Source organism: Somniosus microcephalus, chromosome 14 (assembly GCF_052327205.1).
Source record: "Somniosus microcephalus isolate GS21.2 chromosome 14, FLI_Smic_1.0, whole genome shotgun sequence".
NCBI lineage: Eukaryota > Metazoa > Chordata > Chondrichthyes > Squaliformes > Somniosidae > Somniosus > Somniosus microcephalus.
The window spans coordinates 87,800,181-87,872,269 of record NC_141000.1 but is presented as its reverse complement, the minus strand read 5'-3'; the positions used below and the strand labels follow the sequence as shown (position 1 = coordinate 87,872,269).

General features: G+C 42.5%; 2 protein-coding genes across 2 annotated transcripts in view; both read right to left on the bottom strand.

Annotated features, from left to right (window-relative positions):
- LOC147107667 (transgelin-3-like) overlaps positions 1-5,062 on the bottom strand; it is a 14,215-nt gene extending 9,153 nt beyond the window's left edge. The window contains exons 1-2 of the mRNA XM_086006893.1: positions 4,784-5,062; positions 1-86 (exon numbers count right to left, since the gene is read on the bottom strand). The exon at positions 1-86 is cut by the window's left edge and continues 103 nt beyond it. Of these exons, the coding sequence (XP_085863019.1) occupies positions 1-77 (77 nt within the window). The 5' untranslated portion in view covers positions 78-86; positions 4,784-5,062. The remainder of the gene's footprint in view (positions 87-4,783) is intronic.
- Positions 5,063-16,095: 11,033 nt separating this feature from the next.
- LOC147107666 (myelin protein zero-like protein 1) lies at positions 16,096-70,040 on the bottom strand. Its single transcript, XM_086006891.1, is given in 7 exon segments — positions 16,096-22,424; positions 27,974-28,073; positions 44,557-44,686; positions 46,452-46,665; positions 52,989-53,157; positions 69,989-70,019; positions 70,022-70,040. Coding segments are annotated over 7 exon segments (750 nt in total). The 5' UTR covers positions 70,026-70,040; the 3' UTR covers positions 16,096-22,322.
- Positions 70,041-72,089: the final 2,049 nt, after the last annotated feature.

Here is a 72,089-nt window from a genome sequence, read left to right as displayed (position 1 = left end):
AATTCTGGATCATATTTCTGATCAATTTTTTGCTCAACCTCTCTGCTCAGGCCATAGCTTGGTCCTCTATTGGCCATTTTTGAAACCTAGAAATGCAAGTGTTCATTTAATATCTAAAATCTCTACACCAGCTACTTTCAATGCATTATGTACCTACTTCATGCAGGTGATGTAGAAGCATGGTGCCGACTACAAAGTGCAGTGCCACAGTAGTGAAATTTAATTTCTCCACATTATAGTTCTTGAGCTCAGTCAGCTCATTGCAGTCCAGCTTCAGGATAGATGACAAAGCAGCAATCCTAAAGCCAGTCCATCATACAATTCCAATAGAGTTTAATTTTAGTTAATGCAAAACAAATCTACATTATGATAATGTATGTACCCATTTCAGCAATTATCAACTTGCATTAACTTAATACAGCAACTAGGCTTCTACATTTTCCATAAAAGTTACCTTCTCAAAGGCATCCTTGAAATTATATAAATGTAGCAATTCCATTTACACCATTTTAACAGACGCATTAGCCAACTGAAAGCAAATTAATGTCTCCATAAAAGAATTTCATCCAGACACATTGAGCAGTCATATACCAAGTGCCCAGCACAATTTCAAGTCTCTCACATTGAATTGAATACCTGCACACAAGTGGATGTTTTATACCAATCCTCATTGATATTCTTGAGACCTGGATTATTTTACAACTTCTCAATTAACTAGTAAAGTTGCCCATGGTGCTGCCCAGTCAGTTGATTAGCACAAGTATCAATAGCTAGAGGGAAATAGTTGCAGCCTTCTCTTCCTGCTGGTTCGTTATCACAAATCCACACCGATGATTGTGGTCAACAATGAGGCACCAAAAACACCATAGAATGGGAAACAAATCCAGAGGTGTGGCTGCCAAAAAGGGCCACAACACGTGTCAAGCAGCCAGTGGGTGGTTGAGCCGGGGAGAAACACGTCTCCGAATGGATCAGAAGTCAGTGAAACAGTTTGAGGTGGTGGGTATGCAGCACTGCCAAACAGCCAGAGAATGGACTGCACACAAACTGGCAGGAAGGTGCACCAGGGGCAGCAAGAAAAGCTGCAGACACTGGAGACAAATGGTCCATAACAGGGACGATCTCCAAAATGGAAAGCTTAGGACTGTAAAACTAACTTTTATATTTCAAAGGCAGTGCTAAGTGGAGAATTCTTAATCACAGCATAGACTAAAGGCAAAAGAGTTATATAGGAGTTTTGAATAGAAAGTGACAGGGTACAGCAAATTTAATATAGACTGTATCTCACACTAAATACAGATAAAACCACTCGAAGCAAGTCACTTCTGTAATGAGATGCCCACAAATAGCAGTGGTAGTAAACTAGCCCAAGTTTTTTCTATTGCCCCACGTGGGATCATAAAGGACCTAGCTCTAACTTTAAGTTTAAGAGTTAAATCAGGAATCACTTTCCCCCAAAAGGGTAGTGGAAATTTGGAACTTGCTCCATAAAAGGCAGTGGATGCTGGGTCAATTAAAATTTTCAAGACGGAGATCACTAGATTTCTGTTAGGCAAGGGCACCAAGGGATTTGGAGCAAGGCAGGTAATTGGAGTGGTGTACAGATCAGCTGTGATCCAATAGAATGGCAGAACAGGCTCGAGGGGCTGAAAGAAACACTGTCCTACTCCTGTTCATGAATAGTTTCAACCTTTAACAATTGCAAACAAAATCAATTATGTTCTGCTGTCATGAAACAGGGGCAATTCTTTAAATGCAGTTACCGGTTTAACTATAATTGTTGCAAGTGCTGTTCCAGAAACAAATCAGCCACAAGAGCAAGTAAGGTACTGAGGCACGATATCTCATGTATTAATATGTTGCTGGCATCTGTTCTGCCCTCGTCGACACTTCTCTTGAAAGCTAAAAAACAGCTGAGTCATTGATTTACCAGAGAATTAGAATCCTACCAATTAGTCAGACCTCCTTTGTGGGCACAAGGGATCTGACTGGTCAGATCAATATTTTGCTGGCAGAGTTGGAAATTCAGTACATGCTGCCAAATATTCAATATTTACTGGATTCACTATCGAACAGCTTGCACACAGAGTGCTCATTTCCAGATCAGCAAGCGATGGGAATTCAAGGCATTTAAGGAGATTGGACTGCTGCAAAACCACCAACATTAATACCTTAGCTCTGGTATTGAAACTGTTACACGGAAAACAAAAAAACAAAAAAATTTAGATTAAAATTGAGATCAACTGTGTTAGTTCAAGTATCACTTCTGGCTTTGTGCAGTAGGTTAAGGAATAATCTTATTACACAAAGCTGTAATTCAGTGGAAAAAAATAGGATTCAAATACTGTCTGGCTTAACCCAACAGGCCATTCAGCCCCTCAAGCCTGTTCAGCCACATGGCTGATCTGTACCTCAACTCCTTATCCCTTGGTACCTTTACCCAACAAAAAATCAATCTTGAAAATTTCAATTGCATGCACAGCCTTTGGGGGAAGCAAGTTCCAGATGTCACTACCCATGGTTTCTAACCAAATCATGCAGATTTGGTCTAGCACAGGCATTCCATTTTTGGCCCACTACTCAGTTTTGGAATAAAGATGCTTTCAAAGTTTGTTTCATATTCCTTTCACTCCATTTGAGCATTTATATTTGACACTCTTTTACACAGTGCTCTCGCTCCCATTTAGTATATTTTGTTTACTATTAAATATTTTCTTCAAGTTGTCAAAAAAGTTAAAAAGGTATATTAAAATCTCAGTCGTGTTATGGCTAATCTGCAATAGCACACTTGTATTAATTCATTTTAAAAATGCCAAATTTCTCTTTTCTAACAAATATAGCACATTTAATGTAGTACAACATCCCAAGGCACTTAATGTTAGAAAACAAAATTTGACAACAAGCCACATAATGAGACGGGCAGGTCGGTTATAAGGAGCATCTTAAAGGAAGAGGTAGAGGCACAGAAATGTTTAAGGAGGGAATTCCAGAGTTTAGGGCCTTGGCAGCTGAAGGCATGGCCACCAATGGTGGAGCAATTAAAAAAATCAGGGATGCTCAAGAGGCCAGCTATCTCAGAGGGTTGTGGGGCTGGAGGAGATTAGAGATAGGGAGGGATTTGAAAACAAGGATGAGAATTTTTAAAGAAAAATCAAGGTGTTGCTTAGCTGCAAGCCAAGGTAGGTCAGAGAGAGAACAGGACTTGGTGCGAGTTAGGACACAGGCAGAGTTTTGAATGACCTCAAGTTTACAGAGGGTAGAACGTTGGAGGCCGGCCAGGAGTGTGTTGCAATAGTCAACTCTAGGGGTAACAAAAGGCACAATGTGGGTTTCAGCAGCAGATGAGCTGAGGCAGGAGCAGAGTCGAATGATGTTCCGGAGATGAAAATCGGCAGTCTTAGTGATAGCGTAGATATGTGGTCGGAAGCTCATCTCGGGGTCAAATAGGAACAGTCTGGTTTAGTCTCAGAATTACTAAGGGGTGGAGTCAGTGGCTAGGGAACCGAGTTTGTAGCAGGGACTGAAGACAATGGCTTCAGTCTTCCCAATATTTAGTTGGAGGAAATTTCTACTCAGTACTGGATGAGTCTGACAATTTAGAGACAGTAAAAAACAAGTCTAGTGCTGAATACACAAGTCAAATATCAATTTAGAGATAAATTCAATGTAAAGCCAATTGCTTAAAACAAAATTGACAGAAACCATCCTACCTCTTCCCAAATAAAGAGGACAGATATTGGAAAATGATGGGTCATGTTCAGATTTTTTCTAATTGTAACCAAATCACAATGTTGGTCTGCTCCATAATTGTTTAGTTAAAGTTACAAATAAAGTTGTCAGTCAATTGTGTTTAATGCTGTCAATTTAGGTAATTGACACTTTTCTACATTAGACTGATACTGCCCTTTATTCACAGCATCACCTAGTGATTAGTCTGACAATGCCAGATGCTCCATTTCTTAAGTCAACTATAATAGAGCTATAAATTAGTGCAATTAAAATAAGGTACTCATTAACCAGGAACAAGCTATTTAAGCCCTTCCCCCTCCCTACTCTCAATCACTGGAGTCCCCCCATCCTCACATTTTGCCATCTGTTCTCCTGCCATTACAAAAGTCTGCTTCACCCACTGACAGACAAAGCACCAACATCTGTAGGATTGTGGTGGGGGAAGGGAAGGAAAAAAATAGGATGATTTGTACAGAGAAACATAATATCCTGTCATTTTCAAAACGTTCCCCTCCAAATAAAAATTTGAGTTTTTTTTTTTTTAAACCCATTATCAAAAAGTTACAAAGCATACTTTCTACAACAACGTTTCAACAGTAAAAGAATTATTAATTCTGTAGTTCGCATTTGACTAGTATAAATCCTACGGAAATAAGTTCGAGGAGTCAATGCTGACGTTCCAGAATTGCCAGCACGACTAGAAATGGACAACACCAGCAGACACAATCTAAAGCTAGAAAGAGAAAAATCAGAAAATGAGAATACTATCGTGTGGCCTAGCCTTTTCAAAAAACTTGTAAATAATTATTTGAATCATTCTGAAGACAGCTGAATATGAACATTCTGGTATCTCGACAGCACACATTATAATTAATACTCATCATTACAGCTACAGAATATGTACCTGGCTAAGCCACGGGCTTCCCTTGTGCTGTTAGATATTTAAAAAAAAGCATTTTCCCCCATTATGACGTTCACATTCCAGTGCGAAATGCGGGGGGTTTTTTTGCGGTTAGTTTTTCCTATATTTGAGGTTATAGTTTATGAAACTAACCTGAAATTGAAAGGTACACAACTCCACAAGAAAGGTAATGCGAAGACTGGGGCGTGTTATACACTTCGAACCAGGTCGGATGGCGAGAGCACGAATAGGGCCAGCTCAGTGAAGAGTATCTGCGAAAGACAGGTTCTGGTCTAAAATAACCACACCCCCCCCAGGAACTGGCTGATTGATAGGTTGCTGCTTTGAGACTGACGATGTGATATAGACGCTTCCAGTTACAGCTGATTATCAGATTCTGATCATGAAGCTCTTTTCCGGTTGCCTGTCTCTCGGACTCCAAGTCGGCATAATTGAAGCCGCGACGATCATTGCCGCGATCACAAATCGCCACGTTTTCTCTCATCAGCATGCGTACAAACCAATAAAGGCTGAATTGCCTGAATAAACAAAACCTGGATGATGATACTTTGTTGGGAGCGCGACACTGAGGAGTACTGCCGTAGCCTATTTAAGATAGATTCATTCAAAATACCATAGTTTGAGGGACTGTGATTTTCCACATTGCACACAGTGGACAGTGAACTCAATTAACATTTCAAACACTACGCCTAGGGTCATTAACTCTTCTCAATGTGACATAAATGTGACCCTCATTAATCTAAATTGTCAATAGACCGAGATAATTGCCATTACGTGAAAAAAAGTCGATTATGAAAGGGAAACACTCAACACTGTGAAGAGACTGGAGTACTTCATCACCCCCCAGGAACCAATTTTTAATTTCATTGTTAAGTTTCATTTGATGTATTTTTTGTTGTTAGTTTTTTTTTGTTTCTTGATTGCAGCAAAAAGAGCAGCCCAGAGAAGATTCTATACTGGGTTCTTTTTATTTGAAATTGCCTCACAATAAAATCGGGGTTGTGTGCTGCAGGAAGAGAAGGAGAAGGAAGGGGGGGAGACAGACTGCTACTGCGGATTTTTGGCGGTCGCAGCTGGTGACTGTGCGGATTTGAAGTGATGTTGGCCGCAGCAGCGGTTTGCAATGGATCTGGACCACTTTTTGTGTCAGTCATGTTCATGCCAGAGGCTGGGTCTGGAATATATCCTCCAGTTGCATTGAGCCTTGCACCATCTGCAAGCGGGTGGCCGACTATAAGTCCTCACTAATACAAAAGCAAAATACTGCGGATGCTGGAAATCTGAAATAAAAACAGAAAATGCTGGAAATACTCAGCAGGTCAGGCAGCATCTGTAGAGAGAGAAACCGTTAATGTTTCAGGTCTGACGAAGGGTCATCGATCTGAAACGTTAACTCTGTTTCTCTCTCCACAGATGCTGCTTGGCCTGCTGAGTATTTCCAGCATTTTCGGTCTTTATATCAGTCCTCACTGTTGCTGTTGTGAGGTACACCAATCTTCTTCTTTCTTAGGCAATCCCTCGGAACTGAGGATGGCTTGCTTCCACATTAAAAATGAGTTCTCAGGTGACTGATGAGTCCAATGCGGGACCTACAGTCTCTGTCACAGGTGGGGCAGACTGTGGTTGAAAGGGTGGGGTGCTTGGATTGACGTGCGCTGCCTGCGCTTGGCTTCCGCTTGCTCCCAGCGAAGAGACTCGAGCTGTTCGGCGCCTTCCCGGATGCTTCTCCTCCACTTTGTGCGGTCTTGGGCCAGGGATTCCCAGGTGTCGGTGGGGATGTTACACTTTTTCAAGGAGGCTTTGAGGGTGTCCTTGAAGCATTTCCTCGGCCCACCTGGGGCTCTCTTGCCATGCCGGAGCTCCGAGTACAGCGCTTGTTTTGGGAGTCTCGTATCGGGCATGCGGACGATGTGACCCGTCCATCGGGACTGATTGAGCATGGTCAAAGCTTCAATGCTGGGGATGTTGGCCTGAGCGAGAACACTGACGTTGGTGCGCCTATCCTGCCAATGGATTTGCAGGATCTTGCGGAGGTGGTACCTCTCCAGTGCTTTGAGGTGCCTGCTGTACATCGTCCATTACTCTGAGGCATAAAGCAGGGCAGGTATCACTGCTGCTCTGTAGACCATGAGCTTAGTGCCAGGTTTGAGGTCCTGGTCTTCAAACATTCTCTTCCTCAGGCGACCGAAGGCTGCACTGGCACACTGAAGGCGGTGTTGGACTTCGTCATCGACGTCTGCCCTTGTTGACAGTAGGCTCCCGAGGTATGGAAAATGGTCCACGTTGTCCAAGGCTTTGTCGTGGATTTTGATAAGCGGGGGGCAGTACTGTGTGGCGGGGGCAGGTTGGTAGAGGACCTTTGTCTTACGGATGTTTAGTGTAAGGCTCAAACTCTCGTACGCTTTGGTGAAGGTGTTGACGATAGTTTGGAGTTCGATCTCCGAGTGAGCGTAGACGCAAGCATCGTCTGCATACTGTAATTCGATGACAGAGGATGGGATGACCTTGGATCTGGACTGGAGGTGCTGAAGGTTGAGCAGTTTTCTGTTTGTTCTGTAAATTAGCTCCGCTCCAGTGGGGAGCTTATTGAGGGTGAGATGGAGCATGGCAGCAAGGAAGATTGAGAAGAGCATTGGTGCGATGACACAGCCTTGCTTGACCCCGGTTTGTACGTGAATTGGGTCTGTGGTGGAACCGTTGGTCAGGATCACGGCTTGCATGTCGACGGGAAGCAGGCGGAGGATAGTGACAAACTTTTGAGGGCGGCCGAATTTGAGGCGGACACTCCATAATCCCTCATGGTTGACAGTGTCGAAGGCCTTTGTGAGATCAAAGAAGGCCATGTACAGTGGTTGGTGCTGTTCCCTGCATTTCTCTTGTAATTGACGTGTGTTGAAGATCATGTCCATTGTACCCCTTAGTGGGTGGAATCCGCATTGCGACTCTGGGAGGAGCTCTTCGGCCACTGGGAGAAGGCGATTGAGGAGAAGTCTTGCGATGACTTTCCCTGTGGCAGACAGCAGGGAAACTCGTCTGTAATTACCGCAATCGGACTTGTCACCTTTCTTGAAGATGGTCACAATTACGGCATCTCTGAGATCCCCTGGCATGCTCTCCTCCTTCCAGATAAGAGAAATGAGTTCATGAATTCGCGCCAGTAGTGCTTCTCCGCCATGCTTTGGTGCCTCGGCGGGGATTCCATCTGCTCCTGAGGCCTTATTGTTCTTGAGTTGTCGGATGGCCTTTTTAACCTCATGCCGGGCTGGGGTTGTACTGAGGTGGTGGTGGGTAGCATGCTGCGTGATGGAGTTGAGGACACTCGCGTTGAAGTCAGAGTCTTGACCGAGACTCTGTTACACCAATACAGTGAGGGAAACACAACACTTCTGAGAAGGACCCCAGGGCCAGAATTCATTTCCCCGAGAAGTGCTCTGAGAGTTCCAGATGTGTGCTACAAGGCCAGGACATTGACACCGCTGCAAGGTTTATTGGTGCTGGAGCTGCTGGTTCTGGTGCTGGTATTGGAAGGTTTTTTTGATAGTCTTATTATTGGCTATGCCATAAATCCTTCTCTGAAGCAGCATTTGTTCTCGTGTGCTTTCCTTGGATTTGCCCTGTCTGAAGCAATGGGACTCTTACGTTAAATGGTCGCTTTCCTCATTTTTGTTTGCTATGTAAAATTTGCTGCTGAACCGAATAGCCTGATCAACTACTAAATGTAATTATTATTTCACTGGCTCCCACAAATATTTATGCTGGTGTTATGGAAATGCACATTTCCTAAGTCTGTTGTCAAATGTTCCAATAAATCCGAATACAAATAAAAGACTGCGGGCCAGCAGCGGCCGCAATGCCAGCAACAGGAGTCGGAGATGGAAAAGCGCAGGGCCAGCTGTTCAGAGAGGAACCGACCGATCCCGTCCCGACTACCAGCCGGCTACAGCAGTGCCGGGATACGGCCAAAAAGAACAGGCTTTGTAAGTCGGACATACATCATATTAGATCTGTCTGTCCACAGCTGGCCAAGGAGCAAATCTGACATAATCTGGGCAGCATTTGAATATACGGAATATCCAATAAATAATGCAATAAATCTACCCTTAACATAAGAACATAAGAAATAGGAGCAGGAATAGGCCACTTGGCCCCTCGAGCCTGCTCCGCCATTCAATAAGATCATTGCTGATATTGGGCTCAAAGCCACTTCCCTGACGACTCCCAGTGATGCAGAGACACAGAGTGCCCACAGCGTCTGGTCTGCACTCAAGGCCTCCATAATCAGCACCTGTAAAGAGACGCTCGGTCACTCAACCAGGAAACACCAAGACTGGTTCGACGAGAATGACCAGGAGATCCAGGAGCTAATAAGCCGTAAGCGCAAGGCATTTCTGATCTGGAAACAGCAACAGAACTCGAGAGCAAGAAAGCAGCTCTACAGAAGCCTGAAGGCCGAGGTCCAACAAAAAACTCACGACCTAAAGAACAGATGGTGGATGGAGAAAGCGCAGGAGATCCAGCAGCTAGCTGACAACCACGACGTGCGTGGATTCTTTAGCGCAGTCAAGGCCATCTACGGCCCAAGCACCCAAGGCCCTTCCCCACTGTGAGCCAAGAATGGAGAGGTACTCATCAAGGACAGGGAAGCAGTCAGTGCCCACTGGAAGGAGCACTTTGAAGATCTCCTTAACCACGACTCTGTCTTCGACACGAGTGTCCTCAACTCCATCCCACAGCATGTTACCTGCCACCATCTCAGCACAACCCCAGCCCGGCATAAGGTTGAAAAGGCCATCCGACAACTCAAGAACAACAAGGCCTCAGGAGCAGATGGAATCCCCACCAAGGCACTAAAGCATAGCGGAGAAGCACTACTGGCACGAATTCATGAACTAATTTCTCTTATCTGGAAGGAGGAGAGCATGCCAGGGGATCTCAGAGACGCCGTAATTATGACCATCTTCAAGAAAGGTGACAAGTCCGATTGCGGTAATTACAGAGGAGTTTCCCTGCTGTCTGCCACAGGGAAAGTCATCACAAGAATCTTCCTCAATCGCCTGCTCCCAGTGGCCGAAGAGCTCCTCCCAGAGTCGCAATGCGGATTCTGCCCACTAAGGGGCACAATGGACATGATCTTCACTGCATGTCAATTACAAGAGAAATGCAGGGAACAGCACCAACCATTGTACATGGCCTTCTTTGATCTCACAAAGGCCTTCGACACTGTCAACCGTGAGGGATTATGGAGTGTCCTCCTCAAATTCGGCTGCCCTCAAAAGTTTGTCACTATCCTCCGCCTGCTTCACGACGACATGCAAGCCGTGATCCTGACCAACGGTTCCACCACAGACCCAATTCACGTACGAACCGGGGTCAAGCAAGGCTGTGTCATCGCACCAACGCTCTTCTCAATCTTCCGTGCTGCAATGCTCCATCTCACCCTCAGTAAGCTCCCCACTGGAGTGGAGCTAATTTACAGAACAAACGGGAAACTGTTCAACCTCCGTCGCCTCCAGTCCAGATCCAAGGTCGTCCCATCCTCTGTCATCAAATTACAGTATGCAGACAATGCTTGCATCTGCGCTCACTCAGAGGCCAAACTCCAAACCATCGTAAACACCTTCACCGAAGCATACGAGAGCATGGGCCTTACACTAAACATCCGTAAGAGAAAGGTCCCCTACCAACCTGACCCCGCCACACAGTGCTGGCCCCCAATTATCAAAATCCACGACAAGGCCTGGGACAACGTGGACCACTTTCCATACCTCGGGAGCCTACTGTCAACAATGGCAGACGTCGACGACGAAGTCCAACACCGCCTTCAATGTGCCAGTGCAGCCTTCTGTCACCTGAGGGAGAGAGTGTTTGAAGACCAGGACCTCAAACCCAGCACTAAGCTCATGGTCTACAGAGCAGCAGTGATACCTGCCCTGCTGTATGCCTCAGAGACATGGACCATGTACAGCAGGCACCTCAAAGCACTGGAGAGGTACCACCAACGCTGCCTCCGCAAGATCCTGCAAATCCATTGGCAGGATAGGCGCACTAACGTCAGTGTTCTTGCTCAGGCCAACATCCCCAGCATCGAAGCGCTGACCACGCTCAATCAGCTCCAATGGACGGGTCACATTGTCTGCATGCCCGATACGAGACTCCCAAAACAAGCGCTCTACTCGGAGCTCCAGCACGGCAAGCGAGCCCCAGGTGGGCAGAGGAAATGCTTCAAGGACACCCTCAAAGCCTCCTTGAAAAAGTGCAGCATCCCCACCGACACCTGGGAATCCCTGGCCCAAGACCGCACAAAATGGAGGAGAATCATCCGGGAAGGCACCGAACACCTCGAGTCTCTTCGCCGGGAGCAAGCGGAAGCCAAGTGCAAGCAGCACAAGGAGTGCACGTCAACCCAAGCACCCCACCCACCCGCCCCTTCAACCACCGTCTGCCCCACCTGTGACAGAGACTATAGGTCCCGCATTGGACTAATCAGTCACCTGCGAGCTCATTTTTAATGTGTAAGCAAGTCATCCTCAGTTCCGAGGGACTGCCTAAGAAATTCCCTGCCCGCTCCCCATAACCCTTCGCTCCCCATAACCCTTCATTCCCTTATCTTGCAAAAATCTGTCTATCTCCACCTTAAATGTATTTAATGACCCAGCCTCCACGGCTCTCTGGGGAAGAGAATTCCACAGATTTACAACCCTCAGAGAAGAAATTCCTCCTTATCTCAGTTCTAAAAGGGTGACCCTTTATTCTGAAACTATGCCACCGAGTTCTAGATTTTCCCACGAGGGGAAACATCCTCGCTGCATCTACCTTGTTGAGCCCCCTCAGTATCTTATATGTTTCAGTAAGATCACCTCTCATTCTTCTAAATTCCAATGAGTATAGGCCCAGCCTGCTCAACCTTTCTTCATAAGTCAAACCCCTCATCTCTGGAATTAACCTAGTGAATCGTCTCTGAACTGCCTCCAATGCAAGTATATCCTTCCTTAAATAAGGAGACCAAAACTGTACGCAGTACTCAAGGTGTGGTCTCACCAATACCCTGTACAGTTGTAGCAGGACTTTGCTGCTTTTATGTTTGATTACAGTTTTGCCTGCCAATCTTTGATTCCAATTTACACAGGCCAGATCCGTTCTCAACCCACTGAAATTTGCCTTCCTCCAATTAAGTTTTTTTACTCTAGATTGCTCCCTGTCCTTTTCTATAGCGAATCTAAACCTTATGATACTATGATCACTGTTCCCTAAATGTTCCCATACTAATTGACCCACTTCATTCTCCAGAACCAGAGCCAGCAATGCCTCCTTCCTTGTTAGGCCGGAAACGTACTGATCAAGAAAGTTCTCCTGAACGCACTTCAGAAATTCTTCTCCCTCTGTCCTTTACACTATTACTATCCCAGTCCTACCCTTTTTTGAGCCAGATCTCAGTTATTGCCACAACATCATATTCCTATGTGGCTATTTGCATCTGCAGCACACCAACCTTATTTACCATGCTTCGTGCTTTTACACACATGCACTGGAAACCTGTCTTAGACCTTCTTGTATTCTTTCTTGGTCTGACCCCACCTAATACCTTACTATTTCTTACTCTAGTACTATCTGTCTCTCCCCATCCTTTGTGCATGTTGCTTCTCCTTTCCAATGCTACATCCTGGTGCCCATCCCCCTGCCAAATTAGTTTAAACTCTCCCCAACAGCACTAGCAACCCCCCACCCCACCACCTACGAGGACATTGGTTCCGGCTTTGTTGAGGTGCAACCCATCCGGCCTGTACAGGTCCCACCTCCCCCAGAACCAGTTCCAATGTCCCAGGAATCTGAAGCCCTCCCTCCTGCACCATCTTTCCAGCCATGCATTCATCTGCTCTATCCTTCTGTTTCTATACTCATTACTTGTGGCACAGGGAGTAATCCAGAGATTGCCACCTTTGAGGTCCTGCTTTTTAATCTCTTTCCTAGCTCCCTAAAATCTGCCTGCAGGACCTCATCCCTTTTTCTACCTATGTCATTGGTACCAATATGGAACACGACCTCTGGCTGTTCACCACCCCTCCCCTCCCCCCCCCAACCGCCACCCCAACTCCCCCTCAGAATATTCTGCAGCCGCTCAGTGACATCCTTGACCCTGGCACCAGGGAAGCAGCATACCATTCTGGAATCACGTCTGCGGCCGCAGAAATGCCAGTCTGTTCCCCATACTATCAAATTCGCTACCACTATTGCCTTCCCGATCTTCCTCCTCCCCCACCCCCCGTACAGCTGAGCCACTTGTGGACTTGGTTCTGGCTGTGCTCCCCAGAGGAACCATTACCCTCACCAATACTGGTTGGAGAGTGAGATGCACTCAGGGGACTCCTGCACTACCTGCTTGGTCCTCCTTGTCTATCTGATGGTCACCCATTCCCTCTCTGCCTGCACACTCTTACGCTGCGGAGTGATCCAGTGTGGAAAAACAACCATTCACCGCTATTCTCTGCTTTCTGTCGCTTAGCCATTTCACATCCACACTGTCACTGCCCCTTTAATCCCATGGGCTTCAATTTTTCTAATAAGTCTATTATGTGGTACTTTAGCAGCCGCACTACGACATCAACCCTCTCCGTTACTTCATCAAACGGACTCAATCAAGTTGCCATTAACAAATCTGTGCTGATTGTCTGCTTGACAGGAAGATTCTTAAGGTAGACTCGAATTAATGAGACCTTCACTTAAGTGTCTGTTCCAAGGCAATCATGTCTTGTCAATACAATACTCTATAAAGTGGGCCAATGCACTATCTCCATAATTGCTCTCTGCCCTGTATCAACTACCATAGATACCGATCTGCTGCAACTTATTCATCCCCATTCCAAATAAACTCAGGACACAGTTGAAATAAAATTAATTTTATTTTCCCTAATACGGAGGTGCATGTGTGCTTATTGTGCTTTACCAAGTTCCCCCTTTGTGTAAGTGTATGGTGTGTGTCATTTACTACCTAACCTAATGCTTTCTTAGTGATTTCCCAGTGTGAAGAGGAAATGTGATAGCTGGTTGCCAAAAGTCAGTGCATGCTTCTTGGGATGGAGGTGGTCCAGTACTTACTTTTGCTGGGTCATGAGATGGCCCAGCAAATATTGGTGCCCCATTTAAAGTTACATTAGCTAGCTAGACTCACACGGTATCTGGCACACTGTCATTTGAGTGGGGTGCCTGAGATCTGGTATCACTCAGTTCCATCATCTATGCCAGCACCTGCCATTCCCTTACAGATGGCCACTCTCTCAGCTTGCTCAGTGATCTGTGTGGGAACAGGCTGTTGGACAACAACAATGTCATGTGGCTCCTGTATACTGGAGAAACTTTTCCATACCCACCGATAGTAAGCTGTTTTCTTCTCCTCTGGCCTGTACTGGGTATTTTTTAATGCGCTTTATTTGATGGCTCCTGTGTTGAGCTTGTAACTTATTTATCTTTTGTTCAAGGTCACACAGAGTCTGCAATACTTTACCATAGAATCATAAGTGTTTACAGCACAGGAGGTGGCCATTTGGCCCACTGAATCTATGCTGGCTCTTTTCTTGAGCAATCCAGAAATAATCCCCCTGTTCTGCACCTCTCCTTTTAGCTATGTATGTTCCTCTGCTTCAAGTATTTACCTGATTTTTCCTTAAAATGCAATGGTCCCTGCGCAACCATTCCCTTGTGGCAAAGCATTCCATACTCCAATAACCTGGTGGGTCAAACTATTCTCTCCACATTCTCAGTAATAATTTCAAATTGATGATCCCTAGTCACTTGTCCTTCCAGTCTGAGGAAATAGTCTTCCCCTATTCACGATGAAAACGCTTCATAATTTAAAAAACTTCTATTAAATTTCATGACTTTTTCCTCTAATGCAAATAGTAACAGTATTTCAAGTCTTTCCTTTTAACTATAGTTTCACAATCCTGGCAAAGTTCCATTTTCCACCTTACTAACCATTCCACTAACCTGTCTTCCTGAAGTCTTTTACAATGTTCTTCATTGTCTGTCAAACCCCTTACTTTTGACTCATCAAAACATTGAGATTGTATTCTATATCCATATATACATGGAACAAAAATGAACCCAACACAAACCCCTAGAGTACACCACTTTCAACACATCTCTAGTCTCTGCAGTCATGTACATACCCTGACTGAATTTTTTTTTAATGTTGACTCATTCCTTTTCCTGGTTTTCTCATTTATTTTTGATATCTCTTGCCTCCCTGTGTTTTTAACTCTACCTCAGCTTCAACTTCAACTCCTCCCACAAAACATTATTTACCCTCTCAAGGACAGTAGTGCTGTTTCAGTTCAGGTGAAGGCCATTCCTTTGGTATAGCCTTCCCTTGTTCCAGAACTCACACTTGTGTCACAAGGATGTGAACTCTTTCCTCCTACACCAGGCTTGTAGCCACAGGTTGACCATCCTAAGCACAGTTTAAGTCTCCACCCATGATCCCACATGGGGCTAATGTGAGGAATGGTAATGTGGGGACTGCAGGTGGTTCTCCTTCACATTAAAGCATCATTGATTTTCCCACCACTTCAGCTTTTAAAAAGATGCAGCCACCATCCTCTCCAAGCATCGTTGTCTCCAGCTTGAAGGGAGGTTTTTGCTGATTAGTAAAGCCACCCCTCTTGGATGAGTAGGAAGCTGCCAGAATTTGTCCCAATCTCTCAATATTTAGCATGTTCTGAGGGAATGAGGTGGGTCTCTTGAAGAAGCACCATTTCTGCCTTTAGTTAGGTCAGAATTTATTTTTGTTCAACTGACTAGTTGACTCCCTTTACATATAGTGATATATTCTGAGATAATAGAGGACAGATTGGTACATTGTTTGAGATCATTGTTTTGTGTTTGTGCAAGCTGCAGGCTTACCTTCTCCACTAGGGGTTTCCGAAGTGTGTATGGTGGCGAGTTCCAATTTCACTTGCATTCCTATGCTCTGTGGATGTGTTGCCCCCACCACTTTCCTTGAAGTGTTCACACATGCACCACCATAGTCATTCCTCAGCACCATGCCTGCTATAGATTCTTCTCCACACTTCCATGCCCACCACCTTCGTGCCCTATCCCTTGGATACTTTTCTGTGACCTGGGGCAATAGATTCTGGGCAGTGAAGTAGGCCTCTCATATGCTCCTTCCCTTCTCTGTGCTAAGATCTGCTCAGTCAGGTTTTGATTCACTAGGGAGGCTGCCAGGACTAAAAGACTACAATGTCAATTCCCATTTGTGTTAAGGGTCTGAGACTCTGCATTTACTTAGTGTGCAGCATTTGTTTTTCTGAATGGAATTACATTATATACAGGTTTGTATGCAATAGGTTAAGTACCTCAAGGATCCAGCATCTACCAGAAAAGTCCATAGAAACAGACTTACAAACTTCACATTTAGGAAGGAAACAAACATATTGGAAGAAAAAAAATTATATTGTAAAAGTTATTTTTATTAAACATAAGTACAATCAACACATAACTGTTAGACACACTATACATTCTAATGATTTTTTTTCCAGTCTTAGCAAATAGCCTCCAGCCAATTTGTTCGTGGCAATCTTGCAGGTATTCATCTATCAGCCAAACAGCTCCACTATGTCTTCATGGAGGATCCTCTTTTAAATGTCCATAGTAATTTAGAAAGTTAGCAACAAAAAAAATCATACTGGTGAAGGCAATTAGTATTTGAAGGCTATTAGTGTTTTCATGCGAGATTCCTAGGACAGTCCTTTCCAGAAATAAACCATCACCAGGAATCCATCTGTGTCAAACTCTTACACATCTCTGCTGTGGCCAACATTCCAGCAGTGAATATCAGCAGGTCTCATTATTTCTTAAAGCTGAAACTATGAAAAGCATTCAAGTGATAATCCACATGAATTAATGTTTTATTTTATCTTGTGAATTCTTTTAGACCATTCATGCACATAGGAAAAAATACAACTAATTTTCTTTACAGATCTAGAAATCCAAATCTCAAATATTTTTGGAAGTGAATTGTCTCTTGATAAGTTTAGGACAAAATAAATCCGCAAATAGTTAAGATTTCTACAAAATATTTTATAATAGGCATAACATAATTTAATTAAAAAGTCTGAATTTTTGCAGTTACACATTTCTAGCTACCATTAGAACAAGTTTTTGCAAGCAAAAAAGACAAAATTTTAGACTACATAAATTAAGGAATGTCAATTTAAGGTACATGCTGCTGCTCAAGAATAATAGAAACAAAATATCACAACTAATGTTGCAGTAAATCCATCATCATTTCACAGTAGAAACCATTTAGATTTCCCTCTTGGACAAGATCCCTGGTTTGTGCAGTCACCTCACTGTATGAATTTGCTTTGCAACTCTGAAAAGTGACAATTGCAACCTTTGTTCTGGATTTCTTTTTATAATTGTACTGTTAGTTTCAAGGCATTGCATGTGCCTTGGGTGAACTGATGCTCATGGATAGTTTTGTTAATTATATCAAATGAGTTCCTGAATGGCATCTGCCAAATGGATTCTGCATACAGAATGTCAACTATCTGGAGTGTTTGTTGCCAAAAGTATTGTTCAACATTCAGTTTACATAAAATGAAATTAAATATTTAAATAAGATTTAAAACAAAACTGTACCAACATGCAGTTACTTTTCTTCATTTAAGGCAAATGACAAACAGTGCAAATAATTGAGTTCCCATAGTTACCTACTTGAGGATACACTCAGACTAACAACATAAAATTAGTGATATTTCATTATAATTTCTTTTGACATTTTCAAAGGTTGCATACAAAGCAAACAGTAGCTTATGGTTTGGTCTTCTTGTAAGTTTTAAATATAAATGTTTGAGCAACAATAAAACAATTAAAGGTGAAAACAGATGCCAGTGGACTACAACAACCAACCTATATACAAAGGTAAAAAACATTATATACTTAAAAGGACCACCATTTATAGAATTCACATTTGGTAGCAAAATATAATTGTCAATAAGCCCTGATTGCAGCACATTTTCATCAGCTCTATATGGAATGTTATAATGAGAGCATGTTAAATATATTGAGTTCAACCTATTTATCACAGCCAATTTACCTGGGGAGAAGGTCAGAGGGGATATTAGGAAGCCTACACTAAGGAAAGATGCTCAGCAACAAACATAGGTCAAATTTAATAAATTAAATTAAAAAAACACTTGTACAAGTCTTCAGATAAATCATATCACTACAAATAAATACACCACAATGCAAAGCTCATGAGATGCAGGTTATAAAAGTTACTTGAAAAGTAAAAGTTCACATTAGTGTTATTAGTTTTGCTGCTACAGAGTAAACACTCAATTGTCTCTAATAGGAATGCATGGGTTATAAAGTGTACTCGGTTTTTAGCTTTGTGTAGAAAAATATATTTATATCTCCCCATATTCGTAACCAGCAGTTTAACTTAGAAAGAGAGCAAAGGAATGGGAGGTAGTTTGGAGTTCCATTGTAAATCAATATTAAAACGGTATAGCAAGGACAATTATAGTTAGAAGATATAGGGGGAAAATTCGGTTGGTTTGTGCCTCCCGTTAGCACCTTAAGAGGGCGCTAATGGGCCACAAAGCAACTATCGCCCGTGCGCAGCGATGTTTGTGACGCTCACGAAATTGACTAGACATTTTGCGGCGGCGCTAAACACTACCACCACGATCTCCTGCGCCTGCAGATCATGACGTTAATCAAGCGTGCAACGCCCTGGACTGGATATTGAGTGGCGCCCTGTCTTACCACCTGCTGCTAGCAACGACAGGTTGAGGGGAGCGTTTTGCAGTCGCGAAGGGACTGGGCGAGCGCTACTTAAAGGCGACCACTTCCTGCCTTTTTTTGTCAGCGAAATTTTTCCGCCACGCATTCTGAGTGAGAGACTGCAGGAGATATTCAAAGCTGTGTTGAGGAGTTTTGGGTACTGAGCAGCACTTTGTAGGTTCTTTTTGATTTGATCTTCCTTGCATCGATTTAGAAGAGATGAGCTCTTTCCCCAGGCCGCTCCATTGTTCTTTCCAACAGATTTGATGTACAGGTCTCTCCAGGCCGAGATTGAAGGCTGCAATGAGCAAGGTGTGGATGGAGAGCAATATGGACCCTCCCCTTTAAGAATTGTCCAGCGCCAGTGTCTGTGCTCCATTGCTGACTGACATCACACGAGCTTCGCCAGCGCTCCGAGGTAGCGCCTTGCTCCTCGGTGTTAGCGCCTTGAGAAGGGGCGATAGAAGCCAAGTTTGCAGTCGGAGGCGATAATTAGCGCCAGGCGCTAAACTTTGCACCCAGCCGATAATTGCTCCCCAAACAGGGCAATACTGAATTTCTCCCCCATAGACTTTAATATCTGTCTCTGTAATAGGAGTGTAATCCTGCCATCTACACCAGTTATTAAGGGCAGTTAACTAGGTGGTAGCAACTTTTAAGAATTGTAATTAAAGAATGCATAATGAAGAATAGTAGACCTAAAAGAAAAAGGCACTGCGGATTAATCAGCTAGTTTTAAAAACCAGGGGCAGGAGCTGAAAGTAATACAAGAGCTGGCAGCGGTTTTCTTACAACAGAAATGTATAAAAACAACATTTTACTAGAGTTTTTAAACTTGAAAACCACACCCAACATAAAGATAAATCTAGCCCAGTAAGAAAACTGTGTAGACCAAGTCACAGAGCATTTCATTTCATTTTTGCACAAGCATTCACAGCGGAGGGGATTCATCCATGTATTCATTTGTGCCCATGACTCCAACACATAAATGGCACTTTTACCCAAAAGTCTGATTTTTGAAATACTTGTAAAAACATTCAACAGTTTCTCATGTATACACCGTCAAGGGCTTGATCATCTGCTACTTACGCCAGCAGTTTGAACATTGACAAACTGGGCCCAAAACTACTAGTTCCCATTGCTCTTTCCCCCCACCCCCCCACCCCAATCCAAAAAACGAAGCTGGAACAAGAATTTTAAAAGGACAAGCATAAATGAGATAGATATAATACTTTAAACTTGAAGTATTATATCTAACACAAGATGTATCTACTAGGGACATACAACACAGAGCTTAGCACTTTGTCAAAAACTTGTGCTAGAGCATCTGAAATACAAGATCTAATTCATAGAGTTTATTTTTGAGTAACCATCCAGCTTGCATATCAAATTTATATCAGAAATTACCACTGAAATTTTAAAGGTTAAAAGTTTTAAGTTTTTAGACACTTATCCATCATAAGTCTAGCTATTTTGTGCCTCAATGTCGGCTAGGCTATTGTACTTTTGATACCATACAGAATAGTGGTTATTTAAAGAAATGCAAAGCAGGCATGCATTGAGAAGGGATAGAAGGCATAGAGAGATGTAAAAAAATTACTTGGAAGACAAAGATTAGTGAAAATGATCAGTGGCCAGAATAGCAAGCATGAAGAAACTGGAAGGGTTTAAAATAGAAGTGAGGCAGCTAGCATAAAAAGTACTAGTTGAAAGACACAACAATGTCTTGCAAAGAACAAAAAGGGAAAAGGTGAAGTAAATACTTCAGATACCAATGTCTGTTTACTGTGTGAATAGTTGGGGGAAATGCTTATTTTAATCAATGTTTTGCCATTTTCTATATATTTATGCTGGAAATAATGCTTATCTGAGTTTTTTTTTTTGACAGAATAGCAAGGAAGCATACACATGGGTCTTTGGAACCATTTCCATCATCATGGTACAAAAAGAGAAATAACCTGCTGCTTCTCAAATGATAGTAGAAGTTGGAGTGCCAAAACTGTTTAAAAATACATGCGCATTTTTGCAAACAAGCACTAAAGTTGAACTTAGTGATTCCTTTGAAGAAAAAATTCAAATTTAAAAAATCACTTAAAGCATGTACCATTGTCCTCGAGAACTCTGCACAGCATTGATTTTTGCCACTGCTTTGTTTTCAGGTAAATAACAGAAAAACAAATGATTTTACAGTACCACAGCTTTAAGGTGGATTTGATCTACTTTTAATTGGTGCTTATAAACTTGCTACGATGAACACTTTTGACCCCTTTATTGACTAGTTTAGGAAAACAGGGCTACAATTACAATAGGTTTTTCCATTATCTGAACCTATTTATCCAAACTACATAGAATCTACAGCACAGAAACAGACCATTCAATCCAACTGGTCCATGTGGTGTTTACATTCCACACAAGCTTCTTCCCACTAATTACCTCTTCCTACCCTTCCCCTGTATCCCTCTATTCCTTTCTCAATCATGTATGCATCAATACTAGCTGCTTCAATTACTCCATGTTGCAGCAAGTTCCACATTCTCACCAATCTCGCTACTTTGTCCAGCATCTTCTTTCTATCTTAAATGTTGCAATATCTCTCCTGACTGGTCAATTCCTCTTTTGGTCGCCTCTTCAGTGAAGGTGGAGGCATAGCATCTCTCTCATTTCAGCATCATCTCCTGTGAATTTATCTTTATTCCCTTAGTGGCCTGAACCCTATCTTAATTCTCCTTTTGTTACTTAGGTGCCTATAGAATGCTTTACTATTTCTTAGACTCTAATCCTAAATAGTACACAATAAACGTAAGACATCACCTTGACTATCCAAAATAATTTATCGAACCTAAAGCTATGGACAGTCAAAGGTATACAGCATGCAGATATGCAACAAGCAGTCTAGCTAAATTTGATTTGCAAGCTTTTTTAAAAAATGGAAAAAACAGGTGATTAATAAATATAGTATTGTGCAGAGTCCCCAATATTATGTAAATTTAAGTTCACTAAGTGTATTTGAAAAATTGTGAAGAGCAAAAAAGTCTATGCTTTTTTGCTATAATGTTAATAACTAGCTGCAAAAGTCAATAAAATAATTCCACTTCTCAGATGATATGGTTTTAAATTACAGCTCCACCTCATTACAAGACTTTGTTTAGTGTTGTCACCATGAAGCTCCCAGTTTTTCTGTGTTGCATTTTATGCTGTTTTGGGGCATTTACCTCACTGTGGCAACATCGTTGGCTTTTACGAACTGCATAATAATGACAGTGAAGTGAACAAAACATTTAACTGAAGTGGTTTCACAGTGGGCAATAGTTTTGACATAGTGGCAGTGTGTCTACACTTTGCGCTATAAATTAAGCATGCAGACCACAGTATTGTTGTCCTCAGTCTCCCGCTGTTGACAATAGTCCTGATAACCGCACTAGTGATCAGGAGTGGAAGAAACTTACATTTTTTCCTCAAAATACAATCAAAGACAGAAATGGCACACGAGGAAGCATTCAGGTCACAAATTAAGGAAACAATCACAGGCTCACTGTGGCCCACATAATAAAAATCCACTACAATGCATCAGACGACACAAGACATGGACATGGCAAATAAGGAATTTAAGCGAATACAAAAACAAGTAAATACATTACCAAATTCAGTACAGTGCTTCAAATTAGGTCTTTTGATTTCCCCCCCCCCCCCAATTGGATGGTTACAATCCTAACAACCATGATCCAATATTATCACATGAAATTTATTTTCTTCTCCAGAGGATCAATTACTCATTGACGCTAAAAATAGGAACATAAGGAACAGCAGTTGGCATTTCAGCCAGTCGAGCCTGCTCCTCCATTCAATTAGATTATTTAATAATTAAATATGTAATGACTTTATATCAAGATTTCCGGATATCAGAATAAACTACTGAATCAGACTTGTAGATCTTGTTGGAACGCTTTCCTCCTGAATGATCTAGTTGAGCATAAATTACTGGGCCCTAAAGTAAAACAAAGAAAGCAGTTACTCAGATTTCAATTTTTTTAATACAACATTCTTTATTTAAAAATTGCAGATGCATGACATTTATCATTCAAATCTGAAGGTTAATTTAACAAGCTAGGCCAAAGTCAAACTGAAAGGTCAGCAAACTTCTGTAAAATGTATTTTTTCACAGCACAAAAGAAAAGTGCTGCACTACATTTTTGGGGTTTTTTCAAGCATTGCATTTGCTCACATTACACACACCAGATAGGTATGATGGATCTGCGTTAAGGTAAAGTAACCCAAGGGAAGCACTTAGGTTTCGGAGCTATTGCACAAGTGATGTCATATGACATCTGTCAAAAACATTGCAAAAAAGAGTCAAAGTCACTGATTATTTTCCGTTGAACTAGCCTTACTCCTGTGGTACATGGAGAATTTATTGCTGCAATCAATAAAAATGAGAGCTATGCTCTGAGCCCTTATAGTATGAGTACTTAAGTAAAAAAAAGTGAAGATAATAATACCAAAGAGTGGAACAATTTCCTCTTTTGTTCTTCTGATATCTACATCATGAAGGTCTCAATAAAGAAAATTACAATTGTATACATTATTCCGAATAATAATACTCACTCCCAATCTCAGATCGCCACAAGTCTTCAAAAATCATTCCTCCTAATGTCGCATTTGTATTTTTCAATACCTTCAACTTAATGGTCTGAAGTGGACTGCTGAAATTTGCTAAACTGTAAGGTAACAGTCTATTGGGAACTTAACTGAGGCAATTCAAACCTGTAATGGAAGTAGTGGTTGTGCAACCACGACCATTTTGGGTGCTATGCCTTTATAGCAGCTTCTTATTTAGGAATAAAACTCTATAAATCTTTGAGGCACTAAATCTTAGCTATTAGAATTTTTCTTGTCCACCACACTACATGTCTCCCTTTCATCTCCAATTTATAATGCCAGGCTGGAGTCAAAGAGGATGTCTGTGGTTACTGGGGAAGGAATGAAGGTACTATACAGTTAACCAAAGGGTCAGACTTCAATGTTAATAATCACTGTTTAAAAGGGTTTTAAATGTCTCGGCTTTATCCATTTTTCATAGCAAAGCTTGACCATAAGAACATAAGAAATAGGAGCAGGAGTAGGCCAATCGGCCCCTCGAGCCTGCTCCGCCATTCAATAAGATCATGGCTGATCTGATCCTAACCGCCAATCCACTATCACAGAACCATCTCCTGAATCTAACCGAATTAGACACACGAAATAGGAGCAGGATCAGGCTACACGGCCCCTGGGCCCGCTCCGCTACCCACAGGGCCATGACCGATCCGAACCTAGACTCATGTCCAAATTCCTGCCCGCTCCCCGTAACCCTTAATTCCCTTTACTTCTAGGAAACTGTATTTCTGTTTTAAATTTATGTAATGATGTAGCTTCTACAGCTTTTTGGGGCAGCATATTCCATGGACCTACCACCCTCTGAGTGAAGTAGTTCCTCCTCATCTCAGTTTTGAAAGAGCAGCCCCTTATTCTAAGACTATGCCCCCTAGTTCTAGTTTCACCCATCATCGGGAACATCTTCCCCCGCATCCACCCGATCCGACCCCTTCACAATCTTATATGTTTCAATAAGATCGCCTCTCATTCTTCTGAACTCCAATGAGTAGAGTCCCAATCTACTCAACCTCTCCTCATATGTCCATCCCCTCATCCCCGGGATTAACCGAGTGAACCTTCTTTGCACTGACTCGAGAGCAAGTATGTCCTTTCTTAAGTATGGACACCAAAACTGTATGCAGTATTCCAGGTGCGGCCTCACCAATACCTTGTACAACTGAAGCAATACCTCCCTATTTTTATATTCTATCCCCCTAGCAATGAAAGCCAACATTCCATTGGCCTTCTTAATCACTTGCTGCACCTGCATACTAACCTTTTGAGTTTCGTGCACCAGGACCCCCAGATCCCTTTGTACTTCAGTACTTTCCAGTTTCTTACCATTAAGATAATAACTTGCTCTACGATTTTTCCTGCCAAAGTGCATAACCTCACACTTTCCAGTATTGTATTCCATCTGCCAAATCTCTGCCCACTTACTTAGCCTGTCTATGTCCCCTTGCAGGTTTTTTATGTCCTCCTCACTCACTACTTTCCCTCCCATCTTAGACCATAATTAGAAAACTTGACTGAGAAATCTCTGAATCCAAACCATTCTATCACCTAAAACAACTTGCATTTATATAGCGCCATCTTTTTAAAAAAAAGCTATTTTAAATGTTGGGTTTTACAAGCAGAGTTTCACTACACAAAAAACCAAAAGGGTCTGAAATGGTACGTAAGCAAAATGATGAGTTAGCCTTGATGTGGTTTTCTCAGTAAATAATAATTGGGTAGCTTGTCCCCATAATTGACAAACCGCTCACATCCATTATATTGGAAAGCTTTTGATCTCGTTGCCTGTGAACGGTCAGGAATAAAGCAGAATGTTGGATACTTAAAAAGGACTCTAGCTTCTGCAACAGAAGGGGCAGTTGATGCAAAGAGGCCCCAGAATAGGCAGGCTTAAAAAGTCAAGAAAGATGACCTGCGGAAATGGGGTAGTGCAAGTATTCATTATTACTGAGAAACCATGATAAGTTGTTTTGACATAAATAAATCTGATAACTATTGCTCTGTATGCTCACTTTACTGTAGAATAAAGCAGCTTAATTAGTAAAACCAAGCCTCGTCTCATCAGTGGTGACTCAGTCTGCCTTCGATGAGATTGATGAAATGCGCATCCAAAAGATACTGATATTCGGCCCATGTTACAAGAGAATTTCAATGTGACACCCTTGGGTCCTATTGTACAAGTAGAAAAGGGAAGAATGGAAGATGGTGGCTTGGGTCTAGAGCGGCAGCTAAAATGCACATGCAAAACAACACAGATGGAAACTTTAGATTACGTGGATTAACGGTGGAGATCCAAGCATGCTAAGGACTTGGTACAGGGACTGAATAAAAGTCTGCCAAAGGACCTAACTTGGAGGTGGGGGGGGGGGGGGGGGGCGAGTAAGGGAGAAGATGCAATTGTATAACCTGAGTCTGGGAGAAGCAAAGGCACAAATTGGAGGAAATCTATTCCCAGTTCCTTGCCCTATTTATTTTTAGTGGCATTTATACCAAAAATTTTCAACAAAATAGATATTGGGACAGAATTGCTGTAACTGGCGAGCAAACAATAGACTTGTCCGTTAAATTTCAATGAGCTTTTGCATGGCAAGCTGCTGCAAGTGGGAGATGGAAACAGCACAGCGCCCTCTACAGGGCATCTGGGAGTTGTATGAACAGAGCAAGCAACTGTGTATTTCCTTAACCAATCAGATTGAAGAATTGTTAAATAGCTAGATCCTGAACTAGGAAGGGTCAGTTAAAATAGTGAATTCAATGTCAAATCAGGTACAGTAAAAGTAAAATAGAGAGGGAAAGAAAGATTAAATTGAGAGAAAAAGAGAGACCAAGAAAAAAAAAGTTTAAAAATGTTTTTTTCCTTCAACAATTAAAAGCTGAAGGAATGAGACTCCACACACTTGTAAAAGTTAAAGTTAATTGGCAGTAACTAAGACGTATCACGTTCTTTACATGGATTTTCAGAAGGCGTTTGACAAAGTACCACATGGTAGGCTGGTTAACAAAATTGGGGCTCATGGAATAGGTGGGTCAATGGATAAGGAATTGGCTTAAGGACAGAAAACATCAAGTTGTGGTAAATGGCTGTTTTTCAGACTGGAGGATGGTAGACAGTGGTGTTCCCCAAGGGTCAGTGCTGGGGCCACTGCTTTTTTAAACAGTGATGATGATACCAATCGACTGCAACAAGGCATAGAAAGGCTAGCAGAATGGGCAGACAAGTGGCAGATAGAATTAAATACAGAGAAGTGCGAGGTGATGCATTTTGGCAGAAGGAACAGGGAGAGGCAATATACACTTAATGGCACAGTTTTGAAGAGTGTGCAGGGACAGAGGGACCTAGGAGTTAATGTGCATAGGTCCCTGAAGGTGGCAGGACATATTGAGAGAGTGGTTAACAAAGCATATGGGATCTTGGGCTTCATAAATAGAGGTATTGAGTACAAAAGTAGAGAAGTTATGCTGAACCTTTATAAAGCGCTGGTTAGGCCACAACTGGAGTATTGTGTCCAGTTCTGGTCACCACACTTTAGGAAGGATGTGAAAGCCTTTGAGAGGGTGCAGAGGAGATTTACCAGAATGGTTCCGGGGATGGGGGATCTTGGCTACAAGGACAGGTTGGAGAAGCTGGATTTGTTTTCAGTCGAGCAAAGGAGGTTGAGGGGCGATTTGATAGAGGTGTACAAGATTATGACGGGTTTAGATAGGCTAGACGGGGAAAGGCTGTTCCCACTAGTTAATGGTACAAGGACTAGGGGACACAGATTTAAGGTTTTGGGCAAGAGATACAGGGGGGATTGTGAGGAAAAACTTTTTTTTACACAGCGAGTGGTGATGACCTGGAATTCGCTGCCAACGGAAGTGGTGGAAGCGGAGACGCTCAATGTTTTCAAGGGGAGACTGGAAAGGCACTGGAGGGAAATAAACCTGCAGGGCTACAGGGATAGAGCGGGGGAATGGGACTGACTGGATAGCTCTAGAGAGCCGGCATGGATTCGATGGGCCGAATGGCCTCCTTCTGTGCCGTTATGACTATGTACAGGAACTTCACACCACTCAATACATTTGAATGGGGAGCCAGACAGCCAGATGCTGTTTTTGCGCAGCTTAGGGCAGAGCGACGCTTCTCGGACAGCAGCTTCCGGATTTGTGCGTTAACTATGCTCCTGCATTCGCCTGGAGCTGCTGTGTGATTTGTGCATAAACAACGGTGAGCGCTGTTAGCTTCACCGTTATTTTTACATCAACTTCTGGCCCAATAAAACAAAAAGCAAAATACTGCAGTTGATGAAAATGTAATAAAAACACTGGAAACACTCAGGTCAGGCAGCATCAGTGGAGAGAGGAAGGTAGGGTTAACGTTTCAAGTTGATGAACTTCTGTCAGAACCATCAGCGGTTTGGACAAAGTCACCGATTTGAACCTTACCTTCCCCTCTCCACAGATGCTGCCTGACCTCCTGAGTGTTTCCATGACTTAAGATATATTTCTCCAGCTTTGAGATAATTTGTTTATCTGGAGGTAGCAAAAAAAATAAATTAAATACTACTTTACAGAACTTGAACTGAACCAAGACAGAAGACAATTTGGTTTACAGATCCAATCATCTTTCGTGACACATTCTGCCCTTCCATTTTCAGATTCTACAAACAGTTTATACTCTTCTACACGTTTTGTACAAATAGGTAAGGACAATTTGTAGACTGGATATTTTCAAACTGAAAAGCCAAAATAAAATTTCACCACATATTTGGAGGTGCCTGATTAAAATGCCATGTTTATTCTGTTCAATGAAGAGGCACAAATGGAGGATCAGCCAATAAACCAAACGTCGTACAACATTCTACCGGACTGATTTCAAACAAAGCAAAAAGCAAACATAAATCATACCTGGAGTGGGCCAACAGAACTGTGATTCATTGAGTCCTCCATGTCGGACTCTGCTGAGCTCTTCAGAGGTTGTTCAGTTGTAGAGACATTTTCTATAGAGCTGTCATTTTTTTTTTTTCAACGCACATTGTAGCATAAAGCACCAACATGCAACAATAAATGTCGGGGGTAGGGAGGAAGCAAATGCAAATGGTATGAGGCACAAGGTAACTGGCACAAATAAAAACACATGCACAAAACACATGGCTGTAAATGAAGCGTTGAAACACCCATGTTGCACCTAGTTAAATAAACTGATTAGTATCTTTGCATTTTTTTTTGGTGTGGTGCATACCGAGAATTGGAATAGCATATTGGCCATCTTTTGTTAAATTGTGGTGCAAGAATGGGTTTCCAAAGCTTTGGATACAAAACCTAAAGTCAAACATACATGCAAAAATCTACAAAAGTGTAAATTAACAGGGATGTGCAAAAGGTTTGTTTCAATATAGTTCCAATTTCTTAGCATAGTGAGCCACAAATAGTACATCATAATGCGTCGAGGCAGGAAGAACTCTGCACCTGACAACTTGAGAAATAACCCATGTATATATTTTTCAAAAAATTTCTCTACACCACAGAATTAGACAAAATTTCAGCAACAGAATTCCCACACAGGAAATTCTGTATGTGAGTCAAACCATCAAGGGAACGCATCAAGCAAAGCAAAAAGGAAGGAAGGGAAAAGTCTAATTGCTGCCATCACCCATGGTTTCTGACTTTCACAAATAAATAGATAAGAGTCACAAGATGCAATTCCCAAAACACAAATTAAAAAACATAAAATCCTACGTAATAAAAATTGAATCTGGCTTCAGTGCACCTACCAATGGAAAATTCAAAGCAAAACTGGCAGAGGCTCAAGATCACGTTTTATCATAAATAGTCAATGTTAAACTGCATTAGTTCTGGGAGAGTAAAACGATAAAAATAAATAATTTCTACCTATTATTCACTCTGTTTCTCTGCATCATTTTTGTAACAGACCAGAGTGCTCAAGGTCCATTCAGTATTTTGAGATTGAGCTAGAACAGCAGCTTGTTTCCACTGAGCAGCAACCAACGAACAAAGGCTATTTGGTGAACTAAATTAAGGCTCTGAAGAAATGTATGATACAAATCAAAGACGGATGTTTTGCGGTACAAGACCCATCTCCCAACAGGAAGGCGACAATTACCCATTAATAACCAAGAGATGTGAATTTCTGCTCAGGTTGCAAGATTGAGCAGTCCTCTTGTTGGCAGGTATGGACAAGGTGTGATGGGAACACAGGGCAGAAAGAGAATAATTACCTGCAGGGTGCATCTCCTGTCAACTAATCTCTGGTTACCTCTGGTGTCCCCCAAGGATCTATCCTTGGCCCCTTCCTATTTCTCATCCACATGTTGCCCCTTGGTGACATCATCCAAAAACACAGCGTCAGTTTCCACATGTACGCCGACAACCCCAGCTCTACCTCACCACCACTTCTCTCGACCCCTCCACGGTCTCTAAATTGTCAGACTGCTTGTCTGACATCCAGTACTGGATGAGCAGAAATTTTCTCCAATTAAATATTGGGAAGACTGAAGCCATTGTTTTCGGTCCCTGCCACAAACTCCATTCTAGACACTGACTCCATCCCTCTCCCCAACATCTGTCTGCGGCTGAACCACACTGTTCGCAACCTTGGTGTCATATTTGACCCTGAAATGAGTTTCAGACCACATATCTGCGGCATAACAAAGACCGCCTATTTCCACCTCTGTAACATCGCCCGTCTCTGCCCTTGCCTCAGCTTATCTGCTGCTGAAACCCTCATCCATGCCTTTGTTCCCTCTAGACTTGACTATTCCAATGCACTCCTGGCTGGCCTCCCACATTCTACCCTAAGTAAACTTGAGGTCATCCAAAACTCGGCTGCCCATGTACTAACTCGCACCAAGTCCCGTTCACCCATCACCCCTGTGCTTGCTGACCTACATTGGCTCCCAGTTAAGCAACGCCTTGATTTCAAAATCCTCATCCTTGTTTTCAAATCCCTCCATGGCTTCATCCCACCCTATTTTTGTAAACTCCTCCAGCTGCCCCACCCCCCCATATAAATACAAGTTGTTGTTGTAATCAAAGAACAGCGTCAGCAAGTAGCTGCAGAGGCCAGCTGTTAACATTAATCCAAACTTTTCAGCTGAAGGTTAAAACATGTCTGGGAAGGTGCGTAGAAGCCCCAGGATAACTGTAAAAAATGTAGGGTCAATAATTTAAAAATACCCAAATGGCATATTGTCACAGTGTAATGACAATCACCCGCAGTTTGCAGTTAAGTATCGGAGGACAGATAATTGGCACTTGTCAATCTCTCAGTTTACAGTAACCAACATATGTAGAAGCTTGGCCCATCTAATTAGGACATGCCATTGGGTGCCGCAAATTTGATATGGTTACTTAAAACTACATCAAATGAAAGTCTTAATTGTATTATTTGTAAATTAAACAAATACAGCAGGAAAGTATGACTGGACAAAGGGAAAAAAATGAGAACCTTCCAAACTGATGCCTAGCAACTTCAAATTCACCTGATGTAAAATTGATTCAAAACCAAGACTGATATTACAAAGCAGTCATTTTAGGAAAAAAATATTTATATCCCATAATAATCAACATAAAAACCAAATAACATTTTGCGCATCCATGATAATTGACGTCATAGGTGTAACAGTACAATGGGTGTTGAGACAAAAATTACAATATGCACACACTGTTGAATATGAGGAAACTGCATTTAGAAAACATGGAGAAAAGTACCTTTCCTACATTGTAGTATTGTAATTCGATGAAGAAACTAATATTTTGTAGAGACCTACCATATCTTCAGTTTTTACACCAGTAACTCAAGATAGAGATTGAAAATACTGTAACCTGTTCTCAATTGGAGTTTAAAGTGTGTTTTTAAAGAGTGATCAATTTTGAATAACTTTTCAGAAGTTAAAAAATTTGCCTGACACCTCCATCAGGTTTGAGAAGTAGACCTGAAATGCACAGACATTCTCTAGAAAATCAATACTTAAACATTAAATGTACCACAGAGGCTTGGGGCTCAATTCTCAAAATATTTGCTCTGACTGCCACCTCCATCAAAAATTAGCTGGCTCCTGCTGGGAATTGAGCATACATGGCCAGACTTCGCTGTGAAAGCTCACACAAGAATGGCTACTTGGGCAAGGTACTATAAAAAGTATCCATGCAATCAGACCCCAGCAAGAAAAATCAGCACTTTCAAAAAGAGAAACCGAATGAAACTGAAGTTTGGTGAGGCACACAGGATGGTAAAACACATCTATGTAAGTAAGTTTTGTTTTTACAGCAAAACACAAACTTCAATGTGCATAGCTCCACCTCTGTGATATAAAATGTAATTAAAAGAACAGGAATTCCTCTTTCCACAAAAAAATGCACAATCATTATTTCTTCTCCAATATCATGAACCACTAGATGCAGGAATGCACAAAATTGTAATGAGCGATTCTTCAGAGAGATCATTTTATGGTAGTGAACAGATAATAGCCAATCACAATGCATTTGCAATAATGACCCCATAACACTTCTAGAACAGCTAACAAACTACTTAAGTGATATGAATCATCCAAATAGTGTTAACCCAGCAGAGGAATGCATACTTTGTACTATAAAATAGCTAAAGGGTAAGGAAGAAGTTCACATCAGTGACAACATGCAGCAAGCTTTTGTTAGCACTGCAACTATGCATCGTGATAGCACATGAAAAGATTCAGGATCTTATGGCCCACCACAATATGTTCGGCCAAATCAGTGCGTTGTGAGAGAAGACACCTTCCAGCATTGGCACGAGTGGACAGAACAGATGGTTGGCACATCTCAGCAGCAGTTCTGCGCCATCACCTCGGCATGCAAAAAGTGGTAATTGATGGCTTTGAAAGTAACAAAACTCACAGTAATCACAGCAAAGAACACCTCTGGCACTGATGGAGGTCCGTCAGAACTCATGTTGCACATGCAGCCAACCACCAAGCACTATTATACTGTATTAGAAGAGCTCCAAACTCCATAATTAAACTCAGAATTGAGATAAACATGTTATATGAATGAATTTAGGCACCAGAAGAATCCAAGCTAATGCTATTGAAATATCTTGGTCATAATGGTACTGTATTTTATGAATTGGAAAAGATTAGCAAATGCAAAACAGGCTCTATTGGCATAGTTGTGTCACAGTTTGCTACAAACCTGATGCACATTTTCAGAAAAACAATTTCTATAACACATTTTCTCTCCAGCAGGTCATGGCTGAAAATAAGCCTAAATTTTGAGAATCAAGCCCCAGACCATTTGTAAATCAAGTATAAAGCTATACTTTAAAAGGAACCATAAAGATATCGTATGTGATTCAATAATAAGATCCAGTAACGAGTTTTAATCTCCTTTGACTAAACTCATTTAAAGGATTCTAGAAACTTTTTTTTTTTTTTTTTTTAAAAGCACAATTGATATTAACATCCAGAATGCTGTATCACAGTACTTTCCTAAAATTAGCTGGCTATTTACTGTCCTCTAGGACTGCAAAGTGATATGACATGTCAGGAGATGGCAGGCAGCATTCGCAAAATGGCACTTTTATTAAAAAAAAAGTAAATTTCCATTAAATCTTCCCCTAAGGAAAATCAAGATGAAGGTGATCAAAACAATAAACATTTTAATATATCAAAACTATGTTTTATTACAAGAAAAATCTTTTGATAAACTAAATCAAAAAGTATTTTCTCACATTTTACTTCTGGCTTTCAGATTTTTGCAATATTTTTGGTTATGCTTAGGTTTGTCTAGCTGTATATCGATATCAATGGTGTGAAAACTTGCAATTTCCATTTTTAAGCTACTGACAAGAAAATAATGAAATGATGCTTCAATGCTAGAATGTTGCACTTTAACTTGCAACTGTTGAAGTCCACGATCAGATTGTAAAATTATTTGCTTAAATGCAAAACTCTGTTTAACTGAATCAAGTTGACGTAAATCACAGCATGGATATATGCAGGACATGTTCTGTTCAATTTCTATTTTATTTTAGTAATGTTTTGTCCATTCTCCTCTGCAATCCAGGCTACCACCCTGCAGGTGTTATTTCCACAGAAGCCATTCATAGGTTAGTCTAGCAGGAGTCACAGAACAGAAATGCTAGTTCTCCCTCATTTCTCTTGGTCTCAATTGCAAAACTCTCTACAGCAAGTCAGAGTATGAAAATTTCACACAAAATGCAATTTAAACTTATGCTTCTGGCTTTACTGCTAGCATTAGATTTTCAACCACATCCCTCATGCACAAACACACAGTTTAGGTTTGTACATCCCCAGTGCAATATTAAATAAGTATAGATCTTTAAGATGTTGCTGAATTTTGGCCACCACTTACTGGTATTCAGGATCAGCTCTTCTCCTTTCCACTGAATTACATGAAGAGAAATAATTCAAGGAAAATAAATCATGACAATATTCTGAATGATGCTACATCATATAGCAATTAACAGCAGATCTCAAATTAATACATAAATTCCCTCAATTTTACCAACTGCATTTATACCAAAAAATTTACAAGTTTACATATATCAATTCCTTTAGCCACACGTGCACTGATTTTCTGGCACCATACAGTATTACTATATTTAATATTTTACAGAAAGCAAAAAATGTGAACTATTAATTTATCTTTCTGGTAAAAAGATCTTTTTCAATTAAATATATTGCTTTTCAAATCTTTACTAATGCTGTAAATCACTACACAATGTACCAGTTTTAACTGGTATGGCTTTGACCAGCGCTTGAATAGAACATGGTATTCTGTTAACACAACCAGGACACTTCTGGATCTTTAAAATAGTTATTTAAGAGAAGGCAAAAATCAAGACATTTTTATTCTAAATTTTGGAATCAACAGGTTCGCCCCTGAAACTAACTCCACTATACGTTCCCCAATTTTCTCTCCTCTTGAAGGTATTGATTCCTTGCTCATATATGATCTCTCTACTGCTACTCCAACCAAGATCAACCAACCAACCACAGAAATCGAGTTCTTTCTGGCTCATATGACTCAGCTACTCTACCTGCAGTGCCACCTAGAGCAATGGACTTTGGAAACAGAGCTTGGTGGAATAGCAGTGGCACCTAATAGGGGAACTGAAAAATATACATACCTTAATTAAAAAGTAATACTCAGGCATTGCACCCATGTGTAACTAAATCGTGACACAGGAAGTGTGACAAGCGGGAACTGTGTATTAGAAGTAATACTTTTAATAATATATGGATTTAAAGTTTCTGTGGGTTGAGCTAAGGAATAAAAAAGGTGCATGTTACAATACTGTTTGTCCTTTACATACTTCCATATTGTCAACTGAAGTGTGTGTGGAGGTGATAATGGGGGACTTTAAACCAGAAATAGACTGTGAGAATACAGCCAAAGATTGTTAAAATTGGAGATTTATAGAACGTATTCAATAATTCTTCCGAGTCAGTATATAACTAGCCGTACAAGGAAAGTTGGCAAGCGGCTGAGATTATGATAGCTAAGGAAAGAGCAGAGTTGCTTAAATGAATACTTTGCTTCGGTCTTTACAGGAGAGCAAGAGAAGTTTTCAAAAGCTTGTAGACAAACAAATAGAAGGGTCATCATAGACTTATGCACCAACACGAAACAGATAAGGGACTGAGGGTCCATGATTAAATGCTACAAACCTCAGGATACTGAAGGAGGCTGGTGAGAAAGTAGAGGAGGGTCAGACAATGACTTTTCAAAATTTATTAAAGACTGGAGCAGTGCCATAGGCTACAGCTCTGTTCAAATACAGGAAAGGGATAAGCCAGCTAACTATCGACTGGTGATAGTTATGTCAATAATAGAAAAATTACTAGAGACTATAATTACAGATTAAAAATTGATTTAGAAGGGCACGGACTGACCACAGATAGTCAACATGGATTTGTGATGGGTAGGTCATATTTGATTAACCCAATGATAGAACTGTTTTGTGAGAATAAGGAAGAGAGAGGGGGACATGATTTATATGAACTTTAAGCAATTGTTAAAATTCTGTACTGGAAGTGAAAAAATTAGGGCCCAACACCATAGTGAAAAATCACAATACAAAAAAAGAAATAGGCCAATAATTGACTCAAGATGAGGATTTTTTGTCATTTTTCAGTATTGGAATGAAAGCATCTTTCCAAATTTAGAGGATAGTACCAGTTACTAGAAGATGCACTGGTTGAAGCCAAGTCCTTCCCATGCTCTCCAACAATGGCCTGTTGCATCCAAAGTTGTATGGTCCACTCTATCTAGGCACACTACAGGACAGTGTGCAAAGAGTGCCAATACTATCCAAGGATGCTTCAGCTTTCAATTTATACAGCTCAGGATAAAAGCCTATCAGGCCTACTGACAACCTGGCAACTCCAAGAGTGCAATGCTGGTATGCCTTGACTACTTTGATGTTTATAGTCAGAGAATATGCCAGTAGACAACTTCTATTGGTAGTCATTAAATATTGGAAGTCAGGGATTCTTGTAGGGCAAGGCAGGTATTCTATTTGTCTTGTGCTGAGATTCACTCTTCCAAATCAAAGCTGGGAAGCCTAAACATCCTTTTTGCTAGAAGCATAGGTACTAATAAAACCACAAACACAGCCTTGACCATCTTCCAAGTGCTGTCCTGGGGATATTTTAAAAAATCCAAATAGATCCTGAAGATAAGGAGGGCATTGTGGGCAGCTAAGGAGAAAGACACCGAGATACCATCCTTTGGTTCCTCAGGAGCCTTGACACCGACAGTGTTCGAATCACTTCAGTAAAAAAAAATTGATCAGAGTATGATTTGATTACACCTTCCCACATGTCCATAAATGAAACTAATCCCTCTGCACAAAGTGCATAAGCAACAGGGCTCTTGGTCAGGAAATGGAAAATTCAATTGTTAAAAATATTGGCTCACCAGACACAGATTTTAAACCTGCAGCACTGCTCACTACTACTGATTAAGTTATTAAAAGTCCCTGCAATAGTCAATGTTAATAATCAAAAAGTTGGACATTTTGAGCCAGAGACTTTTTCATCAATACTGCTCTTCCCCTTGAGATAAGGAGGCCTCATTTTCCTGTGGCAGCCAGGGTGACGGCTAATAAAATGGTTTCAGGTGACTATTAGCTGATACTCAAAAGCTGTATCATGATAGTTTGGTTATTTAGCTATTTTGAGCTTAGATAAATTGTTAGTGTAGAGAAATACCAAAACAACTTAATTTTAGGGGGGGGAAAAATTCTGTTCAAAATCTAAAACAAACAGAAAATCACAACATGCTCATCAGCTTCTGTTCGGGATTAAACATTTGTATTAATACATTATTTGTATTAATAGCATTATGGTTGGTAATTACAAAATTTAAACATTTAAGTACTTAGGACCAGAGGACTAAACAGTAAATTTTAATGAGGCGACACTTATCAATTGATTCCTGAATCAATGCCAAGGAAACCAGTGAAAGATGTAATCTCTTCAGGGCTGGACCTAACTATTGTAATGTGACTGCTCTGTGACATTCAACTACTTTTAAATGCATACAGCTGCCATAGTAGTATCCATTTTCTAAGTTAAATTCTTCTGATTAGAAAGAAACCCATTGACAAAACAGCTAAATTGGTTAATCACTTTTCACATACTAGCAAACAAATCACTATTGCAGTGATTAGTATTATTAGCTAAGTACACCGTTGTAATGCCTCTGCAATGAAGAAATCTTATTTTTTGTGGTTACATGATCTCATAGTACCAGACTTTAAACTTAAATGCCATCCAACGTTAGTAACACACACTTCCCTTAAATACCTTCCTACATTAGTAACACACTTCACATTCTGTAATAGTAATTTTACAATGCTACACAAGGATTACCACACCTACACCTACAGGTGGGTCAACTGATGCTGGCTATTCAGCCAAATGCTAATAATTTTTAAATCTATTAGGTTAAATTCTGTTACATATTTGGAGTCTGTTGCAGATACCTTTTTGGATTCAGTGGTGTCAGTTGTTCCCTGAAGTGACTCCCATCTCCTTCATGTTCGAGTTGACTCATACTGCCCAGTATCAACTCATACGATAACATAACCCAAGAGATGCAACAACGCATCCCCCTTGACATACAACCTGGATACTGTAAACTCAGATGCCCCCACATGTGCTTCTACAGCGCAGTGTAGCAGAGAATGGTCAGAAATGATCTTGTTGAAGGAAGATAACCTACTGCTGATGTGGGTAAACATGGCTTGTTCTTTATTTTCTATTGTGAAGTTGCATTGGTTGAATTAATTGAGTCCTATTATAATTGCCATTCTGTATGTTCACTTTACTGTGAACATGCAGCTTATCGATTCATTTTATACCAGGTCTGTTCTCACCAAACCTTTGCTCCATTTGCCTTCAGAGAAATTGAAGAACACCACATCTGAAAGACCTGAATATCTGGTTCAGGGTACAAGGGGGTACTATTATTGCATCCACTGTTTACACTATTGTACAAGCAGTTAAGGGCAGCAAGAGAAAACATCAATAAAAAAGTCACTTGTGAGAGCGTCCAACACCACTGAACCTGACAAGCTTTAGTGTCTGTATTATACGTTCTTTATTCTGCTGGAGGAGAAGAAATGGGGCACTGCTGCATGAGAAGTAGAGGAGGACAAAGCCCAGAATATCAAGAAAGAATGGGAGGTAGATGACTTGGGTCTGGAGCGGCTGCCAATTTACACATGGCACCTGAAGTTTTAAGCCAAGATCTGGAATTTGTTTGAAATCCCCAAAAGGACTTTATACCTACAATGTGTCTTCTCTATAGGGAAACTGGTGGCTTCTGTTTTTGATTGACTGATGACACGGTGAAGATCAGGAGTTTGTACGGGGGGAAATTACAGGTGTAAAGCCATATTCTGCCATGCTGTGGCACTGTTGCACCAGTGTACTGTATTGCATTGCTCATGGTTATCCAACATCTTCATTTTTTGACATTTACACACTGTAGGCATAATCATTTTGGGGATTTCAAACACATTTCAGATCTTGTCTTAAAACTTCAAAGCCCATGCTGTGTAAGTTATACATATGTGGATCAGAACCGTGCCTTTTTCCAGTTCAGAACCCTTATCTTTGGCTCTTCGTTATCCTTTTCTATTCTTACATTGGAACTATGTTGTGATTACTATTTCCAAATTGTTCTCCTATTCTCACATCAGTTATTTGCCCCATTTTATTTCCCAGAACCAAATCAAGCAATGTTTCCTTCCTTGTTGGACTAGAAACATATTGACCTAGGAAGCAGTGCATGGTACAGGAAACTTTTTTTTATCCGGCACAGACGGGACCGCCGTGGTGCCGGTTCATCAAAAATTCCGGATAACCGAACGCTATAGTAAAAGATAGGGAGAACTGACAGCTCCGTATAAAGCAACAAACCCTGTTGCTTAGCAACAACTGTAGAACAATGGCCTCAAGTTTCAAGCGTCTTTGTAGCTTAGCAACAGCTGCAGCCACACCCTTGCACAGCACAGATGGAAGAAGGCAAATACAAATGAAGTAAAACCTACTCCTGAATTTTGCCGGTTAACCGAGATTTCCGGTTATTTAGGTGCCGGTAAATCGAAAGTTTCCTGTACTAGAGGCATCCAGTGCATATAGACTGCTTTCAGGAAAGAAAAAAAGGGAAGAAAATGGTACATGTGTCCACATGTGAACTTTGACATCAAGGGTTAACAGAGTATTCAACTAGGGGGCACAACAGCTAAACCTGGTCCTTTACTCACCAGACATGCAAGTAGCCATTAGTTATCTTTCACTTTCGTGGGCTTTTTTTTTTTTTTTTTTTAAACACAGGCCAGTGTCGGGAGCAACAGGAGAGAACAGCGAGTATTTAAACTCACTTTCGCGGGCTTTTTTTTTTCCCCCAGAGGCTTATCAATCTCGCAGACTGGTTACGGCGATCCAGAGCCACGTCACAATTCAAAAAGTGACGCAAGCAAGAGGAAGCAGCTGATTGGGTGAGTACGGCCAGGTGAGTACTTATACTACTCTATAGTTTGACAGTTAAGGTTAATAGTTTATAAAGTTTAGAAGATCTTAATTTTTGTGGTTATAGTTTCTAAGGTCTCTGTTGTGTAGCAGGGAGTGCTAGTAAACAAGGCCCCTTGAGTATATCATATAATTGTAGTGTAATTAGTGGTATTGATTTGATTTAATTTAAATTAATTAAAGGGTAAGTCATGGCAGCACAGCTCAGCCCAGTGGCATGTTCCTCCTGCACTACGTGGGAAATCAGGGACACTTCCTGTGTCCCTGATGACCATGTGTGCGGGAAGTGTATCCAGCTACAGCTACTGGCAGACCGCATTGCGGCGCTGGAGCTGCGAATGGATACATACTGGAGCATTCGCGATGCTGAGGACATTGTGGATAGCACGTTTAATGAGTTGGTCACACCGCAGGTAAAGGCTGCACAGGCAGGAAGGGAACAGATGACCGCCAGGCAGAGTAGTAGGCGCAGGCTGGTAGTGCAGGGGTCCCCTGTGGCCATCCCCCTCTCAAACAGATATACCACTTTGGATATTGTTGAGGGAGATGGCTTATCGGGGGAAGGCAGCAGCAGCCAACTTCCTGGCGCCATGGGTGGTTCTGCTGCACAGGACGAGAGGAAAAAGAGCGGGAGAGCTAGTGATAGGGGATTCTATTGTAAGGGGAATAGATAGGCGTTTCTGCAGCCGCAAACGAGACTCCAGGATGGTATGTTGACTCCCTGGTGCAAGGGTCAAGGATGTCTCGGGGCGGCTGCAGGGCATTCTGGAGGGAGAGGGTGAACAGCCAGTTGTCGTGGTGCATATAGGTACCAACGATATAGGTAAAAAACAGGATGAGGTCCTACAAGCTGAATATAGGGAGTTAGGAGGTAAATTAAAAAATAGGACCTCAAAGGGTAGTAATCTCAGGATTGCTACCAGTGCCACGTGCTAGTCAGAGTAGAAATAGAAGGATATTTCAGATGAGTACGTGGCTAGAGGAATGGTGCAAGGGGGATGGATTCAAATTCCTGGGACATTGGAACCTGTACAAACTGGACGATTTACACCTGGGCGGGACCGAGACCGATGTCCTAGGGGGAATGTTTGCTAGTGCTATTGGGGAGGGTTTAAACTAAAATGGCAGGGGGTTGGGAACCTGTGCAGGGAGACAGAGGAAAGGGAAGCAAGAATAGAAACAAAAGACAGGAAGGAGAAAAGCAAAAGTGGAAGGCAGAGAAATCAAGGGTGTAAATCAAACAGGGCTACAGTAAATAATAATTCTAAAAGGACCGAGTGTTAAAAAAACAAGCCTGAAGGCTGTGTCTTAATGCGAGGAGCATCCGTAATAAGGTGGATGAATTAGCTGCGCAAATAGATGTAAACGGATATGATATAATTGGGATTACGGAGACATGGCTCCAGGGTGACCAAGGCTGGGAATTCAACATCCAGGAGTATTCAATATTCAGGAAAGACAGGCAAAAAGGAAAAGGAGGTGGCGTAGCATTGCTGGTTAAAGAGGAGAGTAACACAATAGTAAGGAAGGATATTAGCTCTGATGATGTGGAATCTGTATGGGTAGAGCTGAGAAATTCATTAGTGGGAGTTGTATACAGACCCCCAAACAGTAATGCTGAGGTTGGGGATGGCATTAAACGGGAAATTAGAGACACGTGCAATAAGAGCACAGCAGTTATCATGGGTGACTTTAATCTACATATAGATTGGGCTAACCAAATTAGTAACAATACTGTGGAGGAGGAATTCCTAGAGTGTATACAGGATGGTTTCCTGGACCAATATGTCGAGGAACCAACTAGAGATCAGGCCATCTTAGACTGGGTATTATGTAATGAGAAAGGATTAATTAGCAGTCTTGTTGTGCGAGGCCCTTGGGTCGGAGCGATCATAATATGATCGAATTCTTCATTAAGATGGAGAGTGAAGTAGTTGACTCAGAGACTAGGGTCCTGAATTTAAATAAAGGAAACTATGATGCATGAAGCGCGAGTTGGCTGGGATGGATTGGGGAGCTTACTTAAAGGGTTGACGGTGGATAGGCAATGGCAAACATTTAAAGATCGCATGGATGAACTACAGAATTTGTTCATCCCGGTTTGGCATAAAAATAAAACAAAAAAGGTGACTCAACCGTGGCTAACAAGGGAAATTAGGGATAGCATAAGATCCAAGGAGAAGACATATAAATTGGCCAGAAAAAGCAGCAAACCTGAGGATTGGGAGCAGTTTAGGATTCAGCAAAGGAGGACAAAGGGATTAATTAAGAGGGGGAAAATAGAATATGAGAGTAAGCTTGCAGGGAACATAAAAACTGACTGTAAAAGCTTCTATAGATATGTGAAGAGAAAAAGATTGGTGAAGTCAAGTGTAGGTCCCTTGCAGTCAGAATCAGGGGAATTTATAATGGGGAACAAAGAAATAGCAGACCAATTAAATACATGCTTTGGTTCTGTCTTCACAAAGGAGGACACAAATAACCTCCCAGAGATGTTGGGGAACATAGGGTCTAATGAGAGGGAGGAATTGAATGAAATCAGTATTTGTAGGGAAATTGACGGGATTGAAGGCCGATAAATCCCCAGGGCCTGATAATCTACATCCTAGGATACTTAAGAAAGTGGCCCTAGAAATAGTAGATGCATTGCTGGTCATCTTCCAAAATTCTATAGACTCTGGAACAGTTCCCATGGATTGGAGGGTAGCTAATGTAACCCCACTATTTAAAAAAAGGTGGTAGAGAGAAAACAGGGAATTATAGACCGGTAAGCCTGACATCGGTAGTGGGGAAAATGCTAGAGTCCATTATAAAAGATGTAATAGCAGAGCACTTGGAAAACAGTGACAGGATCGGACAAAGTCAACATGGATTTACAAAAGGTAAATCATGCTTGACTAATCTACTGGAATTTTTTAAGGATGTAACTGGTAGAATAGATAAGGGAGAACCAGTGTATGTGGTGTATTTGGACTTTCAGAAGGCTTTCAATAAGGTCCCGCATAAGAGATTAGCGTGCAAAGTTAAAGCACATGGGATTGGGGGTAAGGTACTGACTTGGATAGAGAACTGGTTGGCAGACAGGAAGTAAAGAGTTAGAATAAATGGGTCTTTTTCCGAGTGGCAGGCAGTGACTAGTGGGGTACCACAGGGATCGGTGCTAGGGCCCCAGCTATTCACAATATATATATTAATGATCTAGACGAGGGAACTAGATGTAATATCTCCAAGTTTGCAGACGTCACAAAGCTGGGTGGGTGTGTGTGCTGTGAGGAGGATGCAGAGAAACTCCAGTATGATTTGGACAAGTTGGGTGATGGGGCAGATGCAGTATAATGTGGATAAATGCGAGGTTATCCACTTCGGTGGCAAAAATAGGAAGACGGATTATCTGAACAGCAATAGATTGGGAAAAGGGGAAGTGCAACGAGACCTGGGTGTCCTTTTGCACTAGTCGCTGAAGGTAAGCATGCAGGTGCAGCAGGCGGTTAAGAAGGCAAATGGTATGTTGGCCTTCATAGCGAGAGGATTCGAGTACAGGAGCAAGGATGTCTTGCTGCATTTGTACAGGGCCTTGGTGAGACCACACCTTGAGTATTGTGTGCAGTTTTGGTCGCCTTATCTGAAGAAGGATGTTCTTGCCATAGAGGGAGTGCAGCAAAGATTCACCAGACTGATACCTGGGCTGGCAGGAATGACGTATGAAGAGAGATTGGGTCGATTAGGCTTATATTCGCTAGAGTTTAGAAGAATGAGAGGGGATCTCATTGAAACTTCTAAAATTCTAATAGGACTAGACAGACTAGATGCAGGAAGGATGTTCCCGATTGCAGGGGAGTCCAGAACCAGGGGTCACAGTCTAAGGATAAGGGGTAAGCCATTTAGGACTGAGATGAGGAGGAATTTCTTCACCCAGAGAGTGGTGAACCTGTGGAATTCTCTACCACAGAAGGCAGTTGAGGCCAATTCATTAAATATATTCAGAAGGAGTTAGATATATTTCTTAAGGCTAAAGGGATCAAGGGACATGGGGAGAAAGCAGGGACAGGGTACTGTGTTTGGATGATCAGCCATGATCTCATTAAATGGCGGAGCAGGCTCGAGGGGCCGAATGGCCTACTCCTGCTCCTATCTTCTATGTTTCTATGTGCAAGTTTTGAGATTGAGCAGACAGGAAATGTGTGTAAGCTAGCTAACCAGAGGAGGTAGCACAACTGTGTCCAATCCTGCTCTCAGCAGCTATTGCACAATGGCCATTATCCCCTCCCTAACCCAAACAATGAATACAGCTTTTTTTTTTTTTAAAGTGATAAATTGTCAGAGTCACGCGAGATGCGACATATTTTGCGAAATACATGCTCATCATTCACTTCTTGAACTCTCATGGGAATATTTTAGCTATACTGATTGAAAGCAAGCAATATGAATTTGCTATACACATCACTGATGCAAGGTTCCCACACAACCAATGACCATACTAAGGGTTAGCAATTTTGGTTTAAAGGCAACAGCAGAATAAAAGCTAATCATTTCATTTTAATAGAAATACGTGGCAAAGTTGTTCCTCAGTGGGCAAATGCAACAGGTAGTATATGTTGAACCATACAGGTAGAAAAGATTCCAGGTTGAATTCTTGGTCTATACGGAGTTAGCTGCTCTCAACCATGGGTGGGGTGGGGAATACGGGAATTGGCCTTAGCACCTCTAGCTAGAGAGGGAGAAAAACAGCTATGCTTTCCACTGCTAATCACTTTGCAATGTCAGCTGCTGGATAGCGACGGTGGTCAGGTAAAAGCAGATCATAATCAGCAGTTGAATGGTCTGTTAACACTTGTTTAGGTCCACAGATGAAAGGTGGTCATTTTGGTGAAAAGGTGGCTGATGATGCACGTAGAATTTTACCCTCAAGGACAAGGGTAAAGGGAGAGGTGAAGGAAGAAAAAAAGATAAACCATAAAATACACAACCAGATGAAGTTCTAGTATATGAAAAGTATTCAAAGTATTAATCTAGAAGGGGTATCCAAAAGTGTGCAGTTTGTACATGCTTTTTGTTTTTGAATTAGCATACTGCCCAATGCAGTTTTTAGCATCAGTATTTATTACAGGGGAGAAAAGATGGTTTTAAAACATTGAGAGCACGCATATTTTTCTTGTATCTTGTGTTTCATGTACCCAATGTCACAGATTTCAAAGATGGTTTGCAAAACAAAAACAAAATCATAAAATGAGAGAAATTGGAAAAATTTAAGTAAACATTTTCACTGAATGTTAGTATTTTGCCCTTAAAGGGAAAAGAAACTCGGATATGCACACAATTCACCCGCTGAATCTCCATGGATTTGAACTGGAGCTTACTTGCACTGTCAAATTTGCACAATATTTCACCATGTAGTAAAACTCATGTGTAACAATAAAAAAAAATTACCCAATGTAGCCATTTCGTTGGCCCCTCTTCTTTTTCTTGAAGTAGTACACAATGCCAATAATTAGCATTAAACCTGCAATTGCACCAATGACCGAACCTGCAATGACTCCCGCACGTTTGGATAAAGAACCTGAAAAAAGGAAAAACAAAAAAACAACTTGCATATTACATATCACTTTCACATTCTCAGGATGTCCCAAGGCACTTTACAACCTTTGAAGTGCACACATAAGCAAATACAGCAGCCAAATTGCACATGGCAACATCTCTCAAACAGCAAATTAATGAAAGGCCAGGTTCTTCTTTTCGTGATTTTTAGCCGGAACACTAGGGAAATTTCTTAAAGAAACAAAGAAAATGCTACAGATGCACACAGTGTGTCAGTAAGAATTGCTGGAGAGAATGGACAAGTGAACGTTTCAGATGCAGGCACATCTTCAAAACCCAAAACTTTGGGCCAGAATTTGCGGTTGGTATGACGGCGTACTCGGACAGTCATGCCGCCTTTGAAATGGACTGCAAGTTCAGGGTTTACGCATGCGTACATATGCTAAACCCTGAACTTGCGATCTGTAAAGTTACGCTTTGACAGGTGATCGGCACAGCCTTGGAAATCCCAATTGCTGGCGCAGAGTTGGGCTAATTGCCCAGCAATTACAGAAGAACATTTTACAGTTGATGCAAATAGGCACAGGGCCTGTTTGCATCAGCGTAAGGGGATTAGATAGAGACAGTTACTCATTCTATTAGCTCCGGAATGAATTGTAAAACTGCCTGAAACAACTCCAATGATTAATGTACAGATTTTCCAGATATTTGTTTGGGCTCTGTTGTATTTATGTTTGTATCCCCTGTCCATGTTACAGGAGACTTTGGTTTATCCGGAGGATGTATGTCCGGAAACCTCGATCTACCGGCAGAAATCAGGAGCCGTTCTGTTAGGTTGTTTTTCTTCTTGTGGCTTTTTTTTCCTTAACAGTCAGGCTTTGGAAAGTCTCTCTGAAGCTGTTGCTAAGCTACAGAGACGCTTCCAAGGTACGGGCCGACTGTTTGAAGCTGTTGCTAAGCAACAGTGTTTGTTGTCAGATCTCCGTATGCTTCAACATTAACTTTGTATGTCCGGCAGTTTTGATAGATCGGCAACAGCTCGGTCCCGTCGGTGCCGAATATAACGTTTCCTGTATTTTATATGAAATTTCACAGAGCTTGAACGATTTATCAGAACTCTAATTCCTAAATTAGATTTAAGAATTTATTCTCAAATAATCTGTGTAAATGTATGAGTGTGAGTGCATGCCATTTTGGAACTATGTATTCTCCTAGTCCTTATAATTATTCTGAAAATACATCAGGTGAAATGCAATATAAAGAAAGTTACCAGTATTGGAGATAGACACTTCCCCTTCAGTGTACTGACTGGAGCACCAGGCCCACGTGATCCCAGGTACGTTTCTGCACACGCTGTGCCCCGGGATCTGTGGGCCATTATGCTGCCCTCCAGTATGCAGCATCAGAGAGCAAGTTCACAAAGGAGGGCCCCCATCAGGTAAGTTCGTATTCCATTCGGATGCCGGCGGCATACTCCACAGGTACGCTGCCGACCGCAAAATCTGCCCCGTTAACTTGTCTGTTCTCCCCACTGATGACTGACGTTTTGTTTTTGTTTCACATTTCCAGCATCTGCAGCTTTTTTACTTGGAGGAATTTCTTGCTCTTCCTCAAATGTTAATAGGATTTTTTATATGACCATCTGAACAGGCAGAAGCATGGTTTATAATCTCATCCGAAAGACAGCACCTCCAACAATGTAGCACTCATGTCATAGGTTGTGATGATTTCAAGTAAACTGCAATTTTCACAAAATAATATTAGAACTACTGATATTTTCTGCTCACCTTGTTCAACAACACTTAAGCGAATTTCACCAGGAGTCCAACCGAAGTCAGGTGGAATTGACACAGCACAGTTGTAAGTTCCATTGTCTTTAAAATTAATATTGGTTATAATAATGGAACCATCGTCCCTGTTGACATTACCATCCCAAATAATGCGGTCTTGAAATTGAGATTGAGTTACAGGAAAAGCTTTTCCAGCTAAATAAAAGAAAATCTGTCACAAAGATAGAATAAATGAAAACCACATTTTAAAAACATGCATTATTAATCTATTATCTTGTCAATGAAACCTCAATGATCAATAGTTTTGATTTTTATATTGAATTTTCAAGAAAGTTAACCAGATAGAGCGAAAAAATGTTTTGTAATGAAATGCCATTCCTAACTTACTGAAAGCAGTATAGCATCATCCAAGTACTACAGCAGATTAATTCAGAAGTATTTATATTTAAGGAGGCAGAAGTTCCTCTTGGTTGAAGGAAGAACACCTGCCCCAGCACAGACTTATGGAACAGCACTTCTTCCTTAGCTGACAAATCTAAGGAAGAGTGTATCGTGAAAGTATGTGGCTTTCTCCAGTGGCAGCCCTACTGATGTGTATGCAATTGTTTCACTTCCCGCTCCCGCATCGTTACCTCTGGTGTCCCCCAAGGATCTATCCTTGGCCCCCTTCCCATTTCTCATCCACATGTTGCCCCTTGGCGACATCATCTGAAAACACAGCGTCAGTTTCCACATGTACGCCGACGACACCCAGCTCTACCTCACCACCACTTCTCTCGACCCCGCCACGGTCTCTAAATTGTCAAATTGCTTGTCCGACATCCAGTACTGGATGAGCAGGAATTTTCTCCAATTAAATATTGGGAAGACCGAAGCCATTGTTTTCGGTTCCCGCCACAAACTCCATTCCCTAGCCACCGACTCCATCCCTCTCCCTAACATCTGTCTGAGACTGAACCACACTGTTCGCAACCTTGGTGTCACATTTGACCCTGAAATGAGCTTCCGACCACATATCCACGGCATAACTAAGACCGCCTATTCCCACCTCCATAACATTGCCCGTCTCCACCCTGCCTCAGCTCATCTGCTGCTGAAACCCTCATCCATGCCTTTGTTACCTCTAGGCTTGACTATTCCAAAGCACTCCTGGCTGGCCTCCCACGTTCTACCCTAAGTAAACTTGAGGTCATCAAAAATTTGGCTGCCCATGTCCTAACTCACACCAAGTCCCGTTCACCCATCACCTCTGTGCTCGCTGAGCTACATTGGCTCCCAGTGAAGCAACACCTCAATTTCAAAATCCTCATCCTTGTTTTCAAATCCCTCCATGGCCTCGCCCCTCCCTATCTCTCTAATCTCCTCCAGCCCCACAATTGCCCTCCCCCCCCCCACCCCGAGATATCTGCGCTCCTCTAATTCTGCCCTCTTGAGCATCCCTGATTATAAATCGCTCAACCATTGGTGGCCGTGCCTTCTGTTGCCTCGGCTCCAAGCTCTGGAATTCCCTCCCTAAACCTCTCTTTCCTCCTTTAAGGTGCTCCTTAAAACCTACCTCTTTGACCAAGTTTTTGGTCATCTGCCCTAATTTCTCCTTATTTGGCTCTGCATCAGACTTTTTTGTTTTATAATACTCCTGTGAAGCACCTTGGGACATTTTACTACATTAAAAGGAGCTATATAAATACAAGTTGTTGTTGTGTATAGTCACTTGTTCAAGATGTGGCTGGTGAAATGACCTTGACCCAGGCTCAAGATTTCTTTCTGGTTATGAGGCAAAAATTCGAGATATTCAACCATTCATTTTGTCAGTACTTTCTTTCACATGCAGAACCAGAATTACGTGACCCATAAAATACAAACAGGTGATAAGTCATTTACGTATATATTTTATTTCACGGACATAAAAGATTAATGCCATTTTGTGTCCACAAATAAAATCTGCAATATAACCCAACTTGTATATTGGAAAACAAAACAAAAGCACAGTCAAATAAAATGGATACCACTTTAGCTTGGACATATATTTAGATTATAGCCCGCAACACAACAGATAGGCTGTTTGAGCGCCAGTTTACCTGCTTGAGGTACACAAATTTGTGAAGTACCTCATTCAAAACCCAAACTGGGGGTTGAAAAAATGTAAATTGCATTCGATATCCAAGCACCTTTCATAAGATGGGTTAATAGTGGTGATTTGGGTGAAGCAGTCAGAGTGCAGTTGGGGAAACTACGATAACTGCCACATAAATCCTGATAAAACTGGTTTCAAACCCAAATGCAGCAGATATTGAAGGTACATTGAGGTAGCAGATGTCACACGATAATGAATTCAGAATTTTGGCAAGATATTAGTCAGCAGATCTATTCCACTTGATATTGCAAGGCTTATTTGTGGACATTATCCTGTATGCAATTAATGTACCTGAATACACACAGGGGAGGGATGGGTCCTCTGGCTAGTGTCTCCCTTTTAATAGACAGACTGTCAAGAAGCCATCTGGGTTACAGTAGAATATCTGCCCCAATAACAGAAAGGGGAAGTCCCTAACTTTTGAGGTAGCAAAATTGGATCGTCACTGTTTAATGTTAGGATCTTGATAAAAACAGCCAACAGTGGAAACTGTACAAATGCATAGAAAAGCTACCACTTCAATGAGAATGACAGACCGATCATCTACACATTTGTCCAATAAGCTTAACCAATAAGGCAAATGTCAGGCTATTTAAGGATGTTAAATCCCAATTTGTGGCACTTCCAGGGGATTACCAGGTCACATACTAAATTACAGGGATGAAAGGGAGGAACTGAAAGAAATCAGTATTTGTAGGGAAATGGTGTTCGGGAAATTGATGGGATTAAAGGCCGATAAATCCCCAGGGCCTGATAATCTACATCCTAGGGTAATTAAGGAAGTGGCCCTAGAAATAGTAGATGCATTGCTGATCATCTTCCAACATTCGATGGAATCTGGAACAGTACCCATGGATTGGAGGGTAGCTAATGTTACCCCACTATTCAAAAAAGGTGGTAGAGAGGAAACGGGGAATTACAGACCTGTAAGCCTGACATCGGTAGTGGGGAAAATGCTAGAATCCATTATAAAAGATGTAATAGCAGAGCACTTGGAAAACAGTGACAGGATCGGACAAAGTCAACATGGATTTACAAAAGGTAAATCATGCTTGACTAATCTACTGGAATTTTTTGAGGATATAACTGGTAAAATAGATAAGGGAGAACCAGTGGATGTGATGTATTTGGACTTTCAGAAGGCTTTTGATAAGGTCCCGCATAAGAGATTAGCATGTAAAGTTAAAGCACATGGGATTGGGGGCAAGGTATTGACTTGGATAGAGAACTGGTTGGCAGACAGAAAGCAAAAAGAGTTGGAATAAATGGGTCTTTTTCCGAGTGGCAGGCAGTGACTAGTGGGGTAATGCAGGGGTCGGTCCTTGGACCCCAGCTATTCACAATATATATTAATGATCTAGACAAGGGAACTAGATGTAATATCTCCAAATTTGCAGACGACACAAAGCTGGGTGGGCGTGTGTGCTGTGAGGAGGATGCTGAGAAACTCCAGGATGATTTGGATAGGTTGGGTGATTGGGCAAAAGCATGGCAGATGCAATATAACATGGATAAATGTGAGGTTATCCACTTTGGTGGCAAAAACAGGAAGGCAAATTATTATCTGAATGGCAATAGATTGGGAGAAGGGTAAGTGCAACGAGACCTGGGTGTCCTTGTGCACCAGTCGCTGAAGGTAAGCATGCAGGCGGTTAAGCAGGCAAATGGTATGTTGGCCTTCGTAGCGAGAGGGTTTGAGTACAGGAACAAGGATGTCTTGCTGCAGTTGTACAGGACCTTGGTGAGACCACATCTTTGAGTATTGTGTGCAGTTTTGGTTATCGGAGGAAGAATGTTCTTGCCATGGAAGGAGTTCAGCGAAGATTCACCAGGCTGATACCTGGGATGGCAGGAATGACGTACGAGGAGAGATTGGGACGATTGGGCTTGTACTCGCTGGAGTTTAGAAGAATGAGAGGGGATCTTATTGAAACTTATAAAATTCTGACAGGACTGGACAGACTAGATGCAGGAAGGATGTTCCTGATGGTCGGGGAGTCCAGTACCAGGGGTCACAGTCTAAGGATAAGGGGTAGGCCATTTAGGACAGAAATGAGGAGGAATTTCTTCACCCAGAGAGTGGTGAACCGGTGGAATTCTCTACCACAGAAGGCAGTAGAGGCCAATTCATTAAATATATTCAAGAAGGAGTTGGATATATTTCTTAAGGCTAAAGGGATCAAGGAGTATGGGGAGAAAGCAGGGACCGGGTACTGAAATTGGATGATCAGCCATGATCGCATTGAATGGCGGAGCAGGCTCGAGGGGCCAAATGGCCTACTCCTGCTCCTATCTTCTATGTTTCTATGTTTCTTACAGTATGACTCTGCTCCATGTCATAGAATACACAAATGGGCTCTGTCCATGGAAAGGACAGTGGAGTAACTGGTCTACACAAACAATAACGAAAAGCGCCAAGAGCCAGGAAACTTCTCTCATTACATGTGCGAAGAGAGTGAATAGTCATGTCAAAAACATCTAGCAATTTTCCCCACAATCAACATACTTCTGCAGTATGCAGAGGTGATAATAGAAAAAAAAAAGGGACAATGTGAATATAAACTTTGGCTATTGAATTTGGGAGAACAGCAGTTCCCAACAAAAAAAAGTAGCATTAAGCATTTTAGCTGTAAAACACAAATTTAAGCCTTGCTTTAAAATCAATGCACTAGCTGGCCCAATGGCTCACCGAGTTTAGTCAGTGAATAGATAAGCTATACAACCCAATAAAGGTCCCATATTTGAACCTTGGTTTGTTAAGGATCTCAACCCAAGCAGTAGTTAGGGTGCTACAATTACCTTCAGCACCCCTAGGTTGGGGGAAGGGTAAAAAGAATGGCTAGGATTTCCAGTGCTGATGGAAGTGCACATGTGGATATCAGCAAGTTCAGGACCAGATTTAGCTGCTATGCCCGATGAGGTCAAAGAGCCTGTCAACTTGCACTGTCAAGCCATGTCACTGGGCAAGATACGAGAGCAATGGGCAACTGTGGAACCATACCCCACTATGGTTCAATGCCTTGAAAAGAAAGGATTCCATTACCATAGTCTAAGGGGATTCATCATTATCTTCTTCTCCACCAAACAGGTGTAGAGTATTACAAACCCAAAGAATAGCAGAACTAGAAACCCAGCATCAAGGGCATTGACTGGAGAGTCAGGAATGAGCTCTGGTACATGCCAGAGATGAACTCAAGAGCCTGTTGTCAGCAGAAACAGAAAAGCTCCTCAGACACACTAGGGCTAATTATCATCAGGGGCACAAGCCAGGAAGGTGCCTAACATATACCTTGCAACAGCACAGAACAGAACAGAACAGAACTGACAGTAGGCTATAAACCAATTCCTAACCCCACTAAAATTAACAAGACCTTTATACATTAGTGTACGTCTGAGTCTCAGGCCACCTTACAGGGAGCACTGCTCCACCTTGTCAACCTCCCCTTTGCTCAACTCACTCAAAGAGGCATAATCTGTCAACTCTCCAATCTCAGCTATGGAGATCCAATCAGCAATCCAAAGTCTCCAATCCAGGATAGATCATGGGCCTGATGGCTGCTCAGCTGAAAACTACAAAGCCCAGATGCTCGACCCAAACCTCTCCTGCTGAAACTCTTTCACGGCAATGTCAGGATTGTCCTCCCAAATACCCTCTAAGCAGTTTCAGTCACACTAATGCACAAAAAAAGGGAATGCCCCACCCTCTGTTCATTCTATCCCCATTCAATACGGAGTACAAGGTCCTGGCTGCCAGACTGGATGCAATTAAACCTGGTCTGTCCTCACTGACCGACATTTTCAACTGACCTAGCCTCAACAGCTTTTTGGGAGTGTTCCAGATTTCCACTTCCCTTTGTGTGAAGTGCTTCCTGGCATCACCCCATAACAGCCTAGCTCTAATTTTAATATTCACCACAGCGATGCAGAGTTAATGATGCACAAACAACAGCAAAACCGTACCAATATGCTTCTCACCCTTGATACCCAGTGAAGTAGCCAAATTTTAGTGATTCCGCAAATTAGCCTGATAATCCAACAGTGCACGGTCTCCAGCATAGGGAATTTATTGACTAGTCTACTTTTGACTTTTCTTTAGCAAATTTGAACTATCCAATAATTTGAATTAACCAACCTAATTAACAGTAAAATTGGAATTTAGTACTAATAATTTTAAACAAAACATTTGAATTAAGACTAGACCATACCCCAATGTATCAAGATATCCCTTCAAGTAATGTATACTTTTTCCAGGTACCAATGTACCCGAGTACCAATGTTTCCCTATTGAAGGTGATAAAAATACGTAAAAAATACAAAATGAAAGGAATTTAGTAGAAAAGGAGTAAGTTAACATGGTAAAACAGTCCAAACCCATTGAAATAACAGGCTCTAATACTCACTTTCTGCAGTTTCCCAACAGTTTCTGATTTGAAATACCATGTGACCATCGCAGAACTGCGGATACTTTCGTTAGATTTGAATGTACATGACAATCTAACATCTGTCCCATTTTCAACGATCATTTCTGATTTAGTATAAATTTCAATGCCAGACACAGAGCCGATTGCTGAAAGAAAAATGGACAAAATACATCAAATCTATAGAATGATACTAAACAAAAGCTAGAGCTTTTGAAAGGTAATGACATTTGAATACTCCAAAACTAGAGTAACATCTCTCAGCAGCAAAATGCTCAGCTATTTTATTTTCATGTACCATTTTAATCATTACCTTATACTTTAAAAATCCCCATCCTGACATCCATGAATAACAGAATGGCTAATTGGCACTTAGCTAGTGTTTCCATTTCTTAAAATGAACTATAGACACACACCAGCCTAGACTGTTACAAAAATAAAACAAAGCATCTGCACAAATGCCTATCATTTATCCTCATTCCCAAACTTTGTTTCAAAATTGTTAGACATTATGGGAAGAGGCATTGTGTGTAGAATGGTCTATGTTGTATCATTATGAAGTTGCACTAAAGTGAACTGCGGTCAGCTGTCCCTGTACTGCAACTTCACAAGAGCATAGTGAGACACTTGTTACACACTGCTAATTCGGAGGTAAGTGTACCTGAATGTCTTTATTACACTTAGAATATATTTAGGCTCTAGACAGTCAGTCCTCCTACTTCCTCCCATAAATCTACAGTTGCATTACAGTTTTTAAATTAGCAGTATTCAAAATATTTAATGCACACTGTCACACTATTGTTTCCTTCTTCTGTGCCTCATAACTCGAGATCAAGGTTTAAATAATAGGCATGGCTGGAAATGGCAATCACAGAATTTCACACAATGGCCCAAAACTTGAGATCGGCGGCTTCCCGTGGGTGGATGCCTCCGACCAGTGAAAAAAAATCTACGGATTTACCTGGTGGTCCAGGAGGTACGGAGACTTGCGATCCTGGGCCTCTCCAGGTAAGCGCGGGCAGGGGCGTAGGCGGTTTGCAAGCGCCCCTAGGATCACGTGGGCCTGCCCAACCAATAAAAGGGAATCCCCATTCACACTTATGGGAGTTCCGTACATATGGAGACCCCATAAGTATGAATGGGGATCACTTAAAAAATACACAAACACGTGAAATAATTTTTTTAAATTACATATTTAAAATTAATTAAAATGCCATTTAATTAAATAATATTTCAAACAAAAATATAATTTTTTGGAAAAAATGTATATGTTTTAACGGGGCTAAAAATAAACTTACTTTATTGGATAGGGTTTTTAATGTATAAATGAGTACGCACCCTTAGGGAGTCGCAAAATATGGCCCAATGAATCAATATTCACACTTGAGAAGCAGTGCTGGCGTACACTGTTAGCGCTTAGGCTAACTAAATACAGTTACACTTCCAGACAGACTGACCAGAATTAATCACAGGGTGAGGGATAAATATAAAACAAGCAATTGTGTCAAGCTTTCCTGTTGAGTACCTTTTCTCACTGTGCTTTACCTTAGCTGGATTTGTTTCAATTCCCTTCTCTATCATTTTATATCTAGCGTGCTTAGGGAAGGAACTGAAGTTTATTATTGTAGTGGTTGTCAAACTGTGGGATATGACAAAGGCTGAAAAAAAAAATCACATTTGCCATGGGATTTGGTCAATTTCCAATCAATTTAAACATAGCAGTCACCAGCTATACTCTCCTACTGTGCCGACTCGGAGCCCTATTTAAATCAACTTTAATCAAAATGTTGGGAGCATTCCAGCACAGCAGCAATGCCACAATACCCGCAGCACACCTCTTCAAATACCACCACCACAAGTATTCGTATAGCACCTTTAATGTAGTAAAACATCCCAAGGCGCTTCAGAGGAGTGTTGTAAAACAAAATTTGACACCGAGCCACACGAGGAGAAATTGGGGCAGATGAGCAAAAGCTTGGTTGAAGAGGTAGGTTTTAAGGAGGGTCTTAAAGGAGGAAGGAGGTTCAGGGAGGGAATTCCAGAGCTTAGGGTCTTGGCAGTTGAAGGCACGAATCGCCAATGGTGGAGCGATTAAAATCAGGGATGCTCAAGAGGCCAGAATTGGAAGAGCACAGATATCTTGGAGGGGTATAGGGCTGGAGGAGATTACAGAGATAGGGAGGGGCGAGGCCATGGAGGGATTTGAGAATAAGGAGGAGAATTTTAAAATCGAAGCGTTGCTTAACCGGGAGCCAATGTAGGTCAGCGAGCACAGGGGAGATGGGTGAACGGGATTCGGTGCAAGTTAGGGCACAGGCAGAAGAGGTTTGGACAACCTCAAGTTTATGGAGGGTAGAACGTGGGAGGCCAGCCAGGAGTGCACTGCAATAGTCAAGTCTAGAAGTAACAAAGGAATGGATGAAGGTTTCAGCAGCAGATGAGCTGAGGCAGCTTACATTCTGCGTAAATTAAAAGTTTTTCATATATCTGCACTTCAATGGGATATTTCCGCAGATATAGGATAATTGGAAGATTCCGATAGAAAAAGATGTACAGTATTGCATTCAGGCAAGATGTATGCATGAAAATAGACAATCAAAACTAATATTCCAATGTGAAATTTCTCTACTGCATTTCAAGAAGTCACATTATAGCACACTTTCAGCATTACTAAACAATACTCAGCTGTACTTGCTGAAACAAAATAGAATGCACAAACATGTCTATACATTTTTTTTTATAAAAAGAGTTCCCATTTTCCAGCTCATACTATAACTATTACTGTAAAGATTTACTAGCATCCTTACTAGAGAAGCTGCATGAATGACTTAAGTTTACTGCATCATTGTTAGTGATATGCAACAGGTATGAGAATTTTTTGGTGGGGTGCAGCCCAATAAAGTTTGAGAGCACCGATTTTACAGCAACCTGTGGGCTCAGGAGTTGCCAAACTTCAAGTTAATCCGCTTTTCTCAGAGCAAGATACAAACAGTAGTGGAGCTCATTCCAGAATCAAAGAAGCTCCCCCAATAGCTTAACGGTACATGCATTTTCTTTTATTTAATATAAAGACCGGCTACAAAATAAATAAAAAAATAGATTTGGCTACCACAAATAAATGTAGTTACTGTACCGCATTTAATGAAGGAGTGTTTAAAAGTCACTTATTGCCATGTCTGGCCATCCTCACAGACACACAAAACCAGTTGTGCAGTGCGCCCACTTTTTTTTTTTTTTTTTAAAGGGGGTAAAAAAGCAAAGCTTCTTCCGATCTCTCCCCTCCTGGTCCTTCGCTGAGATTTCTTGGGTCCTTGGATTTTTCCTTCCCTCTCGAGACTAGAGGCCTGGTTTTGCTTTCCTTTCTTTATGCTTCTTCACAACTCAGCTTCTCTCTACTCGAGAGTAGCTGAGACTTTTGTAGACACCATCAATGATTGGTTCCTTACATAGCACATTAGGGAGGCAACTAGGGATAAACAAATTCTAGTCTGGACAAATGGGTACGATTTAAAGCCACTCTCAAACAGAATGAAGCCATGCATGTCCCAATGGTTAAAAGGGCGCACTGTAAAACAAAACTATTATGGCTGACGAGGAATGTACAGAGTAAATTTGACTGAAACAGAAGCCATTCTACACACTTAACTCACAACAACAGGGAAAAGTATCACATGGCTGTTTTTGTCTTCCTTAATTGCATAAGATTAGCCAAGAGATCTCTGGAAAGAAGATAGTGTGTAATAGTGGTAGTAATAGCAAAAAAAATGTTTAAGCTATGTCAGAGATCAAAAGACCTAAACGAACCGCATAGGGCCACTAAAGGATACTGTAGGCAGATTCACACTGATTCTCAGGTTGCGGCAGGGCTGTTAAATGACTATTTTGCATCAGTCTGTACTCCTGTTGGTGATGCTTATGTTCCAGGTGAGGGGTGCTCACTATTGAATAGCATTATTTAAATAGATAGTAATGTCATCATGGATAGATTAGGAAAGCTCAAAATTGATAGGGCTCCAGGTCCGGATAATATCCATCCAAGAGTGATTAAAGAGATGGGACAGGTGCTCCGTGAGCCCCTTAACCATATCTTCAAGAGAGTCAGGGATAGTTCCCTTAGACTGGAAGCTAGCTCATATAGTTCCTATTTTCAAAATATTGACAAATCATAGCCAGGGAACTATAGGCATATCACCCATTATTTGGAAGATGCTAGAAAGGATATAGGAACAGGAGGAGGCCATTCAGCCCCTCAAGCCTGTTCGGCCATTCAATGAGATCATGGCTGATCTGCTGTGACCTAACTCAATATACCTGCCTTTGGCCCATATCCCTTAATACCTTTGGTTAACAAAAAGCCATCAATCTCAGATTTAAAATTAACAATTAATCCAGCATCAATTGCCATTTGCAGAAGAGAGTTCCAAACTTCTACCACCCTGTATGTGTAGAAGTGTTCCCTAATTTCACTCCTGAAAGGTCTGGCTCTAATTTTTAAACTATGCCCCCTAGTCCTAGAATCCCCAACCAGCAAAAATAGTTTCTCTCCCCCTACCCTATCTGTTCCCCTTAATATCTTGAAAACTTCAATCAGATCACCCCTTAACCATCTAAATTCTAGGGAATACAACCCTAATTTGTGTAATCTCTCTTCGTAACTTAACCCTCGAAGTTCGGGTATCATTCTGGTAAACCTATGCTGCACTCCCTCCAAGGCCAATATATCCTTCCTAAGGTGTGGTGCCCAGAACTGCTCACAGTACTCCAGGTGTGGTCTAACCAGGGTGCTAAAGCTGCAGCATAACTTCTACCCCCTTGTATTCTAGTCCTCTAGATATAAAGGCCAGCATTCCATTAGCCTTTTTGATTATTTTCTGTACCTGTTCATGACATTTTAATGATCTATGTACCTGGACCCCCAAGTCTCTGGGCCCCACAGTTTTTAGCGTTTCACCATTTAGAAAGTACCCGGTTCTGTCCTTTTTAGGTCCAAAGTGGATGACCTCACATTTGCTTACACTGAAATCCATTTGCCACAGTTTTGCCCATTCACTTAATCTGTCAATAACCCTTTGTAATTTTAGGCTCCGTTTACAATGCCGCCTATCTTTGTGTCATCGGCAAATTTGGATATACCCTGTAAGACTTTCTATTCCATCATCTAAGTCGTTAATAAATACTGTGAATAGTTGAGGATAAGGTGTCCTTTATGATCACTAGGAAAGGGAAGGGGCCATTAGAAATTCACAATACAGCTTCTGAAAAAAAAACAGGCCCAACAAATTTGATAGAGTTTTTTGAGGAAATCACTACAGTAGTTGACATGGGAAATCCGGTAGACATTGTCTGCCTGGACTTTCAGAAAGCATTTGATACGGTATCTCACACTAGGTTACTTCACAAGATGGAATCTTGTGGCATCAGCAAAAAAAAATTAAATGCTGGATTAGGAATTGGCTCCAAACACGCAACGGACGTTAATGGACGTAGTTCAGCTTGGAGACATATTACTAATGGTACCCCCAGGGATCAGTCCTCGGCCTGCTACTCTTCACGGTGACCTGGACAAGTGTTGGGAGTATGGTAAGTTTGCAACTGACATCAAAAACTGTGCAAGGGTTAAGACAGTAGAGGAGTGCAATCAAATCCAAAAAGATTTAGGTGTACTAGAGGAGTGGGCCACACATTGGCAAATTTCATTTAATTTAGATAAATGCAGTGTCATGCATGTTGGTAAATCAAAGGACACCGTTGACACTGTACAGGTCACTGGTCAGAGCACATCTAGAATACTGTGCCCAGTTTTGGTCCCCCTACATGGTGGGTGATATAGTGGCCATGGAAAAGGTCCATAAGGGAGCTACAAGAATGATTCCTAGCTTCAAGAACCTCAGCTACTCGATAGGCTCCATGACCTTGGTCTGTTTACTTTAGAGCAGCGTAGACTTAGAGGTGACCTGATAGAGGGCTATAAAATAATTAAAGGGCTGGATAGAGTCCCTATTGATAGATTATTCTAGTTTAACCAATTGGGGAGGACCAGGGGACATGAGTTTAAACTATCTAAGAGTATGAATTGACTGGATATTAGGCAGTTCTTTTCCCAGAGAACAGTGAGCCTCTGGAATACATTGCCGGCTGGTGTGGTGGGTGCGGACTCTCTGCACGCCTTCAAGAGGGAGCTGGGGCAGAGATCATATCACATAGAAGGCAAGTGTCTTTATAGGTAATACTTGGTCCATGTGATATCCGGGACTGGATCGGAGAGGAATTTGAGAGTTTTTTTCCCCCCCTTACTGGCCCTGTTTTTTTGCCTCTCCCAGGAGATTACATGGCTGCCCGGGTGGAGGAGGAGGAAGGGGGGGTGGAAGGGTAAATCAGGGGAGGAAAGAAGTGTTTAGCCATGATAGTCCAGCCATCATGGTGTGGGGCAGTCTTGATGGACCAGCTGATCTTTTCTTGCCCGTCAGTTTGGTTTGTTCTAATAGTTTGTTTAACTTATTTTGTAGTTTCCAAACTGTAACTGCCCTCATAGTTTAGTATTTTCTGTGATTTCATCAGTTGCCTCAAGTTTCTGAATCCAAATTGTTAATGTAACTTAGTAATGGGAGGTCCCAAGATCAATTCCTGGACACGCTCAGCACTAGAGGTCACTCCTGTGAGCTGTATTTCTCATATTTAAATGCTCATTAAAAGCTATTCTTTATGCTAGGTATTAAGCTCGGGAGGATGGCTGGAAAACATTTATTGAGTTGGTTATATGACTAATAAAAATTAGAGACCTACTCTGTACAAGATTTGCATAATCCATTAAAATGTAGGAACATAAAGCAGTGGCTATCCGATGCACTGGTGCGCAACACATATACAAGTTTAGCATAGACTTCAGGTGATCTAATAACCAGTCATCTGATTTCTGATAAGGACCCGCTATAACTGTTGGTCACATTTTACTCTGGAACAATTTTTTTTTTTTTTTTTTTATATAAATAGGAAGCTAACCAAGGTTCCGGCTCCTGATGTCGATCGAATGATACCTGCTGGGAAGTTTGCAGGTGTAGACATTGAGCAACAACAGAATCAAGATCCACAGTCGAGCAGCCTGCCAACACTCGTTACATGAATAATGGCCATGTGAATGAGGTATGGGGCAGGTTTTAGAAAGCTGAGGCGTGAGCTGGCTGACATGTAGTGAAAAGGAAATTGGTGTACAGGACTGTTCAACAATGGGATATTTTTTTAAAAGAAGAATGAAAAGTCGCAGGTGTACAGGTATATACCATTAAAAAAGATGCCAAGTTTCAGACTGCAGTGGATAAATAAAGAGATTAGAAACAAACTAAAAATGGAAGACAAGGGTTTACAGAGGGCAAATGATTAAAATAAAATACAAGAAAGTAGGGAAAGAGATTAAGGGAGGGACAAGGAAAGCAAGAAGGAGATACGAGGAGAGAATCGCAAGAAATATTAAAAACAGTAAAGTATTCTACAAATACATCAGCAAAAACAGAATTGTTAAGTGTGAGGTGGGACCCCGGAGAGGAGTGGATGGTGACTTTAGAAACAGAAATTGGCGTGGCTACTTAACAAGTACTTCATTGTAGTGGTTACAAAAGAATATTAGGAAGGAGGTAAATCGCAACTTGGTTAAAAGCAAGATGGCAGATATAATAAAGAAAAGAATTAGAGAAGTTAGTTAAGCTAAAGGAGAACAAAGTGCCAGGATCTGGCAGATGCATCCAAGGATCCTGAGGGGAATGCGAAAGGGATTTTTCCGATTTCTATTGAGAGTGGCGTACTGGAGAGTGGCCGATATAATAGCCATTTTCAAAAAGAAAGACAGAGCTAACCTGGTAATTACAGGCCAGTTAGTTTAACAACTGTGGTCGGATAAAAATTGGAATCTTTAATTAAAGATAACATTACTAAATATCTAGACGAAGAGAAGATAATTAGAAGTAGCCAACACATATTTCAGAACGAAAGATCACGCTTAAGAAACCTAATAGAGAGTGCTTTGAGGAGGTGACAGATATGGTGAATGGGGGGGGGGGGGGGGGGGGGAAATACAGTGGATGTGATGGACTTTCAGAAAGCTTTTGAAGTACCACACAAGACACTATTAGGGTATGGGATTAGGGGGGAGGGTAGCAAACTAGATTAAAAACTGATCAGAAAGAAGGAAACAAGGTAAAAGTTAATACATTCTCAGTAGATAGGAGTGGGTAGTAGTGTCTCGCAGGGTTCTGTTCAGAACTACCTCTGTTCATTGTGTACATCAATGATTTGAATATAGGGCTGGAGGAAGTGGTGTCCAAATTTGATGATACTAAAAATAGGAGGCATAATACATAATTCTGAGGATCAAAGGTGATGCAATGAAATATTGATAAAATGGTGGAATGGGCAAAAAGGTGGCAGATGAAATTCAATGTCAGTAAATATAAGGTGGTACGTTTTAGTAAAAAAAAAGCAATAATTATACTTTGATTGGAGGGGGGAGACTGGGTGATGTGGAAGAGCAGAGGGATTTGGGGTTCAGATTCACAAAACATTAAAAGCAACTCCAGTGGCTAAGGCCATAAAAAAACACTAATGGAATATTGGGTTTTAAGGTAAGTGGTATAGAACATGAAAAAAACAAGATGTAATGGTGCATCTATATAAAGCCTTAGTAAGGCCACAGTTAGAGTACTGTATACAGCTTTGGGTTCCATACTACATGAAGGATGTTGAGGAAATAGGGATGTACAGAGCAAATTTGCCAAGATGCTGCCTGGTATGAAGAAATACAAAGAAAGACTTGATCTAATGGAAACAGCCATGTTATAACAGAGCAGACAGGGATAGAATTACAGAATCATAGAATGGTTACAGCACGGAAGGAGGCCAGTCGGCCCGTCGTGCCTGTGCCAGCTCTCTGCAAGAGCACTTCCTCTAGTCCCACTCCCCCGCCCTTTCCCCGTAGCCCTACAATTTTGTTCCCTTCAGGTACTTATCCAATTCCCTTTTGAAATCCACGATTGAATCTGCCTCCAGCACCCCTTTAGGTGGTGAATTCCAGATCCTAACCACTCGCTGCGTAAAAAAGTTTTTCCTCAAGTCGCCTTTGGTTCTTTTGCCAATCATCTTGAATCTGTCTCCTCTGGTTCTTGACCCTTCCGCCAATGGGAACAGTTTTTCTCTAGCTATTCTGTCTAGACCCATGATTTTGAATACCTCTATCAAATCTCCTCTGATTTATGATTTAATAAAGGAGTTTAAATTAAGGGATGGGGCAGGGTAGATAGAAACAGACTGTTTCCAGTGATTGAGGAGTTTAGCACAAAGGCACATAGATTACAAGAGATTTAGGACAGAGCGCAGGAGAGACTATTTTACACTGAGGATGGGGAGGATGTGGAATGCACTGCCAGTGTTAGTGATTGTAGAGACCATGTCAACATTTAATAGATTAGATAGATGATTGAAGGAAAGAGGAATAAATGGATATGGGAACAGGGCGAGCACATGGGATTAAGACTACTGCTCATGCGTGTGATAAACACCAGGACAGACCAGTTGGGCTGAACAGCCTGTTTGTGTTGTAATTTCTATGTAAGGTATGAGAGGACTGCCAGTGACATGGAGCCAGCATAACTCAGCTTCTTTAGATAAAGAAGTTTAGAAAAATGGAGAATAAAAGATGGGGAAAATAGTTATGAATTATTCACTTGTTTGATAAAATCATGCAGCGTGTGCATTAATGAGAGACATGCAATGAGGAAATTTTGGATAGGAAGGTGGAAAGGGGAGGCCAATGAACATCAGGCAAATTCCAACCGGCACTAGGACACACTGGGAGTTGGAGAGAGACAGGGATATGGGTTTTAGATTGGACACCTTGGCCCCGATTTTCGGGCAGCTGTCGGGCGGCTTTTCATGCGGCCGTGGTCCGAAAATCGCGGAAAAAGCGGGTCGGGACCCCCCCCCCCGTCCAACTTTCGGACCGCCGTTTCCACGCGCCCCGCTTCAGTCCCGCCCGCCGCTGGCGGGACTGGTCGGAGCACTAATCACCAATGATCACCTTGTTAAGGACGATTTTCCCGTGCCGTTGCGACTTTGGGGCTTTCCCCACCTGAACCCCGCCGATGAGAGCTGGCGTGAAAACAGCTGGCTTGCTTGCTTGCAGCAGCAGGTCGCTGAGGGCTGAAGAGATTTAAAGAGGCAGCATTTGCAGGCTGCAGGACCTTGTTGATCAAGGCTTGGGGGGAACTATTTGAAGCCTTAGGAGCAGCTGCAGAAAGTTGGAGCCTCACACACTTCTTCAGTGTGAGCTCCTGGGAAGCCCCTTTCACCACCCTAACTCAGGACCTCCTCAACCGAGGCATCTGCTAGAAGCATGGAGGCCTTTGGCACCTTCCCTTCCTGGCATTAGAGGATCTCCAACAGCAGAGGTGGCAGCAGCAGAACCAGGAACAGCAGGATGATTACCAGGAGCATCAGGCTGCTGCTCACGCCAGAAGGGGCCAGCGCTTGGAAGTGGCTTGAGAGCACCTTGCTGCGCTTTAGGGGGCCAGTGGGACCCGTTTCTGCACTGGCAGTCCTACTCAGGAGGACTTCCATGAAGATCTGGTTTCTCTGTTCAACAGATGGCCAACGCTCCTCAAGAGATGTCATTCTCTTATGAGCACTCACCATGTTTTCCGTATGCTGGCGAGTTATCTCCTCCATGGAGGTTGCCAACCTTTCCATGGTGCTGTGTTCATGCACCAATGACTCCACAAAGGCTCTGCTCATGGTCGCTATGGACTCCTCCATTCGCTCCACACTCGCAGCGACCCTGGAGACAAAACCTGCCAGAGACTCCTGCATCTGTGCATGGAGATCCATCACCTCTTCTCTTGCGGATGGACCCAGAGGCAGAGGGTCGAGATGCAGCGCAGCTGAGCTGAGCTGGCAGAGCCCTGCACCCTCCGACGAGGACTCTCCACTGCTGTCCCTGTCTCCAGAATCTGCTGAGGCTCACTTGTCAGCTGTGAAACACCAGGTGACAACACTACTCTATGTCCTAAAGGTCCCCCCGAGGTGTGAGTGTCTGCGCTGGTGCTGGGTCCGCTTACTTCTGCTGATGCTGCACCCTCAGAGGTTGGAGCTTCCTCTGAGGAGTCTGGCTGCACAGCCTCTTCCGCCTCCACAGTGAGGACGGGGGCTCTGGATGGTACTGTGGGGGAGTAAAGGAAGGAGTTACAGATGTAATGCCAAGGTTCCTCTGGTGACTCCCAGCGAGTTGGCATCTGCTGACACCTGCATCTATGCAGCAGTGGTCTCAGTGGGAGGCCTCTTCCTCCCTGACCTAGGGAAGAGGACCTCCCTGTGGGCCCTAACCCCATCCAATAATGCCTGCAGTGAAGCCTCGTCAAATTTGAAGGCAGCTCGGGGTCTGGCACTGTCCACAGCTGCTGCAGGCTCCTCTGCCATCCTGTATGGTTCATTTGGAAGCCTTCAGAGGATGCAGTGCTTGCCATGGACCTTGAAAGCACCACGAATGATGACATCATACGGTGGGGATTTCTGACTCGATTTAGACAATTAGCAAGGCTTCCCACATGCTGGGAATTAATTGGCCAATTGAGGGAAAATTGCGTGGGGCTGGCTGACACTTTTTTGCGTGTGTCAGAAACCCCACATTCGGGGAAATCCGACCATTCCCCACACAAGCCGAAAATCAGGGCCCTTGACTCAACTAGACACAGTAAGATTTGGATTTGTTTATAGAAGATACATTCAATCCTCATCCCTCCTGAGAGAGCTTAAAGTTACTTTTATTACACTTGCTTTTATGCACCCAAGATCATGAGAAGCTGCTGATCATGTCTGTCTATCACATCACGGTCAGTTTGAAAACAGGGTGGGTGCAGTACTGTTATTATACTAAATATTGTCTTTTAACTAACTATTCATAGTGAATTTATCTCTTATAAGTAAGTCGTTTCGGGAATAATCAATGACACTGGCAAGGCCTCATTTATTCCCCATCCCTAGCTGCCCTGAAGGTGGTGGTTGACTTTCCCCTTGAACTGCTGCACTCCTTGTGGTGATGGTGTTCCCACTGAAACTACCCAAAAATGATTTTAGGAAAGACCCTTACAGCCAACAGTGATGAAACTTTCATTCCATTAGTCTTGGCGTCAGGTGACAAGCAGTGTTTTTTTAATTGCCTGCACTGCAGTAGAGGTTAAACACCACAAAGCAGTAAGTGAAAGCAGCAACACTAATGTTTCATTCTGCTTCCCGTAACCATCACTGAAGGGCCACAAGTACACCAGCCTCTCACCAGAATGGATGTTATTGGAAGCAGTAGTGGGATACCTCAAATCCAGCTACACTGAACTCTCAGAACATGCATAATACAACTCATTAATGCAGAAACAATATAAACATAATTTTGAAATTCCCAAGCACATCCTGCCAGTTAAATGCTTATCTATTGCCTAATTATAGCATAAACATGGAGAAAACACAAACATGCTATGCATAGGAAATAAGTGAACACGAGATTTACTAGATAATGGCCCATAATTTGAGATCAGCGGCGAAGCAAAGGTGAGAAGTTTGGCTTTTCCGACATGCAGCTGAAATCAACGTAGTTTAGGGGGAATCCCATAGTGCGAGCTGCTGTGACGTCAACAAGCTTTCTAAGCAGCCAATCACAATGCAGGATTCTCACAGACAGGGAACCAGGAAATAGAAAGCACTAATAATTAATCACCTTTTAAAAATTTTACAGAAAGCAAAATAAAGATTGGGACATGCACATTGGATTATGGTAGAAGCAGAAATATCATGAACAAACTTTAAAAAAAAGTTAATTTTTAAATCTAATAATTTTGGTAAAAGGGGAAGTTTTTGTCAGATTAGTGATTTCACTGGCTGTTGGCTCGGAGGGGGAGGGGAGAGGGTGGGGCAGTCCACAGCACAGCCTCTGGAGGAAGAGTGAATGACAGACCACAATTTCAGGAGTTGCAGTCAGTTTCAAAGGCAAAGTGACAGCGAACTGGCAGCCTTCGCCGTCATTAGGACCACAAGTTCCGGGCCATTAAGTTGAATTACATAACTCATTACCATTCCACCACTTTTACAAAACATTTTGGGACATCATACAGCATCAAGTATTTAGCTTCTGTAAGCTGCATGAGGAGGAGAGGACTTGCATTTATATAGCACCTCTAATGATTTCAGGATGTCCCAAAGTGCTTTACAGCCAATTTGCATACAGCAAGGTCCCACAAACACCAATGAGATCATCTGTTTTATTGAGGTTGGTTGAGGGATAAATGTTGGCCAGGACACGGAGAACTTCCTTGCTCTTCTTCAAAAAGTGACACGGGATATTTTACGTCCACCTGAGGGGGCAGGCAGGGCTTTGGTTTAATGTTTCATCCCAAAAATGGCACCGCCAACAATGCAGCACTCCCTCAGTTACTGCACTGAAGTGTCAGCCTAGATTATGTGCTCAAGTCCCTGGAGTGCAGCAGCTGAGTATAAACTTGAATTATTTTTTCTCCACCATATCTACAGTCCATTTAAAAAAAAAACATATACTGTTTAGGAGTCACACAACAAATGTTAAATGAAGGGAGATTTAAAAAATTATAAACAACAGTAAAACTGATAAACTGGTGTAGAACAGAAACAAAATATGGCAAGGCAATTATCTCCACAACTCAAGCTAGATGGATAATTCACCCTAACCATGACATTAACACAGTTTTAAACAATCTGTGTTTTAAGACAGGTGTGCTCTAGGTATATACTTACAAGAAAACACTGTTGCAGTGCACTGGTTTCCATAATATACACGGCAACACTAGAATCATAGAATGGTTACAGTACAGGAGGCCACCATTCAGCCCGTGACGACTCTCCAGCTAGTCCCACTCCCCCGCCCTGTCCCTGCAATTTTTTTTCCTTCAGGTACTTATCCAATACCCTTTTGAAAGCCACAATTGAATCTGCCTCCACCACCCTTTCAAGCAGTGCATTCCAGATCCTAACCACTCACTGCGTAAAAAAGTTTTTCTTCATGTCGTCTTTGGTTCTTCTGCCAATCACCTTAAATCTGTGCCCTCTGGTTCTCAACCCTTCTGCCAATGGGAACAGTTTCTCTCTATCTACTCTGTCTAGACACCTCATGATTTTGAACACCTCTACCAAATCTCCTCTCAACCTTCTCTGCTCTAAGAACAATCCCAGCTTCTCCAGTCTATCCATGTAACTGAAGTCCCTCATCCCTGGAACCATTCTTGTAAATCTTTTCTGCACCCTCTCTAAGGCCTTCACATCCTTCCTAAAGTGCGGTGCCCAGAATTGGACACAATACTCCAGTTGAGGTCGGGCCAGTGTTTTATAAAGGTTCATCGTAACTTCCTTGCTTTTGTACTCTATACCTCTATTTATGAAGCCCAGGATCCCGTATTCTTTTTTAACCGCTTTCTCAACCTGCCCTGCCACCTTCAACAATTTGTGCACATATACCCCCAGATCTCTCTGTTCATGAACCCCTTTAGAAATGTACCCTTTAGTTTATATTGCCTCTCCTCGTTCTTCCTACCAAAATGTATCACTTCACACTTTTCTGCATAAAATTTCATATGCCACGTGTCCGCCCATTTCACCAGCCTGTTTATGCCTTCTTGAAGTCTATCACTATCCTCCCCACTGTTCAATGTACTTCCAAGTTTTGTCTCATCTGCAAATTTTGAAATTGTTCCCTGTACACGCAAGTCCAAGTCATTGATATATATTAAGAAAAGCAGTGGTCCTAGTACCGACCCCTGGGGAACACCACTGTGTACCTTCCTCCAGTCTGAAAAACAACCATTCACCACTACTCTCTGTTTCCTGTCACTTAGCCAATTTCGTATCCATGCTGCCACTGTCCCTTTTACTCCATGGGCTTCAACTTTGCTGGCAAGCCTATTATGTGACACTTAGTTGAACGCCTTTTGGAAGTCCATGTACACTACATCAACCCTCTCTGTTACCTCATCAAAGAACTCGATCAAATTGGTTAAACACAATTTGCCTTTAACAAATCCATGCTGGCTTTCCTTAATTCATCCATACCTATTCAAATGACTTAATTTTGTCCCAGATTATCATTTCTAAAAGCTTCCCCACTACTGGAGGTTAGACTGACCGGTCTATAGTTGCTGGGTTTATCTTTACACCCTTATTTGAACAAGTGTCTAACATTTGCAATTCTCCAGTCCTCTGGCACCATCCCCGTTTCTAAGGAGGATTGGAAGTTTATGACCAGTACCTCTGCGATTTCTTCCTTCACTTCCCACAGCATCCTAGGACACATCCCATCCGGTCCTGGTGACTTATCTACTTTAAGTACAGCCAGTCTTACTAGTACCTCGTTTTTATCAATTCTTATCCCATCCAGTATCTCCTCTACCTCCTCCTTCACTATGTCTATGGCAGCATCTTCTTCCTTGGTGAAGACATATGCAAAGTACTCATTTAGCACTTCAGTCATACCCTCAGCCTCCATGCCTAGAGCTCCTTTTCGGTCCCTAATCAGTTCCACCCCTCCTCTTACTACCCATTTACTATTTATATGCCTATAGAAGACTTTTGGATTACCTTTTATGTTAGCTGCCATTCTATTCTGACACCCTCTCTTTACCTCTTATTTTCTTTTTCACTTCCCCTCTGAACTTCCTATATTTAACCTGATTCTCAGATGTATTCTCGACCTGACATCTATCATACGCGCTCTTTTTCTGCTTCATCTTACTCTCTATCTCTTTCGTCATCCAGCGAGCTCTGACTTTAGTTGCCACACCATTCCCCCTAGTGGGAATGCACCTCAATTGTACTTGAACTATTTCCTCTTTAAAGGCAGCCTATTGTTCCACTACAGTTTTGCCTGTCAATCTTTGATTCCAATTTACCCAGGCCAGATTAAGTATTTTTACTCCAGATTGCTCCCTGTCCTTTTCCATAGCTAATCTAAACCTTATGATACTATGATCACTGTTCCCTAAATGTTCATCTACTGACACTTGCTCCACTTGACCTACCTCATTTCCCAGAACTAGATCCAGCAATGCCTCCTCCCTCGTTGGGCCAGAAACATACTGATCAAGAAAGTTCTCCTGAACACACTTCAGAAATTCTTTTCCCTCTCTGCCCTTTACACTATTACTATCCCAGTCTATATTAGGATAGTTGAAGTCCCCCATTATCACTACTCTCTCGTTCTTCCATCTCTCTGATTTCTCTGCAAACTTGCTGCTCCATATTTTTCCCACTAGTTGGTGGCCTCTCAAATACACCTAGTAGTGTAATGGTACCTCTATTATTTCTTAACTCTAACCAAATAGATTCTGTCCTTTAAATGAAGCAGAACAGAGCAAAGTCACTGGATAAAACTCCAAATTAAAAGTTTTTAATCATACCATTTAGCGTGATACCAAAGTTGAGTAGGGTGTCATAACTCTTCACTGGGTGATACTATACACTCAATGTTTTCAAGGGGAGACTGGATAGGCACTTGAGGGAAATAAACTTGCAGGGCTACAGGAATAGAGCGGGGGAGTGGGACACTGGATTGCTCTACAAAGAGCCGACATGGACTCGGTGGGCCGAATGGCCTCCTTCTGTGCCATTATGACTCTATTACTGGGTTACGATTGCCCATTGTGCTCCTCAGCGCTAATTGGCAACTTATTGGAGCAACGTTACAATGCATCTCTATAGACCCACACCTGAACCATCAAAGCTACAAAGTAGTCACCAACAGCCCTGAAACACAGACTTACTGGGTAAGATCACTATGCACCACAGTAGCTGCATTTTTGAAGCGTTTACTTACACCACAAATACAAGTGCATGACAGCAATGCAATAATTTACATGGAGACACGCAGAGTCGCAACAAGCAAACACAGTAACAGAGAAAACTACCGTTAATCAAATATAACAAGAAACCCAAGTGCCAACAAGAAGATCGCAGCCCGACAGCCTCCATACTGGCGCTGGGGAAATGTTTATCCATTCCACTCCCTGACGCTCCTGCCCTACTTCGATTCCTCGGGCTTCCTGTGGCTCTCCCACAATCCTCTGCTCGCAGGTGATGCCACTAGACCCCGCCCCACTGCCCTCCGCTGATTCGCTGTACCGCCGGTGAGGAGACGTCGCGGAGATTCTGTCGCTGAGTGGATGAAAGCGCTGCCAATCAGTGGCGATATGCGTGAAGATGTTTGCGTATTGGGATGTGAATTTGGTCCCCATGGCTGTTCCGTGTGTTTGGGTAAAGAACTGGTTGTCGAAGTGGCGTCATCGGGCTGCGGCTGGAGTTTTTTTTTGAAGCGCGCGCTTCGGGCTTAACTCGGACAGAGCATGCGCGCGACCGGCGCTGTGCGCGGAGACGTGACGCGAGAGCGCGTGCAGCGTCAGTTGGACAGACAGCAACCGACTGACGCCGCGCGCGCTCTCGCGCTGCCCCGTCACACGCGCGCGCGCACCGTGTACTGCAGACTGCATTGTTTAATACAAACACAGGATGCTGCAAAACGCTCGGCAGGCCAGGCAACATCTGCAGATTAGGGTTCCCAACACTCCCGGAATGACCGGAGGTCTCCCGGGATCTGCGGGTGCGGGTGCGGGTGCGGGTGGGGGTGGGGCTACCTCTCCCGAGCTGTACCTCCAGCAGCCCCATGGGATCAGTTATTTAAATTTCCCACCGCGGAGTGCCCGATCCCTACCATCGCCCGATCCCCACCATCGCCCCGTCCCCACCATCGCCCCGTCCCCACCTTCGCCCTGATCCCCACCTTCGCCCCGTCCCCACCATCGCCCCGTCCCCACCTTCGCCCGGTCCCCACCATCGCCCGGTCCCCACCATCGCCCCGGCCCCACCATCGCCCCGGCCCCACCATCGCCCCGTCCCCACCATCGCCCCGGCCCCACCATCGCCCCGGCATCGCCCGGTCCCCACCATCGCCCGGTCCCCACCATCGCCCGGTCCCCACCTTCGCCCCGTCCCCACCATCGCCCGGTCCCCACCATCGCCCGGTCCCCACCTTCGCCCCGTCCCCACCATCGCCCGGTCCCCACCATCGCCCGGTCCCCACCATCGCCCCGGCCCCACCATCGCCCCGGCCCCACCATCGCCCGGCCCCCACCATCGCCCCGTCCCCACCATCGCCCGGTCCCCACCATCGGCCCCGTCCCCATCGCCCCGTCCCCACCATCGCCCCGACCCCACCATCGCCCCGTCCCCACCATCGCCCCGTCCCACCATCGCCCCGTCCCCACCATCGCCCCGTCCCCACCATCGCCCCGTCCCCACCATCGCTCGGTCCCCACCATCGCCCCGATCCCCACCATCGCCCCGTCCCCACCACATTTACCACACAGAAGGAGGCCATTGGGCCCATCGTGTCTGTGCTGGCTGAGAAAGAGCTATCCAGCCTAATCCCACTTTCCAGCTCTTGCTCTGTAGCCTTGTAGGTTACGGCACTTCAAGTGCATATCCAAGTGCATCACCGACTGCTGTCAAAGCCTCAGGCTTGGTGACGTCACTGGAGCAATGGTGCAGATAGCCGCGACCGTGTGGAGAGCAGTTAGCGCGATGCTTGGGGGGTCAGCAATCGGGAGGCTTGGGAATGGCGGGTCTCTGAAACCAGGAGGGCTCTGAAATGAAGGGGGGCTTTGAAATCAGGGAGTCTGAGAGAGTCGGGGGGCAAAGAGTAGGAGAGTGGGGAATGGGCAATGGCAAACATTCAAAGACCGCATGGATGAACTACAGAATTTGTTCATCCCAATTTGGCATAAAAATAAAACAAAAAAGGTGACTCAACCGTGGCTAACAAGGGAAATTAGGGATAGCATAAGATGCAAGGAGAGGACATATAAATTAGCCAGAAAAAGCAGTAAACCTGAGGATTGGGAGCAGTTTAGGATTCAACAAAGGAGGACAAAGGGATTAATTAAAAGGGGGAAAATAAGAGTATGAGAGTAAGCTTGCAGGTAACACAAAAACTGACTAAAAGCTTTTATAGATATGTGAAGAGAATAAGATTGGTGAAGT